Genomic DNA, 72,089 nt, shown 5'->3' on the forward strand with positions numbered 1-72,089 from the left:
TTTTTTTTAAAGTCACCTTTTAAAAAAACCAGTTCACCGTAATGTCTCACTAATAACTGTCATACATACACTGTGATATTCTTCCATGTGGTTTTGGAGGAATGAAAACAAACAAGTGAAGACAATGCTCTCTCTTGATATGGGTCCCTAAGGATCCGAGTTCCTAGGAGTCGGGGCCTGGGACCACACAGTTACCTTTGGCATCGCCTGGAGGCAGCTGATACATCCCACACCAGCTCTGATAAAGCCAGCCTCCTTCATCTCCCACTGGACTCCAGCGGTGTGAAACGAACCAACACGACAAGGCATTTATTGGGATTCCATGCTGATTCTGAAGGCACGGCCACCTTTACCCCAGGGCACGTGAGTCTAGCCAGAGGTTGCCAGTGTGAAGTCAGATCCACTTTTCCTCTGATTTTTACAGAGGCGATTTTCCAACACATCTGAGGGGATACATCCTTCTCAGGCTGGCTGAATGCTGTTTCCCAGGAGCAGTGTTATGGAAGGTGGACTCTCAGGTAGAAGAAGTATTCTTCTTCAGAGAGCTGCATTCCCATGGGAATGGTGACAGCTTGAGCCCGCCGGGGAGTCGTGTTGCATTCCGAGGTGTGAAGGGAAGGCACGAACTGTGCATATGCTGTACCATACAGTTTTGCCTACTGCTGCTGGTAGCTTCATTGTAGCTGTGAATACTCTGCTCTTCTCCTCTTCACCCTTGAAGATTTGCGAACATGCAGGATTGGGCTGCGTGAGGCACAGCCTTCCCCCAATGGTAGGCAGTAGGAGATGTGGTTCTGATCGTTTTACCCACTGGGGCTGATGGCGTGTGTTAGGGAACCTTAAAGCTTGTGGCTAAACAGCCTCCCCTTCCTCAGGCAGCCTTCCCACCACTGCAGGGTTGAGAATTTTGGTTTCATTGAAGGTTTTTCTTGATACAGATTTAAAAAGCAAAATTCCTTCTAAAAGCAACAGACAGGAAAGATATCTAATCAGAGGCTACACAAATGGAGCGACCAGCTATCGCACTAAAGGAAACACAGATTGGTGGCTCATCGTACATCCGACGTGGTTTTGAGGCTGCCCCTAGGTAGGCTTAAAGTCTACAGTCTAAAAGCCATGAATGTGCTTCTATCTTTGCCAGATGGAACAAGGGAGCCTTAGAGACTCTCTTCTGACTGTGAGAGAAGGAGAGAAAAACAGGAGGAGGGAGAGGGGAGGAGAAGAGAAGAAAAGAAGGAGGGGAGAAGGAAGAGAAGGAGAAGTTCTTGTCGAAATCTTTTTAGCGCACAAAACTAATTCTGTTCAGCTTGGATCTGGTGAGCTGGATAATATTCTGTGCATGGCTCCTAAATGAATTATTAAATGTCAACTCAAGATGGCTTAACTACAATATCCAATTTAATAACCAAAAGTATCTAAGGTAACAATAACAGTTTTACAGGTGAATGTAGAGTTGTCAACTCAAACCATTATAGACAAGCTTTGGGGGTTTTCACATAATCTTCCTCCACATCTCATCTTCTGTCACTAAATACCCACTTCGGAGAGTGTGTTCCATTTCAATAAAGATCATCCCTCCGGTGCAGGCTTTGCTATTCAGATCGAGCCAGCAAACCTTTTTTTTTTTTTCCTTTCTAAAATATAAAGCTAAACAAGATCTCAGTCACAACCACCAAATCTTTATTAATGCATTCCTTGTGCTACTTCTGAATATTAATACAAATTAATAATTAATTTTGCCTTTGGCATTGCAAGATATACTAGTTTTAATTAGTGTACTGTACTCCTATACAATTAAAAAATAATTGATGTCCACGCTTATTGGCGGTGTCTGTGATCTTCTTTTCTGTTGTTGTCAACAAATGCCTTAAAAAACAAGTTCAAGAATGTTGTGCTGTCCACTTGATTTACACAACCAAAGTAACAGGCAAATCTTTTATGATGAAACAGAACAGTTTTCTGTTTAAATTATACACAAGTATATTAACCAGAAAGAGAAAATTAAAAGCTGATGGCTACAAGGAATAATGGAACGTCTATAAAAATGTTTTATCTATCAACAAATTTGCCTGGAAAATATCAATGGCTGGCACATCTCTCAGCTGAAACATGGAGAGGCCATCTTGAGTTTGTTATGTCAATTCCATCAAGCATTTAATTCTGATGTCCTCCTTAATCAGCTTTAGTTATTTAAATTCAGCCTATCATGTTACTGTTCTACTACATCATTTTAATTGTGCCATGAACTACTTTATTATGGAATGCTAAAGTATCTCCTTGTGTCTCTCTCTTCCTCCTTCTTTCTTAACAATGCAGACTGTAGAACTCAAGACAGAACTCCTGTGGATAAAGAGAAAACAGCTTCCTTTGAAAACACTTGTATCAGGAATCTTGAACAGAGAGAGTGGTTGCTGTTCTAGAAGTATGTAATTCAAATCCCACTGTATGTGTGTCTTTTGGCTTTATGTCTAAGAATCAGGAGTCTTTTTTTTAGGAACTCTCTACTGAACAACAACAAATATACCTGGGATACCAAGAAGTGATACACTAAGAGGAAACAGACTTAGTAAAGCAAAGGGCAAAGAAGAAAAGGGCAGCACGAGGTCTGGATTTCACCCTTTACCCCAACTCAGTGAGTGTTTTTTAAAGTAGAAAAGCAGAAATTGATGGAAATGTTTCTTTTATCAGGATATTGATCTTAATAGCAATTTTAAGCAAATAATAATAATAATAATAATAACTATGCCAAAGTATCTGCCCTAAAAATGTAATCTTTGGTTTATTTTTCATAACAGTGTTGCCTTCATGGAACTTATCTTGGTCATGTATCTAATTACTTGCTCACAGTCTGTGTCTCCACCTGGAATCTCACTGCCATGAGGGCAGGCAATGCTTTCATTCTATCCACAGCTGCATTCACCATGCCCAGCACAATGCCTGGCAGAGAGCGGACACTGAGCAAACACCTGCAGTTGAATTTATTAATTCTGACTTAAAATACATTTTTTTCTCCCTTGAATGCTTTGAATTTTCTTTTCCATGCTTATCAAAAGATGAACAGATAAACAAGCTGTGGTAGAACCATATAATGGTCTATTACTAAGCAATAAAAAAATAAACTACTAATACTCACAATACCACAAATGAATCTCAAACAATAGGCTGAGGAATGCATGCCAGTTACAAAAGAATACACACTGCATGATTTAGTGCGTTTGGAGGTCTGGAGCAGGGAAAGCTATGCTGTGGGGAAAGAAATCAAGACAGAACTTTGGTTGCCTCTGGAGGGAAGTCATTGGAAAGGGGCATCAGGGAACATTCTGGGGTCATGGAAACGTATATCTTGATTGGGCTGGTGGTTACACGGATGTGTGCATTTGCTCAAACTCATCAAACTGTACACTTAATACCTGTGCATTTATGCTATGTAAATTTTGCCCTGAGTTTTTAAAATCTTAGGAATACACATTTTTTCCCATTGGTAAATGAAGGAGGCAACTCAGAAAATGTTTACAGTTGGGGGGCGGATTCTGGACTTCCTCTCTCCACATCACCACCTCCCTCCATAGGTCCCTGGACAGGACAACCAGACAGCGGAGGTGACAGACATTACATCCCCTCCTTCATGCTGGTGCATTTTCGCAGCTGGAGTCCCCCTGACCTGGGCGCTGTGCCCTGTCTCTCTGACCTGGTGCACAGGTAGGAAAGGTAGGGGTTTCTCCATCACAAGCACGCAGTTTTGGATGCAGAGACGTGCCTGGCTCTTCCACCAGAAGCTGTGAATAACACTTAACAGCCCATGCAAATGCTGTGGTCTATGTCTGCATGCCCAGCTGGTCTGCTGATCAATTTTTACTTCTCAAATTGGGTCAGTGAAAAAGGCTGGAGCTTTCCGTTCCTGTGATCTAAATTCTCCCTGCGATCTAAATTCTATTAACACTGAGAAGCCTGGAAACACCAAGGTAGGCCTTTGGCTTCGCTGGGACCACCTTTGAAAGGCCCATGGACCTATTTTCTTTTTAGGCTTTCTTTTCATTAAAAGGCCCACATTTCCTGGGTGTTAATGGAGAGATTAACTTGAGAATGGAGAGGCCATGCATCGTGCAGAGAACAAGCAAGTGATAAGGTGAGCCATGCCTCTCTTCTAATTGGTGCTTAACCACATCTAGAAGGTCTTCTTGTCCAAGAAATCACTATGTGACCTCCTCATGTCAGGAAGAAGCACCAAGACAGGTGAGGGGGCTTCCAGATACTGCACCCTGGTGGGGGCATGGGCTGTGGACTTGGGGATGCCCTTTGGGGATACTCTGTTGGCTTCTAAGAATTACATCTTTCCCTCTTCTTCTACCTGAGAGGCTCTGACGTTCCCATCTGACCTCGCTTTCCTATTTTCCTTTAGTCATGGGTGACGAGCGTATATTCAGGGCTGGGAGTCAGAGCCCGCCTTGTGTTTCCTACTTCACTCTTGTTGGTTGACTTTTTGGGGGGTCGCCCAGGGACCTCTGGGCGTCTGACCTGCACCCAATGGCCTCAGCTCCCTACAGTGAGTTCTGAACCTGACCAGAAACTCTGGTTTGTCCAGAACTGTCTTGTGGATAAGTTTCTGCTTGGTGTCCTCCATGGTCCCAACCTAAGCCTTGTCCAAATGATGTCAAAGCACAGCAGCACCTCTCAGGTGGCACAGGCACCTGAGAGCAACTTGTACGCATGAGGTGGGTGGGAAGTGTCTGAGGAGGAAACAAGATACTGTGTTGGGCCAGAGCAAGAAGGTGGTCCAGAGAGCTGGGACCATCAGAGAGGATCTTGGAGGAGGGAAACTCAGGCTTCATCTTCAGGGAGAAACAAGTTCAGCTGAAGGGGAATGCTCCAGGCTCAACAAGCAAAGACATGTTGTCTGGGGAGAGAATGAACACTATTTTTGCCAAAAGCAGCTTTTCTCCCCTTTAATTCATATATTTCCATCCTAGTTTCACAAGTGTTGTCGTATCACATAGCACCTGGCCATATACGGCCACCCAAGATGGACAAAGGAACAAAGCGAGAGCTGTGGGTGGCAATAACTGCCTCACAGATCAGGGAAAGGCATCAGGCAGCTGTGGTTTGAATCCTGGATCTATCAAAAGCTTCTCCTCTCTGCACCCCACCTGTAAAATGGGATCTGTGACATCAGAACCATCAAGAATATTAATGAGGCACTTTGCATGTAGTCCTTCAATACAGGATAGCTATTATTAATGTTTTCCTAGGGTGGGATCAGAAGCATATTTACCCTAAATAAGGGGCCATTAAAAGGTGGTTCTTAAAGTACAAAAACAACAGAAAGTCACAGAATAATGCAATGTGGCCACTCCAGTCCTCACCCACCTACCTCTTCATGGTCCAGCCCTGGCTCCCAGGTGAGCACTTATCCTGACCCCTGAGCTCCACCTGCCATTCCTTAATGTTCAGTGGCATCTTCCAAGCCCATTTTGGCAACATCTACCTTTAAAGAAACGTATGTTTCCAAATGGACGCTGAGAACGGAAGCCCCAGCTGCAAACAGCACTGAGCTCAGCACTGCTTCGGGGCCCACAAGGCCGAGGAGGATGGAGGGGTGGCATTTTCAGCTTCATGCCCAGGATTTCTTGGCCGCTCGGAGGTCCTAGCCGTTCTCTGCTTCTCGTGTTCCAGTGTCATCAGGGGCATGGTGGGCTGGCTGGTGTCTGCAGCTGCACCTGTGAGAGAGACTGGGACAGGGGTATAGGGGGAATCCTAAGGAGCTCAGACTACAGTGACCACTGTGCTAAAGGCTTTAACATGCTTAGCACATGGAGCCCTCATCACTGCCCTTCCAGGTGGAGACTAGATATTAACAGATATTTGTGTAACAGTTTGCTTAATCCTCTACCCCCCATTAGACTATAAGCTTTGGGATATCAAGGGCTGGGTGAGCCTCGAGCCTTGCTGTGCCTCTGGCCCTGGCACAGTGTCTGGCATACCCCTAGTGCTCAATAAGTACTAATTGGGAAACTAAATAGTCTCATTCAACAAGTATGCATGTCAAGTCCTCTCTTGAGTCCAACACTAAATATAACCTTCATGTCCCAGGGCACTGAAGCCCTCTCATCTCCTGTCCCCAACCCCACTCACAAATCACCTGGCAAAGCTGAGATTCCTCTCTCCTTCTGGATCCTTCTATCCTCTCGTGCAAAGCTCAGCTGCCACACTTTCCACATGGACTGTGGTGTTCACATAGGATCTGTCCCCCCAACTGGGTCAGGGACTGCGGAGGGACAGTGGGTGGCACTAGCAGCTATCAGGCTTGTCATTTTCCAACCCCACCTCCTGACAGAGTTGACTACAAGTGGGTTTGAATCCTGATTTGCCACCACTATCATGAAGGACCTGAACTGTGTCTGCCAAGGTCATCCCTAATGGTGCTCTTTGAGGAAGCAGGCAGGCACCCATCACCCTGAAGGACTTCCTTCTGTCAACCCTGCAGTGAACACCCTCCAGTGTGGGGAACCGAGGTCTCTCGGGCTGCTCCTCTCTCGGATGAGAGCTCACGTCCAGCCCAGCACATGCCTTGCCTGTCTGGGGCCAACAGAGTCAGCCAGATGAGGGCCAGCAGCCTGGCCAGCAAAGGCTTGAATATTGCGTGTGCTTGACTTTTTATGGAACTGGCCAGCGTGACATGTCTAACTATACAAATGGAAGTTTTACGATGATAAGATCAGTTGTTACTGAGATATTTATGTGACAAGCTGACAGATATAAAACTACAAAGCTTGCTTTTATGCCTCCCATCCTTTCAGAGGAAAAAAAATAAATACTGAGATGATGGGTCACTTTGAAGAGAATTTATGATCGAAATTACCTAATACCTGGTAAACTTCTAATATGCAAGATGAAGTCTCTCTATGCTATTAAAAAGATAAACTTCATTTCCCAAGACTGCAGCACATGAATTCTTCCTGGAGAGAACTTTGAGGCTTTTGCCTTCCCCTGCCCCAGATAAAGAGCCCAACCCTGCTGGAAGGAAGAGGCTTCACCGGGCTGCACTGCACAAGCATCTCCCCAGCCTGTTGCAAAACGTCTGTCCATCCTGTAGAGAAAAACCTAAATCCTGAAATGAGTATTTGTTGAAAGCTTCAGTGATAAAGCATGGCCTTCCCTTGACACTGCAGACTATGTGGCATCAAACTGGTAAAGAAGAGAGGGAGGCTTCAGGATAGTCCTGGGTAATGGGACAGTGGCCACCGCCAGCATCTTGCCTTCAGTGCAGGTGATGACTGAGAACACAGCATCTCACATGGTAGCAGCTGGGACCACTTTTCCTGCTCAGACGGGTGTGGAAGTTGGTGCCAGGCTGATACTGGGATGTCTGCAATGAGATATTAGCAGCCTGACAACTTGAATTTGCCTGTTGGCTCAGGTGCCCCTCCTTACCTGCTTCCGGGGAGCACAGCCAAGCCCCAGGGACATGTCTTTTGTGCCAAGCAGTGGGCAGGGCATTCCACGGACCCCGCCTACTTTCACAATCGCATCTGCTCTTCAGGTAGAATCATCGCTGTCCTCACCTGTGGAGGATACACCAGAGGCCCAGGAGGGAGGTAGCAAGCCCACCCCCTTGTCCCATCCTGGTTGGGAAGACTCAACAAGGCCATGGGCGGGGAGTCTTTACCAGAAGGCTCCAGATAGATGTCTCCTTCCCACCAACCTTGCTCAAGGTGGCACAGTCATGGCGGGGCTGGTGTTAAAAACATCACCTCCCTGTGTCCAAAAGGTCCTCAGATCCTGGTTGTCTGGAGAATAGGAATTAGGGATGGACAAGGCAGCAAAAGCCTAATTCTCCTTTTGTGGTGTTTCCTTTACAATGATGTTCCTTCTGGGGAACCATGGAGGGTCAGAGTTGAGTGGGCTCATTTCTAGATAGAGAGATGGAATGCCAGAGAGAAGAGATGCTTCTCCATGGCCACACAGCCAGCTGATCCCAGAGGGGACTGCAGCTCAGGGTCCTTCAAGCCCCAGGCCAACCCCTTACCTGTGCTTTTTGCCTTCTTCTCAAGCATCCTGCCCCCTTCAGCACATCCTCAGAGTCTGATTATCTTAGGGGTGTTTGAAGGCTGCTGACCTTTTGCACAACATGTTTGTCTCTCAGGAAAGCATGGAGGTGGGTGTCAATGTGTGTGTGTGTGTGTGTGTGTGTGTGCGCGCGCGCGCGCGTGCGCACGTGCTGGGTATCAAATCCAAATTAAACTCTTTCACTGTATTTTATCAGATCGATCTTCTGTGTACTCCTCAGCATTGTCTCATTTAAATAAAACTTCCATTTGTAACAATCCTATAAATAGAAAGCTGTATTGATCAGGGCCCCACCGGCAGCTGCACTTTGGTTACCACTGAAGCCTGACCGGTTAATGTGAGGGCTACAATTTATTATGCAGCAAGGTACAATGCAAGGCCATGCCATTTAGGGCTCTAAACACAAGTGTGCTTCGCTCAGGCATGCAAGTTCAGTGGGGCTGTCCTTGGGATCACAGTTCGCTCCTGATTTGCCATTTCACAACCCCAGATGCTCAGTGAGCAAGGCTTTAATGGACACCTCCTGGCCCCAGCTCTGTCGGATAATTTAGTCTCCCCAGGGCAGTGAAGATGTAGTCTGAGAACCACACAAAAGCTGAGTTGCTTTATACTTGGAGGAAAAGCTGCAGAGAGGTGAGTGGGCTGACTGTTGTGTTCTGTCTGCCGGGGATGTTGAACTGATCACATTGAAGCATCAGCATCCCCAGCATCCACTAAACGCCCCCTGTGAGCAAAGCATGGTTGTCTGGGAGTGGAATTTATTTCATCAGGAGCTGGAGACTTAGAGCATGCAACCATTGCTTTGTTGATTAAGCTACTAACCATCATTTTCATCTGTCTGCTGGGCATGACTGGTAGCTGCTTATTATCAAATGGTTTTTCCCAAAGTCACGGAAACTAGGCGTCAGTGGGATGCTTGTCTGCGAATAGAGAGCTCACATATATATTGACGCACAGAGAAATTTGGCTCAGAGACCCTCTTTGCCTCACTGGCAAAACCCTGCTCACTTTCAGGGTCTCTGCCCCCCGAGCTGTGCTGAAACTCCCTGGCAGGGCTTGCCCAGAAGTGAGAATTCATCCTGGGTTCTTGGACAGGTGAACCCCTGGACCCTGGACACCTTAACCAGGAACGTACAGCTGGATGTGCGGGAAATTAGTTGTCACTGCAGTGTCACAGGGACCCATCCACCCAGGAGTCGGAAAAGCTGGCCTCTCACTTCTGAGCCCAGTGGTTCCAGGACTGCTGACCTCGCCTCTGCGGCTTTCCTGCCAGCCCTGGACGTGGAACCACCCTTCGAGTTCAGGTGGCACAGCAGGGTCCAGGTTGTGACTTTGCTTGGCTTTTGTCCTTGTCCTTGGCTCTCTGTCATATTTCCAGCAGAGGGTGGGGGATGAGTGTTAGGGGTCACTCCAGGCCTCCTCTGCCACTGGGCACTCATATTTCCCACTAGGCCCCTTCCCTGAAGAGAAAGACACGTGGATATATCTGAACATATTGGATCCAGCTTGTCTACCCACTGGGTCACCTTGGGGCCTGGGAACCCTGAGTACCACAGTGAGAGAGGAAGATGCCGGCTCCCTGGTATCACACAGCAGCCCAGGGTTTGCCCCGGGAGTTTAAGTAGAGTTCTCAGATCATTCACCTGGCATCAGTGTCCAGAGGGGAGGGGTGGGGGAAGGGGCATGGGGTGGGGGAGGGCTCCATCCCAGCTGGCTCTGGGCTTCTACGCAGAGCGGCTCGCAGCCCCTCAGAGCCCTCACCGTGCACAGCTCAAGCTGCAGCTTCTTCGGTTCCCTTTCACTGTCCACTGCTCCTTCCAATCTCCAGCTCCCGCTAGCCTGCAGGCACCCTCAGCTTCCTGGGCTTCTCCTGCCTCTGTACTCCTCTGCTTAACTCCTCCCTTAAAGCGAGTTCATGCACTCCACAGGAACTTGAGAGGCAGCCGAGGTCAAGGTCAGCTCTCTGCCCTCTTGCATCAGAAGCTCTAGGATACAACTTTGGAACGGCCCAGGCCTTACTGCATGCGAAAAGGAAATCAAAAGGTGATCACACTCAAGAGGGTGTCACACCTGTGCCGTCTCCCAGATGACGTTCACACAGCCCAACCATCCTGAGAGCGTTCCTCCAGGGGCCAGGGTGCTGGACCCCCCAGGCAATGACACAAGTGAATAAGTCCTCCTCAGAGTCCGGGTCCGTGTGCACAAGGGCAAGCAGAAAGTTCTCCTTGACCTCTCTGCCAAGTCCCCAATTCCTGTCCCCAGGGGAATGGCCTCGCCCCACCCTGCTCCCTGACACCCACCAAAACCACTTCAGAACACGATAGTATATTTCCCAAAGGCAGGATTAGTCTTTTCTAAATCACACAGTATATAGGACACCAACTATATAATGTAGTTGAACTTCACTAAGCTTCACTCATTTCTTTATAAGTGTAGTGCCTCCACCCTGGCACACACTGCATACTTCCATGTCTTTCCTACAGACCTGGTTCCTGACCACTTGTGAGCTTACACACACACAAACACACACACATACACAGACATACATGCATGCACAAATGATCATAGCAAGAGCATCATTTTACATGCACCAGGCTGTCTAACACCATATCAGAAAAAGTAAGCACCACCATAACTTCACTCCAAAGCATCCATGAGGCCTGTGGAAACCGAGCCATCTGAACACTCCGCCTGAAACATCTGTGTTGCAGGCTTTCTCCAGGAACAAAGGGTGCAACTTGAGTGGGTACATGTTCTACACCCAAGTAATTCACAGCTTCATACTGGTAGGTGGTTGTCCCAGGAAAAAATAAACTACATACCAAAGGAGTAATCACATCTCCTTTGGAACTATTTGCAGACCAAAATCATGATTTTCCAGTTCCCACCAGTTCCATGGAAGTTGTAAACCTCACCAGGTGAAAGTTGGGGCTGGGGTAGTGGGTGCTGAAGGAACTGTGGCCTCCAGGCTGTCATTGACACACACAGTGTTCGCTCTCCAGTTAAGAGCAGTGCTGAACTTGCATATCTGTTGCACTGCAATACAGGTCTTCATAAAGTCTTTTTTACTATTAAATTTTAATAACTTTGGTTATAGGTAGGATAGAAACAATATCTAAGTGGCATTTAAAAGCAAATCTATTAAATTTTAGGGTACCTGTGTTACATGGTTAGAAACATTATCGTTTAGATCCTGCGGGGGGAATTGGGCACTGTATGAGAGAAGGAAAATTTTATACTTTGGAAAACACAATCCAAGTCCAATATCGTCTGCAAGAAGAAGATTCTCTGCTCATTACCAGGAAGATTGTTTTTATCCTACCCATAACAAAAGTTATTAAAGTTTGAGAACTGTAAAATGCTTAATGAGAAACTGTAGAATAAATAACATCTAGGGTCTGGACTGGTATTTGATGATGATAAACGTTAAATCTCAATTGTGAGATAGAGCCATGACCTTCACGGGTACCCCCCTGTGAGTGTGAAATGACCAAATAGTAAAATAGTAAGTGGGTAACCATGATGCTGTCCAACAGAGGGAGGAATTTCTAGTTGGATTCAAGGGAAGAGTTGACATTCCAGCTAAAAGCCCAAGCAGTTTGGCCCATCTTTCCCCACTTGCCTCAATACCATCGTCTGTCCATGTCCTCCATGCAGTGGGGACCAGGACACATTGGACAGAGAGAGTGGCAGTGCCTTGCACAGGAGAGAAGACAGGAGAGACACAGTGAAGGAGAGCAGGCACGTTGCCACACAGCTGATAATGGTTTAGTTGGAACACTGGGCATCTACTGAGACAAAAATGCCAATACAATCAGCCAAGGATGAATTGGCTCCCTGCTTCTTTAGTGGAGGGGTGATGGAGTTGTTAACTGAGCCCTCTGCCCTGGGCCAGGGATGTTTCTTCAGGATGCAGCTTGGTGGGACTCTGAAATGAGTGGTCATCACGCCATTACATGGTTGGGTCACTTTCTACTAAGACGTTCATTGTCCTCTTGGAGTCCTGCTTTAAAGAACCTCCTGGTCACCGCCGTAGATCAGTGGGTAGACTCCGTTGGGAGCTCTTTAAAAATACTAATGGCCAAGAGCCTTTGGAGAGTCTCTTTTTATTAGTTCGGAATGAGGCCTGAGCATTTGTGTGTTTTAAAGGCTCCCGAGGCTATGATGAGGAGCCCAGGTGGAGATTCATGAACTTGGAGCAGTGCTTCTCAATCTTGACTGCACGCTGGGCTGCTTTGAACCTACGGATGCCCTGTCCCACTGTGAGGAATTCTGATCTGATTGTTCTGAGGTGTGGCCTGGTCACTGGGATCTTTCAGGCTTCCAGGTAAGTCTAATGTACTGTCAGGACTGAGACCCACTCCTGACTTGGAGGATGCTCCTGAGCCACTCTCAGTAGGTGAGGGGGCAAGCACAGGTGGCTCAGTGTGTCACTTGGTTAAGCCCAGGAAGATGTTGCAGCTGTAGAGATGGAATGGCAGCTGGTTGGAGGTAGCAGCTGAACGTGAGAGGGTCACTCACTGTTCCTGTGGACCCCAGTGTGGCTCAGAGAGAGAGAGAGGATGGTTTCCCATGCACACAGGAAGAACGTAAACATGCTGGGTGATCTTATAGCTCCCTACTGCATTTCCTAAAGTCTCAGAGTGCAGACATGGAGCATCCAAGTTCTTTCTGTGCTCCCAATGGGCACAGGAACTGAGAGAGGGCTGGGGGAGGGATGGTGTTATGATTGGAAAGATGTGTTGGGACCAGGTGTGAAGGGTCCTGAATGCCAGGTGGAAGGATCTGGCCATGATCCGCAGGCAATGAGCTTCTCTGAAGCGTTTGGGGCACAGCTGGGAGTGTGCAAAGAGCCGACTTTGGGAAGATTCCTTTGCAGGGTATGATTTGAAGAGACAGTAGAGTGGAGTGGTTGTAACAGTTCAAGAAAGAGGTGAAGTTTGTCATCTTTTATCTTATGAAGACCAAGAAGATCCACCCAAAATTGTTTCAGGGTCTATGGTCTCTCACTGGGCTCACTTGGTATGAAGGATACAAATATGCTCAGACAAAGGGGTTGTCAACTCCAGGGACCAGACTGGTAACATAAGTGTGTCCATCAGGCTGCAGAGAAGGCGCTGGTGAATGGTGGGTTCTAGGGAAAACTGGAGAATACATGTGGCAGGAGGTATTTTGATGTAAAATTATTAAAACACTGTGTCAGCCAGATACTACATCTCTCTGGGTGTTTTTGAACTCTGGCTTAGAGGATGGGCACTGAAGTGAGTGACCCCCATTCTCTTGCAACTCCTTCTTCTCTCTTTTTTTTTTTTTTTTTTTTTGCGGTACGCGGGCCTCTCACTGTTCTGGCCTCTCCCATTGCGGAGCACAGGCTCCGGACGCGCAGGCTCAGCGGCCATGGCCCATGAGCCCAGCCACTCCGCGGCATGTGGGATCTTCCCGGACCGGGGCATGAACCCGTGTCCCCTGCATCGGCAGGCGGACTCTCAACCACTGCGCCACCAGGGAAGCCCCCTTCCTCTCTTTAATAGGAGGCATCATCCTCCTGCTCTTCGATCACTCCCATCTTGTTCTCTCCCCTCCTTGTAATGTGGGGGAATACTTGCATAACGCGATGGTGCATGTATTAGGAACGTGCCTGGAGGGGCTCAGGATCTCATGGATTGTCAACACCCTCCATGTGCCAATGACTGTGAATGGTCTTCACACCAGCCAGGTCAGGACCAGCCAGCTGAGACCTCCCTGTATCCTCCATCAAGTAGAAAGCACAGGCTCTCATCACCCACCATCAACAACCCCTCCATAGTCCCCTTTCTGCTCTGTTATAAGCACACAACTACCCACATCTCCAAGCCTGAGAGGGTCTGGGGACAAGAAATAGCTCCATTAATAAAGTTCTGAAGATTGACTTGCATCACTTTCCTTTAACTATGAAAGAATGTTGCACAAATCATTAGGTAAAATTTTGATATAACTCTTCTTTCAATTAAACACAATGATGGCAGCAAAGTCTGTATTAGTGTTCAAATTTCCCAGAGAACATCCTCTCTGCAGAGTGGAATGTCTATTAGCTTTCTGCCAAAATAAAGGTCACCAGACAGAAGCCTTCCCCATGCAACTCTTACTTCCTTGAACAAGCAGTGTAATCAGGCAAGATGTGTCACACTCGGGAAACCAATGGTGCAATTATATTTAATATGCCCAGTGCATTGCAACCTGGTCCCTTATTCTCCCAAGGTCCTCAGAATGTCATGGGGCCTGGGGCCTGGCTCAGGGAGGGGAGGGAAGGATAGAGGTCGGCTCACAGAATTTATCCTTCCTATTGTCCTGATTTAGGGAAGAAGCAAATAATCCCGGTGCATCATCTGAGCCACCCCAAGTATCAGAAGTTTCCTAAGGATGGTGTAATCTGCTAAGAACAGATAGAGAATATGAATCTTGATCCACTACCTCATGTGTGCAAGAATGAAAATTTCTTCATTTTTCTACAACTTAATGACTCACGTGAGTCTTCATTCTCTTGTGTGGCAAACTAATCTCGGGTAAATCGAGATTCCTGCCTAAGATTGGTTTAAATTCCAGGAAATTATGCAGGGCTAAGTGCCTGGGGAAAGAAAGAAAGATCTGGTCCTTTGTCCTCAGTCCATGGTGCCATCCACCACAAAAAAAAAAAAAAAAAAAAAAAAAAAGGGCTTCCCTGGTGGCGCAGTGGTTGAGAGTCCGCCTGCCAATTCAAGGGACACGGGCTCGTGCCCCAGTCCGGGAAGATCCCACATGCTGTGGAGTGGCTGGGCCTGTGAGCCATGGCCGCTGAGCCTGCACGTCCGGAGCCTGTGCTCTGCAACAGGAGAGGCCACAATAATGAGAGGCCCGTGTACCGCAAAAAAAAAAAAAAAAAAAAAGCATGGTCCTGACTGATCCTTGGATATCCAACTAGGCTGGTCACAGCTAATAGCATCTAGCTCATGTGAACAAGGAATAGGATCTTGGACATGCTGAGAGATGAGTGTCTCTAAATGTAAGATCATGAGCACCAAGCATTTTCTAACTTAGCCAGCCCAACATCCATCGTCCCTACTTCTAGTAACACCATATTGATTTTCTTTTGGGGAATCACTCCTTCTCACTTCTCAGTCTGAAACCAAGCAGAACCCTGTGGGGTCTTCCCAGTGACAGACCCTTCTGTGTCCCCAAGTTCCAAAGAGCAGACTCAATCAGTTAATGATTAGAACAACAGAGTCACAGGACTCCTATTTCCTCTTGAAGGGTTACAGAGAACAATTTGACATATACCTTTGTGCTGTTCTGCAGAAACTAAGACCCTTACCCACTGAAGGATGGTGACCACATGTTGAGCAGAAACACATAGACCCCAGACTGGTTGGAACCAGAAGGGTAAGTTTCCTGAAATATCTCCCTCATCATTGGTTATTTCACCATCAACCAATCAGACAAATGTCTATGAGCTGATAACGCTTCCTGCTACCCTCACCCTTAATGTTGCCTTTTAAAACCCCTTGCCTGAAAGCCATCAGAGAATTTGGGTCTTCTGAGCATGAGCTGCCCATTCTCTTTGCTTGAAGCCCTGCAATAACCACTGTACTTTCCTTCACTACAACCCAGTGTCAATAGACTGACTTTGCTCTGCACCTGGGAGGAGACCTGAGTTTGGTTTGGTAACAAGTTCAGATGATTTGGATGGAGCTGAATTCATATCCCAGCTCTAGAAAGGAGACGTGACTTAACCAAGCAGCCCATTTCATCACCCTGGCCAAACTGGTTGGTTCAGCCATGAGCCCTACAGGATTGTCCACTGAGGACCTTACCCTTGGAACCTGGCTGGAATTACAGGGGAAGAAGCACTATGTTCTGGGGAGCTTACTTGTTCATCTCCAGTCAGGCTGAACCTGGGACTTTCTGGGGGCAATCTGGCACTATCTGGGGAGAACTTTCCTGAGAAAGAAGGCAATATGCAAGACTGAAGAGCTCAAGGATGGAAAGAGATAGGGCTCTGATCGCATTGTTGAGATCTTGGTCCAGCTACACCTGAGGTTTCTTATACTTTTCAGTTACATGAATTTGTATCCGGAGAAAACAGTAATTCAAAAAAATACATGCACCCCAGTGTTCACTGCAGCACTGTTTACAATAGCCAGGACATGGAAACAACCTGAAAGTTCACTGACAGAGGAATAGATAAAGAAGATGTGGTACATATATAAAATGGAATATTACTCAGCCATAAAAAGAATGAAATAATGCCATTTGCAGCAACATGGGTGAACCTAGAGATTATCATACTAAGTGAAGTAAGTCAGAGAAAGACAAATATCATATGATATCACTTACATGTGGAATCTAAAAAAGTGATGTAGGTGAACTTGTTTACAGAACAGAAATAGACTTAGAGGGAGGGCTTGTGGTTGCCAAGGGGGAAAGGTGGAGGGATGGATGGATTGGGAGGTTGGGATTGGCATATGCACACTACTATATGTAAAATAGATAATCAATAAAGACCTATTATATAACACAGGGAACTCTACTCAATACTCTGTAATAACCTATATGGGGAAAGAATCTGGAAAAGAATAGGTATATGAACTTGTATAACTAAATCATTTTTCTGTATACCTGAAACTAACACAACATTGTGAATCAATTATACTACAATATAAAATTTAAAAATTTTTTAAATTAACCAAAAAATTACATGAATTGGTAATTGCTGTTCAAACTCATTTGAGTGCATCCAGAAAAATCTGAGTAGAACACTAAGAATCTAAAAGTGAAAATCATTTGGGCTCAAGAGACCTATGGGCAGGACAGATCCAGGTGTAGTGGGGTCCCAAGTTGTGAAATTTTAGCAGCCCTCTTTAAGAAGAAGAATATCATATTATTAACACAAAAATAGGCACAGGGCCTTGGAGGAGACTCATAAAAATAGGGGACTTGAAACTTAAGCTTCTTTAGTTCCATTGTAATTGGGAGGCCCGGGGACTGGTCTCCATTCCCCCAAAAAGCCTTTAGTAAAATCACTTACTCTCTTTAGGTCTCAGTTTCATCATCACAAGCAAGATGGATGATCAAAGGCAAATCTTAAGCAGTATAAAAACACCATGTCTTTACAATCTTTGTTGAAGAAATGACATCATTTAAAATTCGTTTTTTCATCATTTGCTTGGATGAAAATCTTCGTCTGTCCAGGACTTGCCTGGGTATTCTGATGGGTCTGGACACCTACATAACTCTTTCCTACCTCTCTTCTGCAGGCCACTCCATTAATACTGGCCCAAGAGATGGGCCAGGAAGATTCAAGACAGTCATTCATTTCCGCCATCTTGGTAGGCATAGAGCCCACCAGGGAAGGGAGGGGACTGATCTTGGGAGAATAATGCCAAGCTATTGTACTCTCTTAGGAAGTGTTTCTTCCTAAGCTGTCTCACAGAGAAGCTTTCTTAAAGAATGTTTTCATACAAAATTTCTAAAATGCTGAAAATACAATAAGATTAACGGCCCCTGGAGGCTATAGCTTAAATATTTTATCTTCTTAGATATCAGTTACACTGCACTTTCCTCCAAGGATCTAAAGTCTTTTAAATATAGCATCTAATTAATCCTCCTGTCATCTGTGGATGGAGCAGCATCATTACCCTGATTTCACAGGTGAGGACACAGAAACTATGTGAGGGGTGTCCACGGGCAGAAGCAGGCTGATTCCAATCAGTGGAGACCCTGGCCACACCCGTGGTGGCCAACTCAATGGGGGCATTGTCTGTAAAATCCATTTGAGAGGTGCCACTCCCAGCCGATACACTACAGGGTATTTAGGCTATGGCTAACATCACCAGAAAGATACCCAGGAGGGTCGAGGACATCTCTGCCCCAGATACACAGACGTGGAGCAGGTGAATCATCTCCCCAAGAGGTGACCGATTCAGTATCCAGATGGCCGCATCTCTAACTGATTTTTGCATCTTCACAAACAGACAGGTTATTTTGAAAACAACCCCTGTATTAATACAGTCGTTAGACTAAAACAGTGTTTTCCCCCCAATATCTAGATAACGACGAAGATGATCATTCGCTTCCATTTACTGTGTACCTCCCGTGCACCAGGCAAATAACGATGAAGATGATCATTCGCTTCCATTTACTGTGTACCTCCCGTGTGCCAGGCAACATGTGCCAGACAACAGCCACACAGGGTCTCTGACCCTCACCCTGAAATGTAGCCAATCACTAGTCTCACTTCACAGAGGCAGAGATGGAACCTCAATGAGGTTCCAAGTAGAGCTGGTAGATGGCAGGCCAGGGCTCTTCCCAGGACAGCTTCCCTGCTGCTCCTTGGTTTCATTTTTCAAATCATTTGATTGTTTAGATCCAGCATTAAGCAATATGGCCCATCACTTCTGGTGACTTCTGCTGGATAAACACAGGAGATAGAAGCTCAGGAAAGAGACGCTTCCACTGATGATAAGGACTTCGCTGTAGCCATCACTGTTGCCACTGCAGGTGGGAGGGCTGGAGCCTGGGGTTTGATGAAGTAGCAGTTTAAACACAGAAGTCACCCAAAGGCTGTCTCAAAGAAAGACGGTGCTTTCATTGTCAAAACTCAAAATGGCTCAGCCTTAATACCCCTGTTCTTGCCTCCTACCCCAATCCGGAGCACCAACCCCACAGTAAAAGCTCGAAGGATGACCAAAGACATCAAATCCAAAAGAGTCTCGTTTTGGGCATATAGAGCAGTGCCTCCAGGGAGAGAGAGACAATGGAGATGAAGGGGAAGAAAGGGATGAAAAGAGGGAAAGAGAGACGTGAGGGAGAGGATATATATATATATGGAGGGAGAAAGAGAGAGAGACATGGTGGATGAGCATATGTCACAGAGAGAACAGAAGCAACAAACAGAAATAAAAGGCCATCAGCAATGGGAGAAGAAACAGAGAGAAAGGTAGAAAGGGGTGAAGAAGAAAGAAAAAGAGGAAATGGGAAGAGAAAACCCAGCAGCGTGATGGAAGCCTCTGACTCGAGCTGTAAAATGACAAGGATTGAGTGAGCAGCTTTTAATACAGATAATATTGTCCGTGTAGTCTATAAATATAAAATTAAATGCTGACCTCTCTGGTCCATGTCAAAAGTCCAAGCCAGTGTCAGCACATATTGTTTTTATTTCTTTCACGAGAAAATAGATCAACAACATTAACCTCTCAATGAACAGAGAATTGAATGAATTAAAAAGCAGAGCCATAAATCGTGCCGGTTTTATTGGCACCGTGATAAACATGCCCGGGGCTTCATGGGGAGTGGGGTCTGGGATAGTCTCAGTACCCCGAAGTCTCTTGTCACCAAGAAAGGAAAAGAGGTATTAAGGCGGGGCACCGTTCGCCCACTCACATTACCTCTATCCATCACCATATGACAAAGGCTGCAGCACACGTTTCGAGAAGTATCAAGAAGGAAGAGAACCCAAGAAAAAGACAATTTGGAGAAGCCCTCAGGGACACAGGGGTGCCCTGGTAACCCACTCGCCAGCTGCATTGGACAAGAGGAGCTGTAAGGGGTGAGCGGGGAGCTGGGCCTGGGATTTCCAGGACACAACTGGAACACCCTGCAGCCAGATCATCCTGGGGGCTCCCGGCCAGCTCCCGTCTCCCTCTCCCGGCTCCAGCTCTCCTCCGGCCGGTTGGTTATTCACGAGAGGAGCTACTTGCCAACAGAGGAAATGCATTTTATTCCCAGCTCAGGAATTCACACCATCACTTGGGCAGTTGCTAAATAAAGCTTCATGCCTCTCACAAAGCCAGTTTCACGTGGACCTTACGGCACTGCCTTCATGATGAATCTGAATAATTCTTAATTACAGAGATGGCACTGAGAACCGGCATTTACACATAGGAGACAAAGCATTCACGAGATCCATGCTCTTAGCCTGGCCATTTTGGCCCCCAGAAACCACGCAGAGGAGAACTTGCAGAGGCTCTGAGCTTTCCTTCCTTCCACACCCCACTTCCTTTCTTAACATTCTCTCAAGGGGCTGTAACTCTGGAAGTGGAGAGGCAGGCAGAGCGGAGATGGAATAAACTCTTTAAACTCTCCACTAGACTCTTCCATAAACCCTCAGCTGTCACCACCCGTTAAAAAGAGGAGGACCCAGTGATTTGGAGAGAAGACTCATAGGTGAAAGAAGTACATACAAGGCAACATAAATCAGACTGAAAATAACTTCCATTTATAAACAAAAGAAATGTTATATATTTAGAAACCAATGGTAAACACATTGACTGGATCATTAAAACTCCAAAGTAATTACTCTTTGGAACGAATTTACAAAGCAATAAAGATTCGTTAGCTAGCCAAATATTTTCAGGTAAGTAATTATTTTACAAAGCGATTATCTGCTATACAGTTTCTACTGATTTGTTAGAGATATTTTCAGTCTACCACCGATGGTAACAAAACTCGGTCAGGATAACCACAGAGTTAAGCTGGGCTCACAGATAAAATTTTTTAACCAGTTAAGTTTACATTAACTGAATCAGATGAGAGGTGTTCTCTCTGATCTGTGTGAGAATGTGTGTCTGTGTGCTTTGGCACATTTCCCTGGCCCTTTCAAATTAGGATTTGGTTCTTTATAACAAAAATAATAATAGTGGCCAGCACACACAGGGCTCACAACGAGTTTACCCATATAAATGCTCCCTGCCAGACAAAGCATCAGTGTGACGTCCAGGAAACTGAAGCACAGAGAGGGTAGATAGTTTGCCCAGAGTCACCCAGTAAATGACAGAGGTAGGATTCCAGCCCAGGCAGTCTAGCTACAGAGTCTCTGCACTTTGTCACTACACAATACTCATTTCTTTCCTAGGCCCTGCCTGGTGGCCAAGCAAGTCTTCACATCATGTCATTTAAAGGCCACCTTTGATCTCAAAGTGATACCTGCACCCCCGTGTTCACTCCAGCACTATTTACCATATTCAAGATATGGAAACAATCTAAGTGTCTGTCCAAAGATGGATGGATAAAGAAACTGTGGTACATATACACAATGGAATATTATTCAGCCATAAAAAAGAAGAAATTCTGCCGTTTGCAACAACGTGGATGAAGCTGGGGAGTACTGGGCTAAATGAAATAAGTCAGAGAAAGATGAATACTGCATGGTATCACTTATGTGTGGAAACTGAAAAAAAAAGTTGAATTCCTTGAAACAGAGAGTAGAATGGTGGCTGCCAGGGGCTGGAGGTGGGAGAAGTAGGGAGACGGTCAAAGGGTCCAAGATTTCAGTTGTCAGATGTTATAAGAACTTTTAAGTTCTGGGACTTTAATGTACAGCACGGTGACTATAGTTAATAACACCATCCTTTATAATTGAAATTTGCTAAGAGAGTACATCTTAAGTGTTCTCAACACACACACACGCACACAAAAGGTAACTAAGTGAGATGAGGGATATGTTAATTAACTTGATTGTGGTGATCTTTTCACAATGTATACATGTATCAAATCATCACACTGTACACTGTAAATCTGTAAATTTTACTTGTCATTTATACTGCAATAAAACTGGAAAACAAAAGACCACTTTCGTCCTTTACAGCTCATGTGCTGTGTAGATTTCCCAGCCTTAAACAAGGCAATGGTGGGGGTCATGAGATGAATGAGCAGAGCTTTGCGGACACTGGTCACCCAGGACTCCATTCCCCAGAGATCCCTTCTTGCATCTCTGGGTGTCCTCCGGTGGGGTCTCATGGGAGCTCACAAACACCCCAGATCATAAAGGCCAGCCCTGTGAAGCCCTGTCCACACCTCCACAGTGCCCGCAGGGTGAGAGCGGTGCCAGGGTCTGGGCGCACTGGGGAGAAGGTCCCTCCCTCCAGCTCAGCGTGCACTTGCTCAGCAGGGCCCTGGCGGGAGTGGGCAGTGCACTCCTGAAATATCTCCTTGGGTTTCTCCCTGCAGCCTCGCCGCCTCAGGGCAGGGAGTGGGACAAGGAACACCACTCTGTCCTCAGGAGCTTCTTCTTTGGGTCCCAGCATCCAGCCCAGACAGAAGAACCTTAAGTGTATGGGTCAAGCACATTCCTATGGGTCTGCCCATCTGGCCCAAGCAAGGGCAACACGCACTGTTGAAACATAAAGCAGGCTTACACCAGTAAACACAATTTTCATTTTAATATCACCACAAACAGCAACAACTGCACGTCCATAGTCTTGATAATCTGATTTTTCTCTTTCCACTAGTCCAGTTAACCAAGACATGCTGGACAGCCTGGCTTTGGTGAACTGGACAGGATCTATCACCCATCACGGCCTGGGGCTTCTAACCTAGCTGCCAGTCCCTCTTCCACACCCATCTGTGGCTGTGAGACCTGGAGGGCATGACTCAGCTTCTCTGAGCCTGTTTCCTCTTCTATAAAATAGGAATTCACAAAGCACCACCCTCATAGTGTTTGTAAATACCTAGGTAAAGCACATAGCAAATGCTCAATAAAAGTTAACTCTTGAAAGAGTCTGGTCTTCCAAGTAACAAGAAAGGAGACATGATCTGGGGTTATAGCTCAGGGAGCCCTGGAACCCCTTGCCAGGGGGCAGGATGAACAAACCCACTGATGACTACCACCCTTTGGTGCTGGGTGGTCTACCCTTCAAGAAGCATCTCTGAGAGCCTGCTCTGGCCCAGATGCTGTGAAATGGGGTGCCTCTGGGGGCTTCCCTTCTTGAGAATCACCTGGAGAATTCAGTTCTGGTTCTACCAGGTCCCTTAGCTACATTATCTTCTGAGGACACGGTTAGCTCGGGACCGAGCTCTACAGTGTACCATACCGCTTCCAAGCCTGAGCACAGGTGGACAGCTCCAAGCTGTGGAAATTCACCCCTGTGTCACCTTGTGCTCAACCCCACCTCCTCACCTTGAAGGAGACATTTCACTGAGGGCTTCGAAATGTCCAAAATGAAGAAAGAGGATGATGACCTGGCAATTAGAATGAGAACACGTACCACGCCGGGCCCAAGGAATATTCATTCGATGCCAGCTAATAGATCCAGAAATAATTCCCGTTAATTTCTCTACCTCTTAGAAAGAGACATTACCAATTCAGATAAGGTATTGCCGAGCTAAATCCCAAGACAATAGACTCAGACCTTCAAGATCCAGATTTGTTTGTCCGGGAAATGCAAGTCATTTTCTTTGTGGGTAAATGTTGAAAAGAATTTCATGAAAGTGGCTATATACCTACTCAACTTTCAAGGCAGTGAATGCCTCTGCATTGCTGTGTAGGGTAGATTTTCTATTTAGGAAGCAGAGGTCTTGTCTATGACGATTTGGATGGATTGGTGAGTTGACAATGACGAGGTTAATTAATTCAGGTGGTGTAGACATTCCACCTGGGTAATTCAAGATGAAAAGATGGAGTTCAGCACGTGTGAGAAATAAAAGTATTAATCTCCTTTATCACTCTGTTTAATATAGAACTTTTATTAACATGTGCTGGAGAAGGAGGGACCGAGGATAAAGCAGCCACATGTCAGCCGTTTTCTAAGGGAGACTGGCAGGGCGCTGGCCCATATATCTTCAGAGAATGATGCTGAGTTATTATCCACCATTAGAAGGGAATGTTCATTTCTCACTTGTCTGGGATAGAAAAGCTCCTTCCATAATACTGAGAGCTAATAGCTCCATGAAGAGTAGAGTTTTGGTTCCTAAATTACCTGGATTGGCTCTGTACCAAGTCTAAACTCACCCAGCTCTCCATTTACCACTTCCCACTTGGGCACAAGTGATACCAAACCTGGACCAGACGTCCTTGGGGAGCAGGGAGAAAGCAGCCAAACAGCCATGCAGCTGATAAATATCAGGTAGCCCTCAAATATATCCATTTTGCTGAATTCTAAGGTTTTAACTGGAGAATTGCCATCATGTGAATTGAGCCTAATATTTTAATTTTTGTTTCAAAAATGTTTCTAGTCCATTTCCAACCTAACAAAAGCCTTCATGCCCCCAAAATGAAAGGGCTCATTTTGAAACTGATGACTTATCTCCCGCTCTAAAGGGGGCTGAGGTAGGTGCATTTCTTTCTGCCCTGCAGGCATCTGTCTTCTTCCCGGCCTTGCGGGCAGCTAACCTCCGCTCCCACCCGTGGAGACAAAGCCCCCAAAGGCAGACAGGAGGTGACTGGTTCAGGTATTGATCAACTCTTACTCACATAAAACCTTTCACCTCCCTCAGAGGATGATGGCCGAGCCAACGTCTGATATTCACATGTGGAAATAAACTGGAATATAAAAAATCTCCATCCATGACAACATGGGCTATGATCTCATCTGATGCTCCACACCAAGCAGAGGGCAGCTCTGGGCAAGCTGGAGAAATTGCGCACCGGGCACGCTGGAGCAGCACAGCCTCCTGGACAATCCAAGGCGCAGGAGGCTCTGTCACCAATGCCCAAACCCACCCACCATCTTCACTACCTGGGGTTGGTGGAGAACCTGGATGCAGAGAAAGTTGTCAGGAAGGAAGCTTGGCCCTAACAGTCATCACTGCTTGCTACACATGTGCAAGCCCTGTGCTATGGGTTGTGCTCCTGTCTTCCCACTCAGGCCTCCTGGTTGTGCAGGTGACCTGGGGCCAGGGGTCTAGAATCACTGGCTCAGGAGGAGCTCACTGTGGGAGCCAGTGTCAGGCTCAGGTTCAAAGTAGCCCCAGATCTGGCTCCCCTGACTCTCAGGTCTGTGAATTTTCTGCCATTTCAGGGCCATTAAGTGAGCAAATGTCCAAGTGGGCAGTTTTATGCCTGGGCAGTATCCATGGGGTGGGGGCGTCTCCCCAGCCACAGATCATCCTGTCCAGCAAGGCCATCCCTCATAATTAAACAGCTGCTACTTTCCCCAAAGATATAGGGATAGCTTGTTGGTTATATGACTAACAGTTTATGACATCCTGGATGTATCAAGACCAAAGGCACCTATAAACACAAGTTAATCCCATCAATTTCCACTACTCCATGTGCGGGAGGAAGGACACATTCCAAGGGTGACCCACAAGACAGCTGTACACAGAACATTCACTATGGTCTCAGCAGGAGACCCTCAAGAAGCCCCAGAGAACATGAACAAGAGGCAGTCCAAGGACCCCTGCCTGGGCAGCTTTTCAGAGGACCTCTTTAAAACTTACTGTGTGAGGGGGAGGGGGATAGTGGGACAACATGTGTTGTGTGGTCTGTCCTGCACTCGTTTCTACCTCTCTTGGTCCCACAGCACATAGGTAGTCCTTGGGAAAACACCTTTCTCTTTCTCTTCTCTTGTGGTTTGAATGGGCTGCTCCACTCAAGGCTTGAGGGGTGTCATTCAGAGCATTAAGATGTACCCACAAGTCATGGATGCAGGGAGCATTTCCATCTCTAAAAGCTTTGCTTTAGTGCCCTGTTCTCAATCAACAGTCCCAGAAAAACGAGACATGTTAATTTATACTATGGTGTTAATGACTGATGACCAAAGACCGAGTTACATCCCTCAGAGAGCATTTGATAGCCATGGAGTATTGGAGATTCACAAACTTTTTTGCGAGATCCTATTCCAACTTCTCCTCTTAGAGGCTGTGTGACCTTGAACAGAACAAATCCTTTAACCTCTTTTGGCTCTAGTCTACGCCTTTGCAAAATGAGGTTGGTAACATCTATCTTTGCTGTCTTTCTGTGATTTAGATGATATTTGTAAAAGCTCAGTGCAGACATCCAGAAAATGGCCAATGTATCATCAGGTTGGGGTGGGTGGGGATGAGGCCTTCATACATTCGGGATCCGTCCAGACCTTGCACCCACTAGGTTCAGCCAGGACCCTCACTGGGGTCAGAGCCCCAGGCTCCTTCTCTGTGTGATAATTAGATGTGTCTCCCTCCTCTGAAAGTCTCTTGAACTTTCTGATCCGTGGTTAGGACTAGCACTGACCCGGCACCTGGAGACCATGGGAGGCCCTGAAGGCAAGGTGGCAATGAAGACAGCCAGTGCAGTGGAAAGAGGACTAGAGTGGGTGTCTTGAGCCCTGGTCAGCCACCTGCCTCTGGCTCTGGTACCCTGGATGACCCTGATCATGGTGTTCCTCTTTCTGGCTCATCTTCCCCTCACGTGGTTATAATGAGGATCCTGGGGCTGTTCTACTAAGTTCTTGCCACAGTTGGGTCAGTGTGGCTGCGGGCCACACATGGAGACCCACGATGGCCATCCTTGGCTTCCCAGGGTATTCCTGAGTGTTTCATTCATGAGCATTTGGTGTTAATCCAGGAGTCTCCTGACATGTGGAGGTTGGGGAGAGAAGTGAGTCACTCAAGTACACATGGTGAAATTCTCAATGGAAAACTGTTTCTATCTGACCAGGAGCCAGGTCAGAGGTCTGAGGCAGACTGCGGAAGAAGGAGGAGACCACCTTTGGGTTTCATACAGTCCAGTTATTGTACGTTATCAGGGCCACATATAAACATGTGTATACTTACATGCATGTACACAAAGAAATGTATATATTTTCACACGTGGACATCTATACACATGTGTGTACAAACACATGCTCTCCCAGGCTACTGCAAGGCCTCCTATGAGGATATAAGCATCTGAGTGTTCCCATTTATTCCTTCATTCTCTCTTTTACCCAGACTTGGGACATCACACACTAAGCCTATCTTTCCCTTCCAACATCAGTCTGCAGCTCCAGGCTTCTCTGAAATAGTGATATGTATCAGTTAGCTCTTGCAGTATAACAAACTGCTCCAAAATATTGTGGTTTCAGCAACAACCCAGCTCACCGTTCTGTGAGTCAGCAAGTTGTGCTGGGCTCAGCTGGATGGTTCTTCTGGACTTGGCTCACTTGTGTGTCTAGAATCAGCTGCTAGGTCACCAGGAGCCTGACTGGTCTAAGATAATCACAGTGGGCTAGTGTGTCTTACTCTATGTGGTCTCATCCTCCAGCAGGCTGGCCTGGGCTGTTGACATGGGGTTCACAGGGTTCTAAAAGAAACAGCACAGAGGCATACAAGGCCTCTTGAGGCCTAAGCTCAGAAATGCACATTGTTTTTGGCTCTTGCTGCCTTCTATGGCCAAAGCAGGTCACATGACCAGCTCAGCTACATAAGGAGGAGAAAGAGACTTCATTTCCTGATGGAAAGTGGAACTGGCAAAGTTGTGTTGCAGAGACAGAGAGAAGGCAATAGTTATGGCCATTTTTACAAATAATTAATCAGAGGCTACATGGTAAAGAGCCCTAAAAAAGGCTGGGTCTGGAGAATTATCAAGATTCCCAATGGAGCAGGTCAGGCCTGGCTCTGCCAGGGCTCCACCCCACACCCTCCACCCCTTTGTTGCTGCAGTAACCCTGCTGTTTCCCCAAAACATGAGAAAACCATTTTGCTCTGTTAGGTTTTTCACTGGCGGTTGAGAATACGTTTTTACCCATTTATGGGTGCAAATTAATGAGATGACAACAGACTGAAACCAATGACAACTGCTAATCTGTAAGCAAAAACAAGGGATGAGGAGCCGAGAGCACTACAGCTGTTTTATTTTCATTGAGAAATGATTTTATGTTAGAAACACTCAATATTCACAGCAAATTAAAAATAATGAAGTGAATTGATACCAATGATATTTTTTTTGCTTACTATCCCTTTGTAAATCTATTTCTTCACACAAATTGACAGGCCTAATTGATACATACACTATTATTCCTCATTAGTAGGCTGAATAAAATAATTCTTGATTAAATTTATTGCAATTTACCAGTCCAGCATAATGTTTGCAAGCTATAAAATTCAATCAGCAGGAAACCAGGGGGAAGCAATGACATTATTACATTTTATATAGGTCTCCCTGCCCTAACAAAGAGAAGGCCATCAGAAGACCCACCAAGTGGGCAATACACTATAATGAGGGAGCCCCTACCCCAGGCCAGTTTTCAAAGGCATCAGCAAGAGCTCCAAGCCCCCCTCCCACTGTGTAGCTGGCCTGGGCTCGAGCCATCCCTGCCCTCCTGGCTCTGCCAGTCCTCAGGCAGGCCTTCAGCTGTTCCATGACTATGAGTTGCAGGGACTTCCAGGGGCCTGAGATTGGCAATGGAACCTGCCACTCACACCCATCCCATCCCAACAGGGTATCAGAAGGGAGGTTGCTTAGAGATAGGATGAGAGAACAAAGCCACACCAGGCCACCCGTCCCAGGGCACCCACATCAGGGGAGGTCCTGAGTCCAACTGTTCACCAATGAAGTAAAATCTCCATAGAGTGCCTGCCATCCTAATGTCTCAGGTATCACATCCTGGCAGCATTAAATGCTATATCCAGCCCCACCATAATGTTCTATTTGGCTCAATGGGATTAAACATTTAAATTAATATTAATTGCCAATCTTTAAAAACTTGGAGATTGTGTATAAATCCCTGGTGTCCAGGTTTCCCTCCAAGAATAAGAATAACTGGCCACACTGGACCCCTTTCTGTGTGGAACTGGGTCAAATCTGACCCCTTCGGGTGGGACGAGCATTCTCTGCTCCTCATTATCTTGTGTTCCGTCCCTTCATTGTTGTCCGTTACCTGCCTGCCCCTGTGACGTCTGTGACTTTTGCAGTACACGATCTTTGAGTGCTCAAGGCTTCACTCCGTGTAGTTCTGGGTTGTCTCAAGGTGGCTGTGCACAATGGGCTGGGCTGTGTTTGGGGACGCTTGGCTCTTGACATGGCAAACCTGTAGCAACCCCCTAGATAGGGATGTTTACCCAGAGCACCTCCCCACTCGCTCTTCTCCATCCTGTTCCTGGTACAACCATCCTGAGCTGGACTCATCACCCCCACTCCCCTGCTTCCATATCCACGTTGTTGAGCATTTCACCCTCCATAACCCCTTCCACCCTCTGTAAACACACCCCTACTAGGTCCCGTTCCCCAGGGTCCTGCTCTCTGGGCCATGAGTGTGAATATCCACTCTTTCTCAAGATCATGATGATGAAGAAGGGTCTTCTGGACTCCCGTATCCCCAAAGTATCCACCTAGACCAGAGCTCCGAGAGGGATAGGGACAAGTATAGTTATTTTGACCAGACAGACCTCTGTTGAAATTTTCATCAGACTCACAGCATCACAAAGATCTCCTGGAATGTAGTACGTGCTCAGTAAATGGTTTTGGATTTGATTCCTATGACTACCCTCCTGACCATCCCCATTAGTTCTTTATCACTCTCAGTAGCAGTAAGTTGTCGTCCTAGAGGTTAGAGAGTGATTCAAACATGCCCTTCTCCTCTGGTCCTGGAATGTGAGGTCCTGCAAGGCATGGGAGGAGCAGAAAACATCTCATGGGGGAACCATGCATGGCAGGACCAGTAAGGAAACATCCCTGGGGACAGAGAGGGGCTCCCAGACACAGGACACCAAGTGTACAACCAAATGCAATTAAGACAGTTAAGACTTCAAGACAAAGTCTCAAATCAGGAGACCTGCTCCACTGGGGATCCCAGGATGAGCTTCTCTGCAAGGACCTTGAATGTTGCTAGGTCTGTGCAAACATGTGCCCAGTAGCCCCAGTGCAAATCTCTCTTTATGCTCCAATACTGGGAATCTGATCTCTGATGGACACTTTCATCTGCAAGTTCCCCAAGAACAGATACAAAGCACAGTTCATCACTTCCCACCCCCAGAGCTCTCCTCCCCCTCCTCCCCCTCCCCCTCCCTCCCCCTCCCACCCTCCTCCTCCTCCTCCTCCTCCTCCTCCTCCTCCTCCTCCTCCTCGTTCCCAGTCCCAGGGGAGGGCTCAACCATATATACTCAAACTGCAAATCCCAGAGATACCTCTAACTTCCTCCAGTACGTTGCTATCGTCCCTGCCCTATTGCTCATCCTTCATGTGCCCTTCGTATTCACTGAGTTAATCTTCTTTCATCTCCACACCATCAGTGTGGTCCAAACCACCACTGTCTCTCATTCATATGCACCTTGCATGCAGGCCACTACATCTGTCTTATTCACCACTGTTACCTCAGCACCCAACAAAATGTCTGACACATAATAACAATAATAATAATAGTATGGTTTCTTATATTGGATACTTATGTGCTGACACTTGTCTAAGTGTTTTATGTGCATCATCTCACAGCACAATTCTCTGGGGTGAATCTCATTATTATTGTTACTTACACAGGAGGAGAAGGAGGCTCAGAGGAGCTGTGCCCAAGGTCCCACAGGTAGTAAGTCCCAGAGCCGGGATTGCAGACTAGATCTGTTCCATCTGACCCCGGAGCCTGGTTTCTGCATCCGTATGCTGCATTGCCTCTCTGGGAGTTTTGTGACATCCATTGGTTAAATGGATGGATCACCACACCCCTTAGTCAATCTCCACGGCCCCAGCTGTGCTCCTTGCAAATCATTCTCCATGCTGTAGCCACCACGGTGGCTGTCACTTAAACTATTCAATGGTCCCCAGCTCCTGAGCCTGGCTTGGAAGATCTAGCCCCTTCCTGCCACTGCATCCTTGCTTCTCTTCACTCTTCCATCAGGCACACCCATCTACTTTAATGTTCCCGGATTGATGCGCCACATTATTTCTTGCCTCAGGCCCTTGCACAGCCAGTCTCTCCGTCCACAACGCCTCCCCACTCTGCTCCCCCAGACCTGAAACCCTCAACCTAGACCATGCTTCCTCTTGTCCTATCCCATCCGCCTAGCCAAGGCACCCATCCTCTGTGTCCCCACAGTACCCTGCACAGCCCACAGGACACTAATGGCCAGGTGCTGTTGCCTCCGCTCCATTAACCTGTCAGTTCCTTCAAGTCCAGGGGGCGTGTGTTCACTCTGGCCTCCCCACTGGCGAGCACAGTGGCAGACATGTAACTGTCCATGCCTGACGGCGATGCCTCTTTGTTTGAATGGGTTGATTCAATAAAGTTATTAGTGAACGAAAACAGACAACATATAACTGAAGTGGGCTTCAAGAATCAACCATCAGAAAAAACTCATGACCCGTGGGCTTCCCTAGTCGCGCAGTGGTTGAGAATCTGCCTGCCAACGCAGGGGACACGGGTTCGAGCCCTGATCTGGGAAGATCCCACATGCCGCGGAGCAACTAAGCCCGTGAGCCACAACTACTGAGCCTGCGCGTCTGGAGCCTGTGCTCCGCAACGGGAGAGGCCGCAACAGTGAGAGGCCCGCGCGCCGTGATGAAGAGTGACCCCCGCTCGCTGTAACTGGAGAAAGCCCTCACACAGAAACGAAGACCCAAAACAGCCATAAATAAATTAATTAATTAATTTAAAACAAAACAAAACAAAACAAAAACTCATGACCCTTGACAAGACAATGTGGTCGGCGATCTACAGGCATGATTTCCAGCCTTGCCGTGTGTCAGAATCACCTGGTTTGCTTTACTAAAAGCACAGATGGCTGGGCCGCAACCCTACAGTCTCTGATTCAGTAGATCTGGGAAGAGGTGGGTGGACTGAAGATGTCTAGTAGGTTTCCAGGTGATGTTGATGTTACTATGAGAGCTACCCTTCTAGAAGATTCTGGAAGTACCCTTCAGAGAACAGTAGTACCTAGTAAAACTAGGAGGACAGGCAAAAAGAGAAATGAAACACAAGCTTCTTGTCTTGTCAGGCTTTGGTCTCAAGTTTGTAATGCACCAAACTCTAATAGAAAGTCTGTACTCTGAACAAAAACAGTTTGGGGGGAGCCACACCTAGCCCAGGGTCAACATTCACGTGGATTCCAACCTCTTGCTGCAGAAATCCTGGCTTCTCACCGACATTCTGGTATAGAACGGCCGCATTTGGCACCTGGTTCTGGATGCCAGGCATCCAGGCCCAGAGTATAGGCATTGCTGAGATGCCCGATACATCTTGCTGGCCGTCAAACAAGGCCTGACCCCCTCCTCCCTGATGGGAGCAGCTCCAGGCAAACCAATGGCATCCTTCAGACATCGGGAGCGGGGAGGAAACAAACAGATTAATCTCTGAAATTTGATACCCGTTCCAGACACAAGTAGCAACAAACTTAGCGACAAAGCTGTCAAAATATGTTCCACAGCCTCATTGGCAAGAGATCTGGACACATGAAAGAAAATTCAGCAAAACCAAATCAGTTGCCAAACTGGGAGGTTTGACAGCATGCTCAGGAATACGTTTAGATCAAAACAGGAACACGTCCAAAGGAGTGAATGTCTCCATAAATTATTATGGAATGATTAGAAATAATTAGTCAGTGATTTCAAAATATTACATATATTTTTCAGTGGTATTGAGGGGACATGTTATATAACATGGGATTTTGTTTTTACATTGGGTTTTCCTAATTTTTTTCTTATTGCTCTCCAGCAGTTTTCAAAAGATGGGGGCCACAGATGTAATACTCCACCATGTAAATCACGGTGGCTTAAAAGAATATGTCTTTAGGCAACAGGATTCCTTTGCAAAGCTTCTAATGGAAGGGAAATGGCAGAGAGATTCTTGTTCCTTTCTGGGCCTTGTTGGTGGGGGTCGGTCTCTAGTTGCTTTTCCTGAGTTAGAGTTTGGTATAAAAGGAGTTATAGAATTTACGTTTCCCAAGGCCTCCAGGGGTGGTTGGACCCAAGCAGACATGGGGTTCACCCAAGCAGACATGGAATTCCACCCAGAGCCAAGGCTGGAACCCAGGCCAGGCTGGAAGCCAGACTTCAGGCTGCTTACTTTGGGCAGGAAAGACCTGGAACCAAGAGGCTCCTATAGCCTTTCTGAAGAAACTTCATTCTAAAGACAGATCTTTAGAACAAATCTGTTCCTAGTGCTCCTGCCATGTGAGAGAAGAATTCTTGTCCTGGTAACAGAGGGGCATCTCCTGGCCTCCGCTCCTTTAGCTGGCCCTGGAGTGTCCGACCAGAATTGAAACAGCTGCCCCAGATCTGGGCGTCCCCTGTTGGCAATGTTCCTTCCAGCCTTACAATCTTGGGAAGGCAGACCATGAAAGACCTACCCTCCTTACATGTCAGAGGGACGGTAAGACTCAGCTCAGCCTTCCTCAGAGAGCAGAGAGAACATTCCATCACCCAAGCGTAAGGAGCCCCACAGGCCAATGGAACAGAGTAAAACACTGACCGCACATCCCTGCCCCCGCTGGCTTCTCTGGCCCCTAGCTTTTTCCACTCCCTCTTCAAGAGTTAAGACTTAACATCCTGCTAAGGGGTGTTAACTTTTAAGTTGCCATAAAACCAAATAATTTTATTTATCAATTTGTTTTAATTTCAGAGAATGGCTAAGCATATGTATGAGTTAGCCGAAAAAGCCAGCATGCACACCTGCTGTGAGGAGAGCTTTCCAAAACGAGACATGAGGAAAATATTTGAATTCCATTTCCCTGTTCTAAAGTCCCATTTGGAAAAAAAAAAAAAAAAGAAGAAGAAGAAGAAGAGAGAAGAAAAGACAAGACTTCCAACACAGAAGCAGGCCTTTACAGTTACAGCCTTTTACAAGATGATACTGAGCTATGTTCCCTGTCTCTGAGGAAGGCACCAGCATATAAAATGGTAGTGAATTTGCATTACTTCCAATCCATCATTCTCTGGGTGTGCGGGAAAAACCAGGGGACCCGCTGCAACAAAGCTCAGCCTTCGTGTTGACAGATTCTTATTTAAGTGACTATGAATACAACAATTCCACAAATAATTTGTCAAGTGTGGGGCTGAACTGGCTCTGAACCCTGATAAATACCGACTCTCCTCCTGCTACAAAAGCAGCATGCTTGGTGTGCGGACACCGCAGAGCAGGCGCGAGCACGGAACAATCTATGCTGCTATATTTCTTTCTTCTTTGTGGTTTAACGAAACAAAACAAACGAACCCCAAACAACTTTGAAGGTGGCTTTTTTCCTCAGTGTTGAATATCCAGGATGGAGATGCCCTTTGATTGCACACCAGACATTGCAGGCTGAGCCATAAGGGTCCATTTGCAGACCACACTGATGGCCCCCTGCCCACAGAAGCCTCTGGCTTCCCTCTTGGATGCTCCAGTCAAGTCGCCTTAAGCCTCGAGTTCCCCTGGCTGCTGTCCTAAACGGTGCACCTGGCAGCTGGAGCCCAGTGACTGTGACCACACAGGGCGGCCGGCAGTGCACAGGCTGCACCAGCAGACTTGCAGTTCAAGATGCGCCTGGAGGATGGGGTGACAGGTCCCCTTGAACAAAATGTAAATCTAATCATCTTTGAAGACCGCAATATACACCTAAATGTCTCTTGCAGATGTAATTTGGTGTGCATTATTAATTTATTTTTCATAAAGCTCCCCAGCTCCTGAGAGGGTGAGTGTGAGCACAGAGGCGCCTGATGATAAGGCTCGTTTGTCAGGGGAAGGCGGGCATGGGAGTACAATTTCCCTTCCTAAAAACCCCATCCAGGAGAATGCACAGATGCTTCTTAGGGAAAGAAGACTCCTGCAAACTAGATGATTCCGGACATAATAAAGTGCCGACCTCTAATGGGACATGAACACTCCCGCGCTGTTTGCAAAGTGAGAGGTAACTTAATGCTGGACCGCCAGGCATAAGAGTGGTTGTCTACGTGTCAATTACACTGAAACTTTTGACACTGAGACCATAATGCCTATAGAAATAATTAACTCGTTCTAACATAAAATGCTAAATATTTATTGTTTATGACGCAATTTTAAATAATGCAAAAGCTCATGCAGTTGGGGCCATCATGATTTTCCAGTCATTAACTTAACCAGAATTTGCATTTTGGGACTCTAGCCAGTGACTTACATGCAGTCCTTAAGTCATTTTTCAAACACCCTGTCCTATCTTAATCTATTCATCATTAATCACATTTGGTCACTTTACATAGAGAACACTATTCAGATGAAAGATAAAAGAAATACATTAATAAAATGAAAGCAAGTTGGAATACTTCAAAACATAAGGTAGAGGATGAATATGGTTATCCCAGCAATTTATACATTGTGCACTTAGTGTTAAAGTAGGGCTGGTGGAGCTGTTGCTTATTATTTAAGAGGGATTGTAAGGAGGAGCTGGCTTTTATCATATCAGGCACCCTTTCTCACTGTTCTGAAATGAGAGCATGCATCTAAGCTGGTCCCTGGAGCAGCTCTGCCTTCCAACAGCTGGGGCAGGTCAGTAGAACCTGGGGAAATCCAGACCCTTCTCTAACCCAGGTTACCTCCCCCAGTCACTAGACTGGCCTAGCAAAGATACACTCTGGGGTCATTCCAAGGAACTGATTCATCCTCACCTGGTGCTGTCAGTCCAGTTTCCTTGGGGGTCACAGGGAGGTCATGCTGGGCCCCACTCAGTGGCACCAATACCTCCTGGCCCAGGAACTCCCGGGCTCTCGGCCACAGGGTCTGGTCCTCTATGGGCTCTTGGACATTCTACACAATGTGCCCTTCCTGGGGCATTGGCAGAGCAGAATCGTGAGCTTGTTTCCCATATGAACAGAGGCAAAGTGAAAAGAGTGGGGAAAGAAAAGCAGGAGAAAAGGCAGGGAAGAGGTGGGGAGGGAAACTGTGTCTGCTGCCACCATTCCTCCCACCCAGAAGGACTATGGCCATCATGAACATACGATGTTCTGTGCCAGCTGGGCCAAGTCCCCTTCTCCAAGCCCACAGACTGCCTGTGCTCTCCTGGGCAGCTTCTTAATCAGGGCCACCTTGTGGCAGGTACTAGGCATGTACTAGGGCTGAACCACTGGTGTCCCATGAGAACTGGTCAGATAATGGTTGTATCATTCAGGGATTTCCACTGATTAGGTGGTAGTAGCGTGGGGGGATTGGATTGTGACCAGGCCATGGGCTCTTTGGTGAACTGAGAGTCAAACTGACATCTTCAGAGGAAGACAGTTGAGTCCCCACCCAGCCGTATAAGCTGGCAGGTGGTGCTAATGCTGGGGTCAGCTACACTTTGGTGTGTATATGTGACGTTTAGTTTGGAGGCACCACAGGGCCCAAGGGAATTAACATAATGTGTATATTGGTGTCTTGGGTATATATTCAGCCATTTGGGCCATTATAGCAAACTACCACAGACTGGGAGGCTTATAAACAACAGAAATTTATCTCTCAAAATTCTGGAGACTGGGAAGTTCAAGATCAAGGCGCTGGCAGATTCAGTGCTTGGTGAGAGCCCACTTCCTGGTTTGTCGACGGCTGTCTTTTCTCTGTATCTTCACATGGCGGAAAGGGTGAAGGGGCCCTCTGAGGTGTCTTTTATAAGGGCATTAATCCCATTTATGAGGGCTCCATCCCCATGACCTAAGCACATCCCAAAAGCCCCACCTCCTAATACCATCACATTGAAAACCTCATCACATCACAGACATTTAGTCTATAGCAATTGGATACAGACTGATAAGGTAGACAGGAGTCAAGTACAGAGAACTCTGAAAATCTGATTAAAGTGCTTTATATTTACTCTACAAGATGAGAAGGGAAAAAAAAAGTGATGTGCAAAGCCCAGACCTTCCAAGGTTCTTGATAAGTGCACTAAAATGTGGTACCTGGGGACTGTGATCCTCAGCAAGCTCACCCCTGGCATAGAGTGAGCTCTCTGAGGACTGGAGACCACATCTGTTTGAATCACCTCTGTATTCTCAGCACCTACAACAGGGCCGGGCACATGGTAGGTCTCCTTTCTGATGTTAAATAAAACTAAACATAATTGAGTGCTTTTAATGATGCTAAGCATATTCTTCTGACCCACCCTGAAGGGCCTGAATCCAGTCATCTCCAACCAGCAGAAGAATCTGGAATAAACAGCCTGGATTGCGACCTAGTACCCGTCAGGCCATAAGCTTTATTATTTTATTTATGTTTTGTAGCTCTCCCATGTGCCAAGTGCTCTATGAGATGAAACCATTGCTCAGGCCCTGCTGCAGGGAGGGGCCGTCTGCCAATCATGATAGAGGCTGGCCAAGGGATGTCCCTCCAGGCAGCTCCAGACTGGCCGAGGTGGGTGTGGCTCAGATACAGAATGGGGTGAAAGAGGTCACTGGCAGAGCAGTCAGGGCACATGGGGGTGAGGGCCAGTGCCATGCTGTTGCAAGCAGTGTGCCTGCCTGTGCTCCAGAATATTGAGCTATTGAGTGGGCCAGCACTCTACAGCCAGACACTTACCATTGTTGTGAGGTGGGAGGGGGAGAGGATGGAGCCCGGGGAAGAGGTGACAGGGTGGGGGAAAGAGGAGGGACCTGGGAAAAGAGTCCAGCACTGGGTGGGGCCAATGACTAGGCGGGACAGATAAGCCCTCTCTGGGGTCTGGCCTTTGGGACCAGTGTGTGCTGGTGAGGGCAGCTCCTCTGCCCATCAGGGGACCCTGGAGACCAATGCCCCAGCAGGACTGGGCTGGAGGCGAGCTTGTAGCGAGAGCACCCAGGACACTGACTGAACAAAGATTTACTTCCAGGGCAGGCCCCTTGCCATTCAATCTACCATGCCACCAAAAGGGGACGTGAAAGCAATATTGTCCTCATCTTCATTGTGGAAACTGTGGCATGTGTGATTCTGAGACACCATCACAGCCAGAGGAGATGCTTTGCAGATTCACCCTCGTCATTTACTAGTTTGGACTCAGGTCAAGCAATTGAGTATTTTTATGGGTGTTTTTCAAGAATCTCCCCAAGTCTTTTTTTTTCCTTGTAACAAAACTCTTGCCAAAAGAAACTGGTTTCTAAAGTCCCAGTCAAAAAGTAGTAATATTCTATCCACACATTAATGATTTCAAAATTCTCCATTATGAACAATATTTATCAAAAACAGCCCACTATCAGATGAAAGATGTGCCTTATCTTTTCTTGTCAACTAAAACATTATTCACAGAAAGTTTCTTTCATATCTGTTTCAGGGGTTTCAGTGTCATTTTAAATTGCAAATCAATCATCTATCTTGCAGCCCTCATTCTGGAGGGGAGATTAACGCTCTGGCTAAAATTGTTTACAAAGCCATTTGTAAACCTTCTGCGGATGCAGATGAGGAAAGTTTACCAGTTTAACATTGTTGATCCCAGAAAAAGCCTTAAGCAATGACTTCAGAGGGCAAAAAAATTTGTTCATTTATCATTATTGTCATGGGCTTTCGTAAATGATGACTATTTGTCTTCATCCTATTTTTAGACAATGAGCCACAATAGAGTCCAGAAAGCCATTTTGCCAGATGGGAGAAGGTGCTTTCATTGCAAAATGTTGTCTTTTCTTTCCCTGCCCTATAAGATTGGCTTAAGTGAGAACCAAGGATATGTTTTAATGTCAGGATTCCCAGAAGACATAATGACATACAATAAAGGCATTGCCAGCTCCAGGAAGGATGTGGTTCAAATGCATTGAATACTATTTTCAATCTAAAATCGTGACTTCTGGGATAGATAGAAGCATGGTAAAAGCCGGGAAGATAGTTATGGATTTTAGCACACTTTCATTCCTTATTAATATTCCCTTTTTTAAAATGAAACACTGCAATAGGAAGGCCAATTACTTCTCATTAAGATGAATAAAAATGTTAGAATAAGCTGGACATAAAATAAACATTTATAGTGATATATGGCGAATTCCACGGAGCTCTGAACTACTAATCAGAAACTCTCTATGGAAGAGAAGAGAAGAAAATCCAGTGTTCTTAAGAAATGTTCCAGATTCTGGGGCATTTCATCAAGCTCCCTGCTTGTTCCCCTCAGCTTGTTTCTGGCAGTGTCCTGGGGAGGGGGGTACTCTTGTGTCTGTGTCTCTGATTGTCTAGGGGTCTAGGAGCCCCCTTTCTGCAAATAGCCCCAAACCAGTGCTCACTTCACTAGGCTGGCTCCCTGGTCCTCCACTGGCTTTATGAGCTTGCCATTGATAATCATTGTACGCCTAGTCTGTCTTTAACACAAAGGAATATTTCACCTGTGTTTTCCCTCTATCAAAGACAATAATGAGACAGGCCTTAGAGAGATTATGTAGTCAACGATCAGCACCGACGTCATAATAATAGGGGGTCCTTCAGGTTTGGGTCCAGGTGCAGGGGGCACCGGAAACTTCATCTTCTAGAAGCCTTTATCATTGAGCTGACATTTTAGCAAACAGTACTATTGACTCACTGGACACACGGTGGAAACATGAGAGCGTTACCGAGCATTAATCAGCTTGAAAACATGTCACATGTTCTGAAATAGCCTGGACACACTCCTACACACATGCACGCACGCACACATGCATACACATGCACGCACACACACCTTGGAGTTTCGTGGGAGAAAGGCTCTTGGGGAGCCCAGAGAGGCAGATGCCACAGATTGGGTTGGTCACCGTGCACGGTGGGCTTTGGAGGAAGGCTGCTGCTCGCCCCACTCAGCACAGGACGGGCAGCGGCATGAAGAGCTGACAACCCGCCAAGACTGCTGCCTGGTTTACTTTAGCAAACTGGATACTGGCCCAGGTTCTGCTCCTCTCCATGGTATCTTTTTTTTTTTTTTTGTAGAATTGCAGACTTACCTGACAGAAAGCTGCTTCTCCACGGGCCATTTCCTTAAAAGCAAAGAGACACCTCTGCAGTGTGAGCTCCACGGTGCTTCTGTACTTTGACTCCTCATCACAATCCCGTTCCCCCAACCACAGCGCACCCCCTGCCTCTCCTCCTCTCCCTGCCCTTCCACACCTGCAACTCCTCCCTTCCAGCTCAGCCCTGTGCCTCCGCCATGGACTTTCCCAAATGGCCCAGCCCTATTGACCCCTTGTCCAAGTCTGCTCCCGGTGTGTTATCCCAATCTGAACAGGAGCAGTTTTATTTCCCAATCATGACCGTTTTGGGTTTTCTTTCTTTATTTTTTGGTCAGTAGGAGTGTATTTATTGGCTGGGGAATTTATTACTCAATAATTTTAAGACAGCCTAGAATAAGACACAATCGTCTAAGAAAATTATTTTTTTTTGCTTTTTTATTTAATTTTTAATTGTGGTAAAACACACATAACATAAACTTTACCATCTTTTTTTTTTTTTTTTTTTTTGTGGTACGCGAGCCTCTCACTGTTGTGGCCTCTCCCGTTGTGGAGCACAGGCTCTGGACGCGCAGGCTCAGCGGCCATGGCTCACGGGCCCAGCCGCTCCATGGCATGTGGGATCTTCCCAGACCGGGGCACGAACCCACATCCCTTGCATTGGCAGGCAGACTCTCAACCACTGCGCCACCAGGGAAGCCCAAACTTTACTATTTTAATCACTGTAAAGTGTACCATTCAAGCAATCTCCAGAACTCTTTCAAATTACAAAACTGAAGCTCTGTACCTATTAAACAACTCCCCATCCCACCTTCCCTCCAGCCCCTGGCAACCCAGTTGACCATTTTTGATGCTGTAACCAATGTTTTTGTCCTCCTGTATTCTCTATTACCCCTTGACCATCCCTCCCATTCAAGTCACCAGAGACTCATTGCATGAGGGAAGAAATGGATAACAGAAAACAGACAAAAATAATTGTCTAATGAACTTAAGCCACAAAAGTCTAAGCCTGGAGGAGAAGAGAACAAGAATGGCCCCAAGGCATGAGCAAAGGTGAGGAAGGACATGTGATGACTTAGCAGAAGGTTTCCTACCCCCAGAGAATACATAAATGTTCCAGAAGAAAGAAGAGCAAAGGAGAGAGAGTACTTAGATGCTGGTAGGTCCCCATGAAGGGGCTGGTCCTTGGCCATCCTGAGGTTGAGCCCCACAAGATGATGAGAGCATCCACAGGCACCCTGGACTAGACTGAGCAACCATGGCCCAGCACTGGATGGAAGGATGACCACTGGGGTACCACAGCCACCTCCACCCCAACCTTGTCATTATATAGGAGTCTAAGGAACCCTGGGAAGGCCCCTAACTTGGGGAAGATTATTCTCATTGACTTGACAAAGTAAGAGCTTGCATTAAAATTTTAGTTGAGGGCTTCCCTGGTGGTTGAGAGTCCGCCTGCCGATGCAGGGGACACGGGTTCGTGCCCCGGTCCAGGAAGATCCCACATGCCACGGAGCGGCTGGGCCTGTGAGCCATGGCCGCAGAGACTGCGTGTCCGGAGCCTGTGCTCCACAACGGGAGAGGCCGCGACAGTGAGAGGCCAGCGTACCACAAAAAAAAAAAAAAAAAAAAAAAATTAGTTGAATGATAGGAAAAGAAATTTATTTTTCTTGAATTTCAAGGCTGCTTTAGTCCACAGCTCTGCCCCCTCTGCCAGCAACTATACCTTATACTGCCTTACATTTCCCACTGCCCTGCTCAGACTTCATGCCATGTTGTGAGCAAGCCTTCCCACCAACAAGCAACACCAATCTGTCTGCCATGTGAATGAGCCATCTTAGAAGCAAACCCTCCTGGTCTGGTCAAGTTTTCAGATGACTACAGAACCAATTGACATTTTCAGTGCAAACCCATGAGGGATTCTGAGCCAGACCTGCCCATCTAAACTGCTCCTAAATTCCTAACCCACAGCAACTATGAGATAACATATAGGGTTTTTTTGTTATAAGCCACAAATTTTTTAGATAATTTGTTACATAGTGATAGATAACTACTACAGGAGCCCATATCAGACAAAATCATTAAGTTGCTGGATCAACCCTCACCTGAAGCTAAGTACCTATAGACTTTTCAGTGAAGTGGATCAGTAGAGTCTCTTTATTGTCTAAGCCAGTTTGAGTTGGATTTTCTATCAAACGCATCTTGGCAGATACATTCCCAGTCCTTCTCCCTTGCCTCAGACTTCTGACCTGGTGGAAACTAAAAATGTGGATTAACTGACCCTATTTAACTTCAGGTGAAGAATCTTCATTCCAGCTACTCCTGCTTGTAACTGTGGCATTAACATTATGGAAGCAGATGCTGCTGCAATCTCCATGCAGAGAATTCATTCCCTTGCTTAAGGATATAATAAATGGACATGAGAAGAGTTTACATCTAAATATATAAAGAGTCTATAGGTAATAACCCTTAAATGTAAAATCACTGTAGATATCCATTGTTATTTGCTTATCCAAAGTCACCAAAGAGAAAGAGTTTTTAACTCCTACTTGACAGTGACAACTTAGCGTTCTTCAAACCAAGAAAACAAGAAAACTGTGTAGTAGTTACAGCATTTTGGTGGCTAAAAACACAGGTGTAACCTTTCTGTTTCTTTTGTAAGTTGCCTCTTGCAATTCACAAAAAAATAGAGCAGGTCTTTTTTTTAGAGGAGTGAAAAACACAATTGGGGTGTGTGTGTGTGTGTGTGTGTAACAAAGTAGAAAGATCATAACAAGATAGCATGTATCTCAACTCTGGTTGACAATGCTCAGAATGATCTAGAAAGAATAAGGTAGACAGTGGGTTCCAAAAGGAAAGAAATCAAGGTTAAAAGGAGGTGCTGGATAAAATACATCTCCAAGAGTCCTTGGCATTCTCCTTTGTTTGAATAAAACTAGGACTGGTCAATAACAATCATTGCACATCATGTGTCCGCTGTGGATATGGATTTAATGCATAGATAGACATGGGCATGTGAAATCTACAGATCTATGGTCTAGGAATACCTGATAAGAATTATCAGTAACTTGTATTTTATTAGTGCTCTTATGCTCATTTCCTGCTTTTTTTTTTTTTTTTTTTTTGAATGAGAGTGTATGGATTATTGGCTCTTTATCCAGGACAAAACTTGAAATTCACTTCTGTGATGAATCACAGAAATTCATCACATTAAGCCTCACTGAATGTTACATAGAAACATTTTTGGGAGGGACAGAGTTAATGTTTGGCTTTGAAGTCATTTGATGTGGATCTCATTTTCCTCCTAACTCCTGTGTAACCCTGAGCAAGTTACTGAGTCTGTCCAAATATCAGCCTTTTCATCTGTAATATTATATTGTTTGTAATAATAAAAATAGTATGTACTCTTACAGGATTTACTATGTTTCAGACCCTGTAGTCAGTGTTTCCTGTTTCTTAACTCATTGAATCCCATCCTCTAACATGATTCTCTTATCCCAAAGCTTGGCACATGTTAGACACTGCAATGGCAATATACGCTTTCATTTGGAAATGAAATATTAAGAAGCATAACTAATAGAAGATAAAATGATCTATTTCTCATACATCTAGGTAACATGAATCTAAAAATATTTTTACATTTATACTCTGTGACCAAGTACACACACACATGCACTGTGAAAGAGCATGATTCTAAAAATCAATGTAGCATTGCCTTTCCTATATCATCCATTTCTATCCAGTCCACCTGGTATCACTGGGGACATCAGAGGGACACTGTGCTTCAAAGACAAATGCCATCTTAATTAGGCAGTTCTCTTTTTAACATTTACCATCTCCTGTTGGGTCTAACTCAAAGCAGTCAATATTTTTTTATAAACAGGGGAAGGGAAAAAAAATGTCAGCCAAAATCCACATCTTTAAGTTATTGGTGTGTGTTTGGTGCAACTGTGTTGATCTCAGCATCCATGTCAGCACAATGCCATACACATGTGTTAGCCGTTTTAGGCACAGGGCTGAGGGCTGTGACCACATCACACCACCTGAATCAGAATGCATGACAACCCAGTGCAGGGCTATTCAGCCACAAGCTCATGTAATCAACCACAGTAGGAGGGTCCAAATTAGTGGGGTTGACCCAGGTTCTACCTGCATCAGATGCCCAAGTTCTCAGCTGAGACAGTGAGAGGTGTTTTACTCCTGCTGACTCAGTTTACAGGAAAACACTGAAAAAATATGAAGGAATATGCTGCCTTATCTTCAAATTTACACCAGGCACCAGAGCAATTTGGTGAACCCACTGTAGAGGCACCATGACTCCGGAGGAAGCATGTTTATGGATTTTGGTATCAGAGAGACCTGGGTTCAAATATCAGCTCTGCCACCTGCCAGCAGTATGACTTCACATCTATGAGCTGCTTTTCTTGTAAGGGCTACATGAGATAGTATTTATATACTCCCTGAAACATAGCAAGCTCTCAGTAAATGGCAGAAGAAGCAATAAAGTAATAATGATTTTTGCCTCTCATTCCTTACCTCTTTCCCTGAGCTCCAAATTTGTACAGAAGACTAACTACTCGATACCTCCACCTGGGTGTCCCACAGGCCCTCGGAACCAGCATGATAAATCAAACTCACCATCTATTCCTTAAACCCGTACAAACTAGAAACCTGGGTCATCACGACCTCTTCCCCTCCCTCTCCATTCACATGGATCCAATAACTCAGTCAAGGTGTTCACTGGACTTCAGGTTGGAACTTCCTCTCACAAGTCGGAATTTTCTTCTTCCTTCTTCTGAAAATAGACAAAAGCAAGATGGAGAACAAAAAAATGCTTATAAGTTTTCAGGGAAATTCAAAGACAAATGTAATGCAAGACTGCAAATTGCATGTAAGGCTGTCAAAAGCAGCTGTGATTGAGCAGAAGCCACAATAAGAGGAAGTGAAAAGAAACTCAGCGGATTGCTGGAGGAGTTCAGTGATGGTATATCTCAGCAAGACCAACTAGGAGACATTTATTAAAGGAAAAAGACTCAACCTGAAGTGCAAAACTATCCTTGTTTTCAACAATAGGTATTGAAAATAGAGAGAGCAATGCTTCTGCGAGAAGCCACTTAGCCTGGTTGGACAGAGGAGCAGAGTGAGCCATAGTTGCAGGAAGCAGTCTGTGTTGGAAGCAACAGAGAAGGGAAAACCTTTGGCTTGTGAACTCTGAAGGGTGACCCTACCTTCTCCTGCCCCTTAACCCTCTTCATTGCCACTTGTCACCCCTACCGTCGAACTTATGCTAATACCTAATAGAGGGGAATCAAATATACCCAATTATAAGTAATGCCAAAAAGCAGCCATGGCTTCTATACAAAAATCCTAAAGGAAAAATTGGTAATAGATAGCAAAACTTAACAAAATAAAAACGCTTCTTTAGTAGTCATGTTTTCATAGGGCAGGTAAAAATTATGACCAGACATTTTGTCACTACTTAAAAAAAATGTGAGAAGCAATTACATCTCTGAAGAAAGCTCACAAAGAAGGAACAATGGTCTCATGTATGTTAGCTTGGTATTAAACGATATCATTCAAAGATGAAAAGTCTAGTGATAAAATCATATGCATATGTTAAGCACTGAGGTCTATACTAACATAATATTAGAAACTAAAATTAGGTGGTGGAAAAGAAAGAGAAGGGAAAAGGAAATCTGTTAATTGTATTATGAATCATGGTAGAGAATGAAGAAGATAGTGTCTAAATAAATAATAACTAAAGATGTCATAGAAAGTTATAATACAGGAGTTATGACTAGAGCAAAATATAAACTCTCCTAAATATTGGAAGAGCCAAAATATATCAAATTGTAGAGGTCTTTAATAACCAAACAAAAATCTGTTATACAATGATGTGTCGGAACTAAGACCAAATATGTGTCATGTAAGTGTAAATGGGCTCAGTTGATCTATCAAAAACATTTTCCGGTTGGTCCACAAAGCAAAGCCAACCCTAAGCTGTATTCAAGAGTCAGGTAAGACCGAGTCATTCGGCAAAGTTGAAAACAAAGGGATAGTCAAAAGCACACCAGACAGATGTAAACAAAAGGAAGCAGAGGCCATGCTCTTCTTATCTGAGAAGGCAGGATTCATAATCAAAGCATAAAATCAGACGTTTATAATGCTAAAGGGAGAAATTCACAGCGATAATATAACTGTTCAGATGACATAGCAGCAACAATCACCTGGCAGAAATTACAGGAGGTGCAAGGAGGAACAAGCATTAACACTAAGAACAGGAGACAATTTGGCACTCTCTCCATGACAGAGCAGTGGACAAAAACTTAGACTCTAGCAGCCCCAGATAACATAATTAATAAGACAGACTGGACTGAGTTACACAGATTACATACCTTGACAACAGATCATTTATTTTCTTTTCAAATGCCCATGAAATATTAACAAAAGAATCGATCACATTGTAGGCCACAAAGGAACCCCGATAAATTCCCCCAAACCAGAAATAGTGGAGATGATATTCCCTGATCACAATGTAATAAAAATAGAAGTAAACAACAAAATCAGAAAATAAAAAGTCCTTGCCACCTGAAAATTAAAAATAAATTAATATCACTCAGACATATTCTTAAAGAGGAAACACAACCCGAAAGTGAAGAATTTCTAAAAAAAAAATAGTGAAAATATTATATATCAGAACGTATGGACACGGCTAAAAAGGACTCAGAAAAAAGTCATAAACTCAAAAACCTAAGTCAATAAAAAATAAAAGCAAATGAATTAGGCATCTGACTAAAAAAGTTAGGAATAAAACAACAGTAAGAAATAAAGAGCTAATAAAGATAAAAGAAAAATCAGTAAGTTAGAACAATAGAAACCCACAGAACTGTAGTATAAGCCCACAAGCTGTGTCTTCAGGAGAGGGAGAAAAACAATAAGATAGCCCACTAATCAACCTGCTCACAAAAAAGGAAGAAGAAAATACAAAGAGACGGAAAATGTAAATAGACCAATGTCCATTCAAAAATATAAAAAGCTGTCTATAAAAGCTTTTGATAAAAAAAGGAGTCAAAACAGGACTAAGCCTGGGGAAATTTTATCAAGTCTTTCAGAAAATCAGATGGTGCAATAATGCTTAAATATTTTAGGGCATGTAAAAGAAAATTACCAAGATCTTTTATTGAAGCAAATATAACATTATGCCTAAACCTGGTAGAGATTGGGCAAAAATAAAAACAAACAAAAATCACATTCTAAACTTATTTGGCATATTAGTGCAAAAACCAGATATAAAATATTATCAAACAGAATCCATTAGATCATTAAACTACACTATAAAAAGTGGGTTTTATTTCACAAACTTAAGAATGGTGAAATAATAGAAGAATCACTAACTATGCCATTCCATTACTGGATGTAAGGAGAAAAAACATATGATCAATTCAGACACTAAGAAAAATTACATGCTAAATTCAACAATAATTTTTGATTAAAAAATTAACAAAAGCACAATACAACATGACTAACATATAAAGGTTTCCTTAAAATTTGTAAGGAAAAGACCAAGTTGAAAGTGGGGGCCCAAAAATTTCACAGAAAAGGAAATATAAATAATTAAGCATAAGAAGAGCAACTCAACTTTAATGAAAGATCTCCAATTTAAATCTATTTCAAGATGCCTTTTGCACCAATTGGATTGGCAAAAATCCAGAAGTTTGATAATACTCTGTTAGGGATGCTCTGGGGAAACAGGCATCACATATTGCTGGTGGGAATATGAATTGGTATAACCCCTGTGGAGGGCAAATCAGAACCATCTATCAAAATTATGTATGTATATACCCTTTGACCCATCAATTATACAGTTGGGAATTTATCCACCAGTTACACTTGCATGCATTTGAAATGATGTCTGTACAGAGTTATTCATTACCTTTGCTTGTAGGAGCAAAAATGCAAACAACCTAAGTGTCCATCTATTGGGAACTAGTTAAATTATGGTACATCCCTACAATATAATAGCATGAAGCTATAAAAAAGCAGTGACCCTTTCTACATATGGATATAGAAAGATTGCCAATATGTATCAAGTAAAACAAACAAACAAAAAAGCCCACAATGTGCCAAAGTGTGTCTATTAAGCTGCCTTTTGTGTTAAAAGAGAAAATATGTCTGTGTGTATGTGTGTGTGTGTGTGTATTAGGTTGTGCGCAACTCCCTATAGTCTTAGGAAATAGTGTTGCAAATATTGGCCCCCCATCTACTTTTCCAGGTTGATCAACCACTCCTATTCCCTCCAACACACAGCCCACTCTGATTACACAATCTATGCTTTAGTGGCACTGAGACACTTAACAGTCTCTGGTTATCTTTGTGTATATATTGTTCCCTCTGCCTAAAGCACCAAGATACCCCCTCCTCTACCAGATGGACCACTCATCTTTCAGGAAGACCCAGTTCCAAAATTGCACCTACACTAGGGGGAGAGAGAGTAGCTCCCTTCCGTGGGCTCATATGCACACCCTCTTTGTCAAATTGTACTGAAATTCTTTGCTCAGATATATAAGCTCCCAAGAACACCATGAGAAATTCAGGGGCATCAGTCATGTGTTATATTTACTTTTGCATCCCCATGACCTATCTGGCAGAGACTATGCACACAATAAATATGCCTTAGAATGGGAGGTGTAAACAACCCACATGTCCATCAACAAAATGTGACATATACATACAATGGAATATTATTCAGCCTTAAAAAGGAAGGCAGTTCTGACACAGGCTATAACATGGATGAACCTTGAAAGTATTATATTTACTGAAATAAACCAGATTCAGAAGGACAAATATTGGAAACAAATATTCAAAACTTATATGAGTTTTCTGGTGTAGTCGAATTCATAAAGGCAGAAAATAGAACAATGGTTGCCAGGGGGTCGGGGGAAGAGGGAATGGGGAGTAATGGTTGAATGGGTACCGAGTTTCAGTTTGGGAAGATGAAAAAGTTATGGAGTTGGATGGTGGTGATGGTTCCACAGCAATCTGTACTTAATGCTGCTGAACTGAATACCTAGAAAAGGCTAAAATGGTAAATTTTATGTTATGTATATTTTACCACAATAAAAAAATATGCTTTGGGCTTCCCTGGTGGCGCGGTGGTTGGGAGTCCGCCTGCCGATGCAGGGGAAGAGGGTTCGTGCCCTGGTCCGGGAGGATCCCGCATGCCACAGAGTGGCAGGGCCCGTGGGCCGTGGCCACTGGGCCTGCGCGTCCGGAGCCTGTGCTCCGCAACGGGAGGGGCCACAACAGTGAGAGGCCCGCGTACTGAAAAAAAAAAAAAAAGTTTTGAGTGGGGGAATCCAAGGAATCCTTAAGATAGAAAGTCACTATCCACAAGAACACTTTTATATCCTATTCCCAAAGATGGTAATATTATATGTTGTGTTCCCGTCCATTTGTCAAAATCAATTCTACCCTTAGAAAACTTTCTCTCGAGACTTAATTGAAAGCTGTCAATGAATGGTCACTAAGATTTTAGTAAATATGCTACACCATTCATTTGTCAATAAATATTGTTGACCCGCTAGGTGGCAGACACAAGTTGCTGAGGATACAGAGATGAGAAAGACCTGTGTTCCTCACCTTGAGGAGCATCCACACAACACTGAATCTACAGTCTCTGAAACACTTTGAGGAAGCTTTGCCTCTAGTTCCTTGCAGTCTCGGGGGTCACTCTCTCACTGGTCCCCTGTACTTCCATCTACTCTGTCGTAGTTTTCACCTAAGGTATGGGGTATCTGTTAACGTTCCACAGTAGAGAACCAATTCCCTTAAATAAACAAAACACAAAAAGTTTATGAAATACATTGGGTAGAAATGCACTGCTCATTTTTATGTTTTATTTTTGAATTGGTTATTGCTGGGGTGGAGAAGTGCTATTGATTTTTTTATGTTGATCTTGAGTTTAGCAATCTCACTGAACTCTATTATTAATTCTAATAGTGTGTGTGTTGATTCCTTTGGTTATTCTGGAGAGATGATCATATCATTTGCAGTTAATGTCCGTTTTATCTCTTCCCTCCCAATCCTTACAACTTTGATTTCTTTTTGTTCCCTCATAACATTGGCCATGACCTTTAAAATAAAACTTCCCCCAAAACCACCATAAGGCAGCAAAAAAATGAATTAATTTTATGATATTGAAATAAAATAGTTTTGTTCAAAGAAACCATGAACAAAGTTACTAAATGCTAGAACAGAAGATACGTGCAATGTCTAAAACAACAAGGGATTACTGTTTCTAGACTATGTAAGGAATTTTTGCATGTCAACAAGGAGAAAATGTCAACCCAATGGAAAAATCGTCAAAGGATCTGAATAGTAATTTATAGATGAGAAAATTCTAAAGCTAGTAAGCTCATCGAAGAGATGTTTAAAGTCATTAATAATCAGAGAAGTGTAAATTAAAACAATAATGAGATATTACTTTACATATTTTAGACTGGCTGAGTGAGAAAGCTGGGTAGTGCCAAATGTTGGAGGGAACTTGAGAATATAAGATGTAAGGATGTAATCCAGTGCTTGAGGTAGCGTGACTGGTGCAGCAATTCTGAAGAGCGATTAGTAGCTTTAAGTCAAATTTTAAAATGATCTGCTTCAGGGTATCCCCAGTTCCCACACATGCTCCTAAGTGGACATATGCAGAGAAGTTCATGGCAGCCTTGTCTGCCATGTTGAGGAGTTGGAGGCAGTTGGGTTGCCCCTCTTTGGGTGAGTGGATAGATAAAAATACGGTGGATGCAAACCATGGAGTCCCATACATCAACTGGGAAAAACAGTCTACATGTGTGGCTGGGTCTTAAAAACATGGTGCTGAGGGAGAGAAATTCAGAAAAAACTATGATATCTCAACCAATACCATTTATATGAAATTCAATTGCATGCATACAAATCAAGAGTACATATTTTACAAGAACACATATGAACAAAAAAAGCAAGTCCATGTTAAATGCATCAGAATAGTTGCCTGTAGGGGTGGGAAATGGGGAGAAAGTAAATGAATAAATAAATGAATAAATGAATAAATAAAACAGGAGCAGGCCCTTGCACAGAGGGATGGTAGCAAAGCTCCATGATGGAAGAGTGAGATTTTTTTTAAAGAAAAATAAATTAAAGCAATGCTGAGAGACCAAAGGATCCCAGAGAGAGGGATGACAGGAGCTGAGCTCGTGTCTCAGAAGCTAGAGGGTCTTCTAGCTCGGCCAAAACATCATCTCAAAGTTATCTCAAAGATGCCCACAAGAAGTGGCCCAACCACACGTTTATGTCATGAGATAAGAGCTTGGGATTAGCAGATGCAAACTGGTATATATAGAATGGATAAACAACAAGGTTGCACTGTAGAGCATAAGGAACTATATTCAATATGCTGTGATAAACCATAATGGAAAAGAATATGAAAAAGAATGTGTGTATATATATATATATATATATATATATATATATATATATATATATGTATACACACACATAACTGAGTCACTTTGTTGTACGGCAATAATTAACACAACACTGTAATTCAACTATACTTCAATAAAAAATTTAAGAAAATGAATAAAAAATAAAAAGAAATAAAACTGTTAAAAAAAAGTGAACTCGGAGAAAAAACAAGATAAGGAAGGGAGAAGGACTTTTTTGCCTACTTCCCACCTTGTAAAGAAAGGGAGGGGGTGGCAACCAAGTGGGAAGGGAGGAGAGTGGGAGCCATCTCATCCTTCTAATCACCCACCAGCCTCTGCCTTCCACGTGTCATCTTGTGCACAAAGAGGAGAACCCAGAGAAAGGGGGCCTTGTCTCCTGATCTGGCCAAGCTCCAAGACCACACATGATAAGTCAGGGCACAGGAGGGGCAGATCAGGAGCCCAAAACCCATTCATTCCACGTGGAGGGGTACCTGGTCCTCAAAAGTCTGATTCAGAGCAAATAAATAATGGGCCTCAGAAGCTCACTGGTCAGGCAACGAACACACCCAGACCTCCCTCTGTCACTTTTCTTGGCCACATCATTTGACACTGAGGCAGGTTGGGGTTGCACCCCTCTTGTCAACCGAGACCCTCCAGAAAGCCAGGCCGTGATGGAGACTGCGTGTTTATTAACGTCTGTCGAGAAACTGGTGACTGTCAGAGATTATGTATTGACCTGGCTTCCTTAATGTATTCTCGGCTGGTTAGGAATTGTTACATACAAGGTCTCTGGAAAGTTAGCCAGCCTGCTGCTCTCAAAATACTCTTAAGGTTGGGGGGCAGAGAGGTGACTCCTGTCTCCGGCAATTTGGAAAGCCGGAACCGGAAAGAAAAATAAATGTGGTGAAAATGTATCCACCACAGGGAGTGGATCTGGGATCAGGGGCTGGTCACGAATCCAGAATAAGACCTTCCTAAACACAATGGAAAGCATGGACGGATGCGTGTCCTAATTTAGGGCGGTTCGTTTGCTCAGTGATTTCCAGGCAAGTCCCAGGGGGATCAAAGTGAGTTCAAGGTGAATAGGTTTGCTGCCCACAGCTAAGTGACTAGATGTTATCCTAGGACAATGGCTCAGGACCTGAAGGGTGGTGCTGGCACCTCCCAACTGTGTGGCCATCAGCAAAGCGGCGGGCACAGGGATCCGGGGGTTGGAGGGTTCTGTAAAGTAGAGGCCTGCACGCTTCTGCTGGCAGAGTGGGAGCTCTGACTACAGAATGGTACATGCCAGGAAACAAGTTGAGGAACAAATCACCAGTCTGGATGGGGGCTGGAATTGTTGGCTTACTCAAATATACACCTTAGTAAGAATTTAGAAGGAAATTCATGCAAAAGCTTGGACAGCAACCTTAGTCCAAACCCACTCACAAACAATGAGTGGAAGCAGCATCTATTTTAGATGTCATAGGTCTAGAACTATCACCTTGGGTAGCAGCTACCAAGCTTTCAAAGAGCATGAGCGGAATTAGGCATAGTTGTCCTGGGCCCCTGGCGTGGAGAGACTTGGTCTAGCAGTGTCTCCTGATTCCCACAGGTCTCCAGAGAAGGATGTCTCTTAGGTGGTCCTTGAAATGCTACTGGGAAACTACCAGGGTTTCACACCAAAAGGAACAAAGAGCTAGGACATTCCATAGATGGATGAATGAAATTCAGTCCTGCAAATCTGCCCTAATGTACATTTGCAACAGCTGCCTGCAGTGGGGAAACCAGATCTGCTTTGTGGCATCCTTGATCAAAGATGATCCCTCTGGGATGTGGCAGCTTCTCCTACAACCATCCCACTCCTGCTGCAATCCCACGGTTCCTGTGGGTTGTATACAGCTCAGAGTCCCTGAATATCAAACACTCTAGGCACACATGCAGCAGTCAGCGAGACATGGCCTGAGTGGCCCGAAAGACACGGTGACGCCCCTGAAATGCCAAGCTTGCACCCAAGGCTTGGCTTTGACTCCCAAAGAATTAAAGTCAACATGTGTCTGGGCATCAAATCAGAGAGAACTGTCAACTCTTTCAACTTCGTTCTACAGCACTAAAATTTCCTTCTTAAAACAGTATCCAATTTCAAGTGTAAAGGAAGGAACGGATAATACAGATGTTTCATGGAGTTTGAAGTATCAAGAGTCTAAAACTATCACTTTTACTTTATCAGCCATCTCTGAAGAGTTCAAAGCATTTTTCGTGAACATTTTCATGCAAAATTTCACAACAGCAGACGGGGCAGGCGCGATCCTCATTTTACAGACAGAAATGAATGAGCGGCTAGAGGTCTTAGGACTCTTAGCCTCTTTCCTCTACGAGTCATTCCCAAAACCCAACAGTCAGGGCCACATTTTTAAAGCAGTGTCCCTAGATGCCCAGGCTGTTCTGGATTTTCCAGGACTGTAGTAGCAAACACAGAAGTCAGACAGTGAGGGGACAGGTGGCTTTGTGCCTAGTGGGGTCAGTGACAAGCCAGAATGCTCTTGGTCTAGAAGCAGCTGAACCAGCTCTGGCCAAGCCCTGCCATGAAGAATGTGGACCTGAGTGTAACCAGATAATCTGATTGTTAAAGACAAGATGTAAATCTAATAGTTTTTGGATAAAATCCACTGATATTTAAATGTTAGCTAATTTTGAAAAAAAAAAAAAATTCATTGCAAGCAAAACAAATCACATCTGTGAGCCAGACACTGCCCAAAGCAGCCGGTTTGCAACCCCAATCCTAAGATGTAACCACTGATGGCAATTTCTATCTATGTTTAGCAGAGAAAAAAAAAAAAAGCACTTCTATTTTACTGCCTTTTTTTTTTTTTTTTTTTTTGCGGTACCCGGGCCTCTCACTGTTGTGGCCTCTCCCGTTGCGGAGCACAGGCTCCGGACGCGCAGGCCCAGCGACCATGGCTCACGGGCCCAACCGCTCCGCGGCATGTGGGATCTTCCTGGACCGGGGCACGAACCCGTGTCCCCTGCATCGGCAGGCGGACTCTCAACTACCACGCCGCCAGGGAGGCCCAGAACTTCTATTTTAAACTACAAATGACCACAACCACAGCTGCTTTCTAGGGGACCTACATCCTTTCTCCCCAGTCTGAAATATTTCCTAAGAAAGATACTATGATGGGTTTGGGCTGTGAGCCCCTCATGTTGCCATCTCCAGACGTGGTCTGAAAGTGGCAAGTAGATTTTTTTAAATTTATTTTTTATTGAAGTATAGTTGAATTACAATGTTGTGTTAATTACTGCTGTACATATATACAATGGAATACTACGCAGCCATAAAAAAGAAGGAAATAATGCCATTTGCAGCAACATGGAAGCAACTAGAGATTACCATACTAAGTGAAGTAAGTCAGAAAGAGAAAAGTGAGTAGATTTTTATCTGCTTATAAAAGAGAGCAGAATGTAGGGTTTGGAGGTCTGAGCTCTGCTGCAAATAAAGCCCCTTTCCTTCTCCTTTCCAGTCTTCCATGAAAGTTTACTATCTTCTCCTGTCGTTTGCTAGGATGAAGGAAGGCGGGGGGATGACCCACGCCTGTGTTGATGTGGAGAGGAAACAGCTACAGGGCAAGGTTCCAAATGCCTCAATGAGAGAAGCGGGAGAAGCAAGGCACACAGGACTCCTCAGAGATACTGGGAAAGAGGTTCTTGGCTTTCTACAGTAGGTAGGACAGAATTGGAGGGTTTTTTTTGTTTGTTTGTTTGTTTTAAGGTCAGCATGACCCCTGCAGCCTGGAGGCTTGGGGACATCTTTAGTCAGGCAGCCAATAAACTTTGAGTCACCAAGATCAGGGCACACGCCACAAGCTGCTCCATGGTAGACAAACAGGGGCTCATGTCTTTCCAAGAGTCCCAGGGTTATCAGGCCCAGGGGTGTAGGTGTGGGATACACAGCCAGAGTTTGTGTTCCAGAAGGTGTGGCCTCTCTGTACTCAGTCACTAACTGCCAGGGCTGTCGGGGCCCCCACCCTGGAGGTGCCATGATGGGCATCACCTCATGACCACAGAACAAAGCCTTGGGGCAAGTGTGGACAGGGCATTTTCTCCTTCCTTGGGCCTTGGAGGGAGTTTCCTGAACACCCAATTTGGATGGCAGCAGAGGTGGTCTTGAGTAGATAGAACTGTCCTCAGGACCCTTCTTGGAGTGTCCCTACGGGTTAAGAAAGCTAACATGTTTGCCAAAAAGGAGAGCAGGGCTTCCCTGGTGGCGCAGTGGTTGAGAGTCCGCCTGCCGATGCAGGGGACGCGGGTTTGTGCCCAGGTCCGGGAAGATCCCACATGCCGCAGAGCGGCTGGGCCCGTGAGCCATGGCCGCTGAGCCTGCACGTCTGGAGCCTGTGCTCCTCAACGGGAGAGGCCACAACAGTGAGAGGCCCGCATACCACAAAAAAAAAAAAAAAAAAAGGAGAGCAGAGTGGGATGATCCCTGTGTCTTCCCTTGGAAATAGCTCTTTCTGCTCAAGACACTTTCAGGTTTCCAACTACACACAGCCCACACCCCCTCCACCCCTCTGTCCCCTGGGGAAGTAGCCTTAACTTGCAGAGATCCAGCCTGAGGTCTTGTGGTTCAGGTCCAAGGGACGTGACATCTCCTAGCCTGCCCTGGGGACCCTGCAGGAGCATCCTTCCTTCTCATGACTTCCCGTGGATTTTTGAGCCACTGATCATGAGTCACAGTGGAGAGGTGAGTTTTCTTTACATCTGCTTGGCTATGATTAATGTATGAATTGTTGGCCTTGTGTGTTTTTCAGAAAAGAAATAAAACAGCTGTAAAGGGAGCGTACTGTGCCCACCTGCGGTCTGACTACTGTCATCTCACATAACCAGATCAGTTTATTTGGTTAAAGTGATGTGAACTGTAGCCCTGAATAATTTATTGAACTATTGAACCACTTGGAAAATAATTGAAGCTTGAGCCTAGTTTTACATAACAGATTTAAACTGGAGAGAAATGTATTAGCAAGATCTCAACCTCTAGAAATAGAAAAGGCAGTGAGGGAGCTGACAGTCTTATCATAACATACTCCTGTATAAAGCGTTTCTAACTGGTCACTGTCTGTGGCAATGACTTGGTAGCATCTCCCATCCCACGCCAGCTGGGTCCGACCACAGAGGGAAGGGAGGTGAAATGGTGGAGGAAGAGGGGCACTGCCAAAATGAGAGATAATCCCAGAGTTTGAGGAGTGGGGGGCACAGGAAAAGTCTGTCATCCACAGCATAGGCCATCCTGGCAGTGACCTATAATCTAACGGTCTGCCGCAGAGCAGCTAGAGGAAGTTAGTTGTGCACAACTCAGATGCGCTCCACTTACAGGGAAAGGAGGCGTCAGCTCCACCTGGCTCTGTGCCTTGATGAGACAACATCTGGAGTACCATGTGCACATCCAGGTCCACATGATTAGAGAGGCATTGATAAACTGAGGAGCCCAATAATTAGCATTCAAGGTGGAGAAGGAATTTCAACCACGTGCAATGGGAATCACTTGAGAAACACACACTTTCTTCTTGTTTTAAAACTTTATTGTGCAGGTGTATTGATACCTATACTATAGTAACAACATGTAGAAAATACAGATAAGCAAAGGAGAAAGAGAAAAATCAGAAATCACAATCTCAAGAGCCAGAGGTGCCTATCCCTTCACGTTTTTACATAGTGCATTATATGATAAGTTGTTTAGAAAATGGAAGTCATATGATTCCATAATCTGCTTTTTTTCGATTAGCAATACATATTGTTCTTATATATAACAATACATGTTTTGAATAGGCAAGTGTACCTTGTCTATAAAATGTATGTACAGAATTATTTTGAATAGTCCCATGGCATTCCTGTACTGTCCTTTACTAATGAGTAGAGATTGATTCTGATTTTCATATTTATAAACAGTGATGTGGGCATGCTGGTATAATAAAATGCAGAAAGACTTTGTACTAAAGAAGCATTCTCTATGCTTTATCTTTTAATCCTCCAACCCTAGAGGGGAGATACTACTCATTTCTCTACTTTATAGATGAGAAAAACGAACTTAGAGATTTTAAGTAAGTAACTGGCTATGACATTGTGGGCAAGGATCAGAGCCGGAATTTAAACCCAGGTCTGTCTGATGCTACAGCCAAGATTTGTAATTACCACAGTCTACTGCTGTCTACACATATCTATCGAAATTTTTCTAACTACTTCTTTAGGTTAAAGGCCTGAGTGTGAGACAGGTTAGGGCCTGGGACCTGAGGGCACTTTGCTGCAATGCTGGCACCTGGACAAATGTCTCCTTGAGCAACAAAATACAAAGAAACTATAAGGGACTAAAACTAACTGCATGCATGCACGGTTGGGGCAAATTATGGACAACAAGATACAAAACAGATGAAAAAGCCCAGCTGCTGCTTCTGAAGAGCCAGGAGCAAAAACAGGGGGTCGGGAGCAAAAGCAGGGTACTGTGCATGCCCCTTCACACAACACCACCAAAAGGGTGGGTAAATCACCTAAGCCTCCCCTCCAGCCTGACCCCTGGACCCACCCCTACCCTCACTCCATATAAGGTACCAGCTCGCCCCACCTCAGGGAACAAGCAAGGGAACCTGTTACTCATTTTCTCTCCCCTCTGCTGCAGCCAGGGCCCCAATAAAGCCTTGCCTGAATTTCTTGTCTGGCCTCTGATCGATTGCTATTGATTAAGGAGACCAACAACCCTGGTCGGTAACAAATGTATACTTACTGGGACAAAGGAAATCAGGACTTTTACATCTAGGAAACAGAAAAAAATGGTCACTGTGTTCAGAGATCGGCAGGCTCATGGGGTTGTTGCATGGTTGATTCATTCTGGGCTCACCCATCTGGCCCAATGGGAACAGAGAGGCTAAGGGTGGCTCACAAGTCCTCTGAAATGGAAGGGTCTCCCTTGTGAGGCAGGGAGCGTACAAAATCATGCCAGCAGGGTTTGCAGGGGTCCCTGGTAGAGATGCCATCCCTGGGCTAGAGACTGAAGAGAAAGACTCGGCAACCTCTCCAATCTTCTTGTTCTATGATACCACAGCCTATTGGCCGTCCTGGTACTACAATTACTATATAAAATTGGGGGAGTCTTTATTTATATGCCACAGTTACTAAAGCAGTGTTTCAAAACCATTTCTATAAAAGAAAAGTCATCGTTGATGTCTAAAAATATAGGGAGGTAGGTGGTGGAGGAGGAAGGCATGAACCCGTATATGGAAATGTGTTCGATTGGAGCAAAATGCAAAACCAGCTTCTGTTTCCAATTACGAGCTTTTGTTCCCTGGCAGTGGCCATCCTCCACCTTGCCTGCTGCCATGCCTTGCGTTACTTGCAGGAGCCACGAATTATTATAACTTAAAATGTGTATTCACCCGAAGAAAGCTGTGATGTGGGCACCAAAAGAGATGCAGACTGCTTAGCCTAAGTTGGCCTTTTCTCCCTTCTATTCTAATAGATCTTTTTTTTTCTTTTTGTCACTCAAAATGAGTGTCTGGTGTACCAGCATAAATTGTTAAAAGCAGTTTTAGGTAAAGGCAGAGAGAGTAAAGTGGAGTTTTTTTCACAAAAGCCAACCTCAATTTATGTCAAAGAGGGTTAAAAGACCTTGGGATTAAAGCAATAAACTTGCTGCTGTCAAAGCTAAAACCCGCTAACAATTTAGTGCCAAACGCATGTTGTTCAATATCATTTCATATTATATTATGTCACAAAGAGCTGACGGTCTGCATCACCCTGACAAGGCTGATTTACTCTGAAGAATTCATCGACATTTTGCACAGTCAAAGCTGACTTCATTTTGTTTGGATGGACGGTGGGAAATGTCTCTGTACTTGAGTTTGAATATTAGTCTGAAAATCATTCTCAGATTAAAGATTCAGGAGACCGTGGGTCCTCGGCTTGGCAAAGCCAAGTCTTTGAAAGGCAGAAATATACTTTTCATTGTTCTCATTGACAGAGTATTTAGACCAAGAACTTTAATAAAAATCAAGAGGTTAAATTAGATTTTTATGGCATCCCCTGAAGTCAATGAATTGTTAACCATTTCTCTGGAAAAAGAAAATCATACAAGAAGATCATCCCTGATCCAGACATAAATTTATAAATAAATTTATAAATTCCTTAAGAGATGTTAATCACCTTATTTCCTTAGTTATGTGTATTCACAATCCCCTTTGCCCATTTTCTTTTACCAGTGAAAAAGGCACAGGTGCAGTGAGTGACATGTCAGGGTGTCTCTCAGTTCAGAGGTCATGGGACAATGGACAAAGACAGTGAGACAAAAGATTTTTCTTGGGACAATCACAGAGGAAAACAATGCATATGAAATTATATGCCTTGAAGAGTATCAATCAGGCTAGTTTTAAAATCAAATAAATAAATATCCTATATAAAGTGACTTGTATAAATGTCTACCACATATGAAATATGCATCTCTATTTATATACTTAGGTCTAAAAAATTATGCAATGAAATATTGAGTGGTTATCTCTGGGTGGTGATATTAGGGGTAACAGGTGATTCTTTTCATCTTTATGGGTATTTCTGAATTTTCTTGAAATGTACATGACTTGCTTTTGTTTTAAAAGGACACCAAAAAAGCCATAAAACTATGCTATAAAGGAATTTATTGTCCAAAGCTATCCCACAGTGAATATCTCTGTAAAGTATGGTCTTATTCTTTTAATCAGAATAAGGCATCCCTAATTTAGCAGACTCTAAAATTGAAGTTTTCAAACATTGCTTTCCCTTATGTCTGGCCTGTTCAGTGGTCAACTCAATAACCTATGGGAGGGAAATGATGAAAATGCTTCCCAATTACGTGTCTGGGATTCTGTGCTGGACGTCCCCAGGGCTGCTGTGTGTTCCAACTGACGTGTGATTGACACGCTATACGAAGTCCCACCTCCACCACCAAAGGATGCTGAAAGGCCTTGACAGATGGTCAGAACAATTCCAGGTGACAGTCAGAACTGAAGGGTCCCAGAGAAGGGAGGTGTGTGTGTGTGTGTGTGTGTGTGTGTGTGTGTCTTGTCTCTTCTACATCGAGGAAAGCAGACTCACCTCAGCCTTGCCCAGCTTCTCTCTCAGGCATCAGATGCACCATCTCACCCTTCTGTCCTCTGGCGGGATCTCAGCATCACCCACCTCTCACCTGACCTTTACCACATCTTCCCCTATAGCCTGAGGGGGCTCACTGCCAAGGCCACTTTCTTTCTTTCTTTTAAAGAAGGGAGGGCAAGCATTTTATTTTAATTAAGATTTTAAATGTATTTCAATTGAACAGTCATTAAATTCAAAAAATACAACATAGGGGACTTCCCTAGCGGTCCAGTGGTTAAAATTTCACCTTCCAATGCAGGGGGTACGGATCTGATCCCTGGTCAGGGAGCTAAGATTCCACATGTATCGTCGCCAAAAAAACCCCAAAACATAAAACAGAAGCAATATTGTAATAAATTTGCCCCCAAAAACCCAAAACATAAAACAGAAGCAATATTGTAATAAATTCAATAAAGACTTTAAAAATGGTCCGCAACAAAAAAAAATCTTTTAAAAAATTAAATAAATAAATAATCCAACATAGTTTATTTGTGTCCCATTTCCTGACCCACATTATAATTTTCTCCCATCTATCTTTAATCCATCTTCTATCAGATATTTAGATACTCTTTTCTCTAAGCTTTAGTCTTTCTCTGCAGTCGAAGGCAAACCATATTCCACCCTGGCCCAAATGATCTACTTTCCTTCCTCCTTAATCCACCCTTGAATATTCCCCTGCCCACATCCAAGCCTTCAGCACAAGAACGTGAGGGTGCTCAAAGAGGGAGGGGCATCTTGATGCCCCTGCCTTCTCACTCGGGGTGGGGGGGCACTTCTCCATCAGCACCCTCTTCAGGGTGTCCAGCACATCAGGGTTCCAGAGGCTATAGCTGACTGGGTTCAGCATGGGGCTGAGGATAGTTTTGAGGATCCCAATGTCCTTGTCCTTGACTGAGACTGACCCTGAGCCCAGACACATGTAGCTGAGGAAGCTGGTTCCATAAAAGATGCAGACCGCGGTGAGGTGGGAGCCACACGTGGAGAAGGCAAGGCCACTTTCTAAGCAGAGTATTTTCCCTCCCCCAAACATTAAGTCGACAAAAGATGCTATGTGTGCAAAGCACCAAGGCGCCCATAGAGCAGGAACCTGCTTGCTCCAACATAGCTATGTGGGATCATTTCCCCTCTTTGTGTGATTGGCATCAGGGTACGTGCTGGGTCTGCCTTGCAGGGTTGACATGGAATCCGGTAGCCTAAGTTATGTATGGGATACCTGCTGTGCCAGGTGGTGGTGGCACAGTGGAATGAGATGTCACCCCTGCACCCTAGGGGCTCCCAATCTAAGGATGAACTACAACCAAGGTCCGGATGTGAAAGGGATGAAAGAGAGGCAAAAGCAAGTGGGGTTGCAGACCCATGACTTTTCTAGGGAGAATACCAAGCAGGGTTTCGTGGAGGAAGTTGCAGTGAACGTATGCTTTGGAGGATGAAGAGGCAACTGCCTTGGAAACACTTTGATGTGCAAGGCACTTGTGGTTAGGAGATGAACAGTGACAGTAACCCTTAATGAAACGGGCTGCTTGGAGAGCTGGGTTGTTCTGCTTTTCTCTTGTGCAGACCTCAAGTGAGGCAGAATAATCTCCTACCCTGTAGTAATTCCACATGGCTGTGAAGATCGCAGTTAAACTGTCCCCAGCCCTCTCTCTCCCAGGAGAAGCAATCCCTAAGATCAAGGTCATCTCTCCTTTGCACATCGGTTCCTGTTCCTTTGATTGTGCTTCTGTTCTAGGCCCCTCTGTTTCCAAAAAGACTAACCCTGCATCTGCCACTCATGGCCTCTCCACCTGACCTTCAGGAAGTTTCCCGCCCACACTCTGGCCAGTCCCACCTCTGGCAGCACCTGAGGCTCTTGGCTGCCTGTGGGAGGAGACGGGGATGAGGACAGTGCCACAGAGGAATAGACAGTTCAGAAGGATATGGATTCAGCCACCCTCACTGACCACTGGCTCCTGCCAGGCCCTCTGTGCAGAACGCAGCTCCAGGACCAGAAACTGCACTCCAGGTATTCCTGGGCTGGTGTGGGAAGCAGAAATTGGCAACAAATCTACAGCTCGCAGCACAACAGTGCTGGGATGCAGAGAGGAGGAGCAGAGAAAGGTGTTTAAGTGAGGAGACATTTAGCCTGCCTCTCCACAAAAGACAAGCAGAGCCAAGTCCAGAGGGGGATGCAGTCAGAGAATTCTAAAGAAGAACTGATGGAATGGTTTTGTTGGCGGGGTGGGTGGGATGGAAGATAGAACTGGTAAGGTGCAGGTAGCGTCCATACAGCCTAAGATGTTTTAGGGAATCTGGACTTTATCCCCTCGGTACCCTGAGTCATTGAGGGCGTCTGGGCAGCGTTAAGTGTACCGTCAATTTGTTGGGTTGCAGAGTGATATCTCATTGTAGTTTTGATTTGCTTTTCCCTAACAACTAACGGTGTTGAGCATCTTTTTATGTGCTTATCAATCATTTGTATATCTTCTTTGGAGAAATGTCTATTTACGTCCTTTGCGTATTTTCAATTGGGTTATCTTTTTATTTGAATTATAATAGTTCTTTATATATTTTGGATACAAGTCCCATTGAAACCGAGCAGGATCCTATGGGACCTTCCAGGGGACAGACACCCTCATGTCCCCTGCTTCTTATTTATAGAAAAACTTTAGCTTCCTAGGCCTTCCCTGAATTCCTAAGAGAAAATTTAATCAGTTAATAATTAAAGAAGTGACAAAATACAGAAATAAAGGAAAGCAGTCAAGCAAAACAATATAATAATAGCTTAACCATGAAACAAAGCCAGGGACCCTTAGTTCCTTCTCACATGCTATAGATAATATCCTGATGCATATCCTTGAGTTGTTTTGCAGAAACTGAGACCACTCCACCCCTGCCACCAGGTGGAGGAAGTTGACTGCATGCTGACCACCAGCACATAGACCCAGACCACTTGGAATCAGAAAACTGATGATTGAGTTTCCCAAAATATTACCATGTTACCTCACCACCAACCAATCAGAAGAATGACCACGAGCTGTTCACACAACCCATATCCCTCAACCCTAATGTTGCCTTGAAAAACCCTTCCCTGAAAGCCATCAGGTGTTTGGGTCTTTTGAGCTTTAGCCGCCTGTTCTCCTTGGTGCCCTGCAATAAGCACTGCACTTTCCTTCACCACAACCCCGTGTCAGTAGATTGGCTTTGTTGTGCATCAGGCAAGCAGACCCAAGTTCACTTGGTAACACCTTATCAGATATGTGTTTTACAAACACTCTCCTCCATTCATATTTCATCTCAATGATTGATTCAGCCTCTTGCTGGTCTCCTTCCTTTTTCTCTTGGTCCCCTACAACCCAGGAGCCAACGCAATCATTTAAAACATAAATCAGGTTATATTTCTCAATGCAATATGATCTTTTAAAAATGCTACTCCCCTGCATAAAAAATATGTGTAAGAAAATAAACTCTTTCTCTGGTTCCCATCACTATTGGGATAAACTGCAGGGTCCTTTCCCTGGCCTGTAAGGCCCTCAATGATACTGCCTTTGCTTGTATATCCACTTCCCTTCCCGTCACTCTCTGCACCCTAGCCACCCCCAGCCACGCTAACTTGGGTTCAGAATCCCCAAGCTCCTTCCCTCCCTATCCCCTTTGTATTCCCGAAGGCTTCCTCTCTCCTCTTCCCCTGGCCAACCCCTTTCCACACGTATCACGTTAAATGCCACTTCCCTGGGGAGAACATCATGGATTCTCCAGTCTAAGTTATGTCCCTTTGACACAAGAAGGGCAGTGCCATCAAACTCGTCACACTTTGATTAGAGGAATTATTGATTGATGGATGTTAGACTAAAAGCTGCAGAGGGACAGGGCTTGGCTGTGTTGTGTCCAGCACCCAACAGTGTCTGCAGAGGAAAGGGACAGGATTCAAGTCCCCTCCAGGCACCAGGGGCCTGATGGAGAAGCTGAGGACGTAAAGCCCCTCTCTCAGAGTTCCATCTCCCCAGATGAAGGCAGATCCGAGAACGCTTACTTTAAAAGAACATTTATTCTATTTCGGTTCTGTTCTATATGATCTGCACACCATTATTCTCAACAGATTTGGAAATCACAAATTTACAGTTTCACCCAAACTCCTTGCTGACTTTTGGTGTTGGAAAAATTTGCCATCACCGTCACCCTACAATTCATTAGTAATCCATCAGCCTTTTGTTTCTCTTAAAGAACAGAGGACCGTGTTTCCTACAGTTCGGGAGAGATCCATTGTCTTTGGGTTTTTTTGTGTTTTTTTTTTTAAGTTTTATTTTAAGAATGACTTTCTAAGAGCCTTTGAAGCTAAACCTAGTGTTATTTGTGAATTTTCACCTGGGATCTGACAGGAGTCAGGGACAGAGCTGAAAGGGACTTCAATGGTCATCCTGGATAGGAAATAGGTCCAGAAGGTCACCAAGGCTCACACAGACATTTTGAGATGGAGCTGGGACCACAGCCAGGTCCCTGGATGCCCATTCCATGCTCCTCCTCCTTTGTATCCATTCACCCTTCACTTGGAAATGGTACCCTCATTTTCTAATTTTGCTCTTAGAAACTCCCTTTCCAACACCCTTGGCCCTTTTCTTTAAGTTGTCCCATGTCAAGCTCAGAGGTGGATCATGAGACCATAATTCAGGCAACTAGCACTTTGCATTCATCTATCCATAGTGATTGGTTTAGAATTAGACATGTGGCCAAATTAGAGCCAATGAGATGTAAGCAGATTATCTGTGGGAATGCTGGTCAGAGGCTCTCTTTCTACCCCAGGCTAAACTTGAGGGTGGGTGCAGATGCCAGAGCTGCTGCAGCCATCTTTTTTATTTTTTTTAACATCTTTATTGGAATTTATTTATTTATTTTTATTGAATTTTTATTGAATTTATTTATATATATATTTATTTTTATACACTTATTTATTATTTAACATCTTTATTGGAGTAACATTTTTATTGTAATTGCTTTACAATGGTGTGTTAGTTTCTGCTTTATAACAAAGTGAATCAGCTATACATATACATATATCCTCATATCTCTTCCCCCTTGTGTCTCCCTCCCTCCCGCCCTCCCTATCCCACTCCTCTAGGTGGTCACAAAGCACCGAGCTGATCTCCCTGTGCTATGAGGCTACTTCCCACTAGCTATCGGTTTTACATTTGGTAGTGTATATATGTCCATGCCACTCTCTCACTTTGTCCAAGCTTACCTTTCCCCCTCCCCGTGTCCTCAAGTCCATTCTCCAGTAGGTCTGTGTCTTTATTCCTGTCATGCCCCTAGGTTCTTTATGACCTTTTTTTTTTTTTTTAGATTCCATATATATGTGTTAGCATACGATATTTGTTTTTCTCTTTCTGACTTACTTCACTCTGTATGACAGAATCTAGGTCCATCCACCTCACTACAAATAACTCAATTTTGTTTCTTTTTATGGCTGAGTAGTATCCCATTGTATATATGTGCCACATCTTCTTTATCCATTCATCTGTCGATGGACAGTTAAGTTGTTTCCATGTCTGGGATATTGTAAATAGAGCTGCAATGAACATTGTGGTACATGACTCTTTTTGAATTATGGTTTTCTCCAGGTATATGCCCAGTAGTGGGATTGCTGGGTCATATGGTAGTTCTATTTTCAGTTTTTTAAGGAACCTCCATAGTGGCTGTATCAATTTACATTCCCACCAACAGTGCAAGAGGGTTCCCTTTTCTCCACACCCTCTCCAGAATTTATTGTTTGTAGATTGTTTGTAGTCACCATTCTGACTGGTGTGAGGTGATATCTCATTGTAGTTTTGATTTGCATTTGTCTAATGATTAACGAAGCTGAGCATTTTTTCATGTGTTTCTTGGCAATCTGTATATCTTCTTTGGAGAAATGTCTATTTAGGTCTTCTGCCCATTTTTGGATTGGGTTGTTTGTTTTTTTGATATTGAGCTCATGCATGAGCTGCTTGTAAATTTTGGAGATTAATCCTTTGTCAGTTGCTTCATTTGCAAATATTTTCTCCCAGTCTGGGGGTTGTCTTTTCATCTTGTTTATGGTTTCCTTTGCTGTGCAAAGGCTTTTAAGTTTCACTAGGTCCCATTTGTTTATTTTTGTTTCCATTTCTCTAGAGGTGGGTCAAAAAGGATCTTGCTGTGATCTATGTCATAGAGTGTTCTGCCTATGTTTTCCTCTAAGAGTTTTATAATGTCTGGCCTTACATTTAGGTCTTTAATCCATTGTGAGTTTATTTCGGTGCATGGTGTTAGGGAGTGTTCTAATTTCATTCTTTTACATGTAGCTGTCCAGTTTTCCCAGCACCACTTATTGAAGAGGCTGTCTTTTCTCCATTGTATATTCTTGCCTTCTTTATCAAAAATAAGGTGACCATATGTGTGTGGGTTTATCTCTGGGCTTTCTATCCTGTTCCATTGATCTATCTTTCTGTTTTTCTACCAGTACCATACTGTCTTGATTACTGTAGCTTTGTAGTATTGTCTGAAGTCAGGGAGCCTGATTCCTCCAGCTCTGTTTTCCTTTCTCAAGATTGCTTTGGCTTTTCAGGGTCTTTTGTGTTTCCATACAAATTGTGAACTTTTTTGTTCTAGTTCTGTGAAAAATGCCAGTGGTAGTTTGATAGGGATTGCACTGAATCTGTAGATTGCTTTGGGTAGTATAGTTATTTTCACAAAGCTGATTCTTCCAATCCAAGAACATAGTATATCTCTCCATCTGTTTGTATCATCTTTAATTTCTTTCATCAGTGTCTTATAGTTTTCTGAATACATGTCTTTTGTCTCCTTAGGTAGGTTTATTCCTAGGTATTTTATTCTTTTTGTTGCAGTGGTAAATGGGAGTGTTTCCTTAATTTCACTTGCAGAATTTTCATCATTAGTGTATAGGAATGCAAGAGATTTCTGTGCATTAATTTGTATCCTGCTACTTTACCAAATTCATTGATTAGCTCTAGTAGTTTTCTGGTAGCACCTTTAGGATTCTCTATGTATAGTATCATGTAATCTGCAAACAGTGACAGCTTTACTTCTTCTTTTCCAATTTGTATTCCTTTTATTTCTTTTTCTTCTATGATTGCTGTGGCTAAAACTTCCAAAACAATGTTGAGTAACAGTGGTGAGAGTGGGCAAACTTGTCTTGTTCCTCTGTTTTTCACCTTTGAGGACAATGTTGGCTGTGGGTTTGTCATATATGGCCTTTATTACATTGAGGTAAGTTCCCTCTATGCCTACTTTCTGGAGGGTTTTTATCATAAGTCGGTGTTGAATTTTGTCAAAAGCTTTTTCTGCATCTGTTGAGATGATCATATGGTTTTTATTCTTCAATTTGTTAATATGGTGTATCACATTGATTGATTTGCATTCCTTGCATTCCTGGGATAAACCTCACTTGATCATGGTGTATGATCCTCTTAATGTGCTGTTGGATTCTGTATGCTAGTATTTTCTTGAGGATTTTTGCATCTATGTTCATCAGTGATATTGGCCTGTGGTTTTCTTTTGTTGTGACATCTTTGTCTGGTTTTTGTATCAGGGTGATGGTGGCCTTGCAGCCATCTTATTACCAGAGCTGAGAGATGGACCACACTCTTTCTGAGAACCCTGTCCCTGCCCTGAGGCAGCTGGGCCTGCAAGCAGCACTGCTGCTATTCTTTTAGTAATGAATGTTGGGGAATTCTCCTTATTTCAGGTTCCTGACACCTGCCCAGAAAGAGTCCTACTGAATGTAGTCTACTCATTCCTGTCCCTTATTTCCATGTCTCCCTCCAGGACTGGGACTCAGCTGCAGGTCATGCAGCCACATGCTTATAGAGGGCTCTGCACCAAAATGGCTTGAGCATCTGCAGCCTGCTGTGGGCTCACTGCCCCACCTCACTCATGACAACCTTCAGCTTCTTTGGCCACCTGTCTCTCAGCTGGAGTGCTCTTGCATTTTGGGGATGGGCTCTTCCTCCTGTGTGTGGTCCCACATGCAACAATCTGTTTAGCAGTCTGCCTCCCCTGCCTCATGACTACAACAACCTTCAACCCCCACCCCAAGCACATCCCCTGGGATCACTGGAACTCGGGACCTGCACCCTCCCTCTCACCCTCGCCCTCCAGCCTTGCCCTCATTCACAGGGAACAAGAGAGCTGCTGGCCCCAGGCTCGCTCCATCCCATGACTGCTCCTCCTGAAGTCTCACTTCCCCTGATCTCCACAGGTCAAAGGAGGACACGGACACTCATCTCTGTGTTGTCAGAGCCCCCTTCCCGAGGCTGTGAAACGAGGCTTTTGTTCTCCCGACAACATCCACTGACAGCACTGCGCAAGTGGCTGGTCCCCATCTCCTGCTGGAGGCTCTTCAACCACTTAACATGGTTTTTCAATTTCCACAGCTCATGCTCATACATCTCCATCCTGGCGAATGGAATGCCATGGGAACTTTCCTCTTCAAAATTCTGATGAATGGCATTTTTACCCTGGAATGATTCTTAAGTTAAAGTGAGATTCACCAATATTCATTTTGTGATAATGGCATAGAACACCAGATGCAAAATTCATGGCAAGCACACTCTGCAACATTCTCCTCCTTGAATGCAGGCAGAGAAATGTCTGACTCTATGTATATGCATGTATGCACACCCGTCCTGGCATATCTGCATGTATGCAGTGCACATGTGCACGCACACTCCCCCCACATGCAGCCCATGGCACACCCCATCTCTCAGACTCAGTCCAGTGGCATTGCGGGAACCAACCATCCCAGGGACAGGCTGAGTGACAGGCTTTCTCATCAAAAGGAAGGCAGATGGGCAGATGTGAATTTGGAGGAAGAGAAGAGACAGTAATGGGTGCTTGGTGTCTCCCATCTACCGCCAGCTAGGAAGGAATTCATCAATTCCACCACTCATCCAAACACGGCATGATGCTGGTGGGGGGCAAACACAGCCTGGGATGCCTCCTCTCTCCCATGCAGAGAAGCAGGGAGGATGGAGCATGGGCTGGGCTTGGATACTGGGTCTGTATCAGTGAGAGCTCAAGGCTCACAGCTGGTCCCAGATGAAGGAGAGTGCTGAGCTCCAAAGAACTCTCCCAGGGTCTTCAGTGAGTGTCTTTAAGTCAAGAGCATTTGTTGGAATAAAGACTCTTCACAAGTCACAAAAAAGATCCGTGCTCCTCACTCCCATGGGTAGCAAGAGACAACCCTCTCCATCTCACAAACCCCAAAGCCCCCTCTCTGGCCATCAACGAACCTTTCTTCGTGTCCTGCCCCAAGTGACTGCCCACACCAACCCCGCCCCAGGAACATTCCTGTTTATTTCCTCCTTATGCCTCTAATCTGTGTGTATTTCTCACTACTGTGCCTAGGAACACCGATGCAATGTGAATAAGGAGTTAGGGACTGCATCCCACCTTTCTGACCATCTTCCAGCCGTTATAATTCATCATCACCTATTGGCAAGCAGCCATCATGTTCCATGGCAAGAAGGTACACAGTGGCAGTGGCGTGAAAACATTTTGTTTGCATTTTTTACTAGATATTTAATTTTTTTTCTTTTCTCCCTCCTTTTGACCCACAGGAAAGAGAACCCTAAATCCCCACACCTTGCCGCTTCATAAATCTTCTATCCCTAATTGTACCTCTGGGGATGCTCTTGGACAGTCTTTCAGAGGAAATGCTACCTGGTCTTTCAAGGTTTGGTTTATCACCTCGGCTGCTTTCTGCCAAGTGTGCTCTGTCATGAGAGCTGTTTCTTTAAATATTTGAGTTATTTACTATGAGGAGATAGGGTGGTGATAATCAGAGCTGGGGCTTTTTGCTTATATACATATATATGTATATATACAAGACACATAATTCTCCTCTTCCACTTGCTAAAATATTCCTCAACTAAGATTTTCATCAACCCCACTGGTGGCCCAGTGCTGCTTGGGTGGGTTTCTGAGGACTGTTGACACAGGGTGGGGCACAGAGGAATGTTCATGAATGGTGAGTTACCACTAGCACACCCTCTTCCTAGAAGAGACCCCTGCCCTGAAGCCACACCCATCCTCTTCTCTGTGCCCCAGTGTGCAAGTTCTAATGCATTAAAGGAAAAAACTGGGGAGGCAAAGCTTTGCTATTTCCACTTCCAAAAATGTTGAGGATGAAGTTGCTACATTCTTAAGGAGGAAGAAAAAGAAGAAATTAGAGGACTGTCATGGCCAAAGCACAGAGAAGAGATGAGGCATTGTGGGATAAGTGTACTGCCACAGGAACAGAAACCCATATAGGGAGAATCTCTGTGTGGGGGAGAGGAGCTGTGGGCAGAGCAGTCATTAGAATCTTAGCCAGAGGTCAAATTACAGGGAGGGAGAAATTAGGAGTATAGGATTACCAATTTTGTTTATCTTTTCAAAGAACCAGCTTGCTTTTAGTTTTATTGATATTTGCTATCATTTCCTTCATTTCTTTCTCATTTATTTCTGATCTCATCTTTATGATTTCATTCCTTCTGCTAACTTTGGGTGTTTTTGTTGTTGTTGTTGTTCTTATTCTTCTTCTCTAATTGCTTTAGGTGTAAGGTTAGGTTGTTTATTTGAGATTTTTCTTGTTTCTTGAGGTAGGATTGTATTGCTATAAACTTCCCTCTTAGAACTACTTTTGCTGCATCCCATAGGTTTTGGGTTGTCGTGTTTTCATTGTCATTTGTTTCTACGTATTTTTTTGATTTGCTCTTTGATTTCTTCAGTGATATCTTGGTTATTTAGTAGTGTATTGTTTAGCCTCTATGTGTTTGTAGCTTTTACATTTTTTTTCCTGTAATTAATATCTAGTCTCACAGTGTTGTGGTCAGAAAAGATACTTGATATGATTTCAATTTTCTTAAATTTACCAAAGCTTGATTTATGACCAAAGATATGGTCTCTCCTGGAGAATGTTCCATAAGCATTTGAGAAGAAAATGTATTCTGTTGTTTGTGGATGGAATGCCCTATAAATATCAATTAAGTTCATCTTGTTTAATGTGTCATTTAAAGCCTATTTATTTAAATGTGTTTAAATGTGCTTCCTTATTTATTTTCACTTTGGATGATCTGTCCATTGGTGAAAGTGGGGTGTTAAAGTCCCCTACTATGATTGTGTTACTGTTGATTTCCCCTTTTATGACTGCTAGCATTTGCTTTATGTATTGAGGTGCTCCTATGTTGGGTGCATAAATATTTGTAATTGCTATTTCTTCTTCTTGGATTGTTCCCTTGATCATTATGTAGTGTCCTTCTTTGTCTCTGTAACAGTCTTTATTTTAAAGTCTATTTTGTCTGATATGAGTATTGCTACTCTAGCTTTCTTTTGATCTCCATTTGCATGGAATATCTTTTTCCATACCCTCACTTTCAGTCTGTATGTGTCCCTAGGTCTGAAGTGGGTCTCTTGTAGACAGCATATATATGGCTTTCTTTTTCTATCCATTCAGCCAGTCTGTGTCTTTCGTTTCGAGCATGTAAGGAGAAGACTCAAATCAACAGAATTAGAAATGAAAAAGGAGAAGTAACAACTGACACTGCAGAAATACAAAGTATCATGAGAGATTACTACAAGCAACCCTATGCCAATAAAATGGACAACCTGGAAGAAATGGACAAATTCTTAGAAAAGTACAAGCTTCCAAGACTGAACCAGGAAGAAACAGAAAATATAAACAGACCAATCACAAGCACTGAAATTGAAACTGTGATTAAAAATCTTCCAACAAACAAAAGCCCAGGACCAATGGCTTCACAGGCGAATTATATCAAACATTTAGAGAAGAGTTAACGCCTATCATTCTCAAACTCTTCCAAAATATAGCAGAGGGAGGAACACTCCCAAACTCATTCTACAAGACCACCATCACCCTGATACCAAAACCAGACAAAGATGTCACAAAAAAAGAAAACTACAGGCCAATATCACTGATGAACACAGATGCAAAAATCCTCAACAAAATACTAGCAAACAGAATCCAACAG

Source organism: Hyperoodon ampullatus (assembly GCF_949752795.1).
Source record: "Hyperoodon ampullatus genome assembly, chromosome: 18".
Classification (NCBI taxonomy): domain Eukaryota; kingdom Metazoa; phylum Chordata; class Mammalia; order Artiodactyla; family Ziphiidae; genus Hyperoodon; species Hyperoodon ampullatus.